This window comes from Chiloscyllium plagiosum, unplaced genomic scaffold (assembly GCF_037043375.1).
Source record: "Chiloscyllium plagiosum isolate Xiang-an unplaced genomic scaffold, Cpla_swu_hap1 HiC_scaffold_3, whole genome shotgun sequence".
In the NCBI taxonomy this organism is placed as follows: domain Eukaryota; kingdom Metazoa; phylum Chordata; class Chondrichthyes; order Orectolobiformes; family Hemiscylliidae; genus Chiloscyllium; species Chiloscyllium plagiosum.
This window is the reverse complement of record NW_028270141.1, coordinates 161,889,152-161,961,240: the sequence shown is the minus strand read 5'-3', so window position 1 is coordinate 161,961,240 and position 72,089 is coordinate 161,889,152. Positions and strand designations below refer to the sequence as shown.

General features: G+C 49.0%; 2 protein-coding genes across 2 annotated transcripts in view; both read left to right on the top strand.

The window, feature by feature from the left end:
* Nucleotides 1-12,545, top strand: part of pex6 (peroxisomal biogenesis factor 6) — a 57,963-nt gene extending 45,418 nt beyond the window's left edge. Inside the window, exon 14 of the mRNA XM_087976832.1 lies at nt 11,422-12,545. Coding sequence (XP_087832958.1) covers nt 11,422-11,558 — 137 coding nt within the window. The 3' untranslated portion in view covers nt 11,559-12,545. The remainder of the gene's footprint in view (nt 1-11,421) is intronic.
* A 14,915-nt stretch (nt 12,546-27,460) lies between these two features.
* On the top strand, nt 27,461-58,526 carry ypel5 (yippee-like 5). The gene is made up of 3 exons (XM_087984804.1): nt 27,461-27,558; nt 57,464-57,637; nt 57,738-58,526. Exons 2-3 carry the CDS (start codon nt 57,497-57,499, stop codon nt 57,960-57,962), a joined length of 366 nt encoding a protein of 121 aa, XP_087840930.1. The 5' UTR covers nt 27,461-27,558; nt 57,464-57,496; the 3' UTR covers nt 57,963-58,526.
* The last annotated feature ends 13,563 nt before the right edge of the window (nt 58,527-72,089 follow it).

The window sequence follows — 72,089 nt, the reverse complement described above, 5'->3', positions numbered from 1 at the left end:
AAAGGCAATGGGCCCTGACAACATTCAAAGGACAAAGAGAATTTACAGCCCAGGAACAGGCCCTTTGGCCCTCCAGGCCTGAGCAGATCCAAATCCACTGTCAACCTGTCGGTCAATTCTTAAGCATCTGTATCCCTCTGTTCCCCACCTACTCATGCATCTGTCCAGATGCATCTCAAATGAATCTACTGTGCCCACCTCCTCTGCTGGCAACGCGTTCCAGACACCCACCACCCTCTGTGTGAAGTACTTGCCGCATGTATCCCCCTTAAACTTTGCACCTCTCACCTTGAAAGCTTGGCCTCTCGTTATTGAATCCTTCACCCTGGGAAACAGCTTATCTCTATCCATCCTGCCTATACCCTTCATGATTTTGTAAACCTCAATCAGGTCCCCCCTCAATCTCCTTTTTTCTAATGAAAATAAACCTAACCTACTCAACCTTTCCTCATAGCTAGCACCTTCCATACCAGGCAACATCCTTGTAAACCTCTGCACCCTCTCCAAAGCGTCCACATCCTTTTGGTAATGTGGCGCCCAGAACTGTACACAGTATTCTAAATGTGGCCGAACCAATGTCTTGTACAATTTTAACATGACTTGCCAGCTCTTCTACTCAATACCCCGTCCGATGAAGGCAAGCATACCATATGCCTTCTTGATCACTCTATATCCACCTGTGCAGCAACTTTCAGGGTACAGTGGACCTGCTCTCCCAGATCTCTCTGCCCATCAACTTTTCCCAAGGCTCTTCCATTCATTGTATAATTCGCTGTAGAATTAGACTTGCCCAAATGCATCACCTCACATTTCCCTGGATCGAACACCATCTGCCACTTTTCCGCCCAACTCTCCAGTCTGTCTATATCCTCCTGTATTCTCTGACAGTCCCTTATGCTTTCTGCTACTCCACCAATCTTCGTGTCATCTGCAAACTTGCTGATCATACCAACAGTGCCCTCTTCCAGATCATTTATGTATATCTCACACAACAGTGGCCCCAATACTGACCCCGGTGGAACACCACTGGTCACCTTTCTCCATTTCGAGAAACTCTCTTCAACTACTACACTCTGTCTTCTGTTGCTCAACCAGTTCTTTATCCACTGAGCTAGACCACCCTGCACACCATGTGACTTCACTTTCTCCATTAGTCTACAATGGGGAACCTTCTCAAATGCCTTACTAAAGTCCATGTATATGACATCAACAGCCCTTCCTTCATCTATCAACTTGGTCACTTCCTCGAAGAACTCTATTAAGTTGGTAAGGCGCAATCTCCCCCGCACACATCCATGTTGCCTATCACTGATAAGCCCATTCTTTTCCAAATATAAATAGACTTTATCCCTCAATACCTTCTCCAGCAACTTCCCCACCACCGACGTCGGGCTCACTGGTCTGTAGTTACCCGGAATATCCCTACTACCCTTCCTGTACAGGGGGACAACATGAGCAACCTTCCAGTCCTCCGGCACCTCACCTGTGTTTAAGGATGTCACAAAGATATTTGTCAGGGCCCCAGCTATTTCCTCTCTCGCTTCCGTCAATAACCTGGGATAGATCCCACCCGGTCCTGGGGATTTGTCCACCTTAATAACCTCTAGCCTACCCAACACCTCTTCCTATTTATGTCTACGTGATCCAGACTAATCAAACTTCTATCTCTAATCTCAACATTCATTCGATCCCTCTCCTCAGTGAACACTGATGCAAAGTAATCATTCAGAGTCTCACCCATTCTCTCAAGTTCGGCACACAGCCTCCCTTCATTATCCTTTAGTGGACCAATCCTTTCTCTAGTTACCCACTTGCTTCTTGTATAAGAATAAAATGCTTTGGGATTCTCCTTAATTCTGCTCACTAAAGTTATTTCATGACCCCTTTTAGCACGCTTGATTCCTCATATAAGACTGGTCCTACTCTTCCGATATTCCTCCAGGGCCTGTTCTGTTCTGAGCTGCCTGGACCTTATGTACGCTTCCCTTTTCCTCTTGGCTAGTTGTACAATTTCTCCTGTCATCCACGGTTCACGAATCTTGCCCTTCCTATCCTTTGCCTTCAACGGGACATGCCTGTCCTGCACTATCTTTAACCTATCTTTGAAAGCCTCCCACATCTCAAATATGGACTTCCCTTCAAATAGCTGTGTCCAATCCACATTTCCCAGCTCCTGCCTAGTTTTGATATAATTGGTCTTGACCCAGTTTAGTACTCTTCCCTCAGGACCACTCTCATCTTTATCTACGAGTATTCCAAAACTTACAGAATTGTGGTCACTGTTCCCAAAGAAATCCCCCACCGCAACTTCTACCACCTGGCCTGGTTAGTTCCCCAGTACCAGGTCCACTATGGCCCCTTCCCTCGGCGGACTATTGACAAACTGCTCTAGAAAACTCTCCTGGACGCTTCGTACAAACTCTACTCCATCCAGACCTCTGACGCTAAGTGTATCACAGTCAATGTTGGGAAAATTAAAATCTCCCATCACCACTACCCTATTGCCTCTACATCTTTCCATAACCTGTTTACCAGCAATAGGACTGAAGACGTGTGCTCCAGAACTTGCCGCTCCCCGAGCCAAGCTGTTCCAGTACAGTTACAACACCGACATCTACCCGACAATGTGGGACATTGCCCAGGTGTGTCCTCTATATAAAAAGCAGGACAGATCCAACCCGGCCAATTACTGCCCCATCAGTCTCCCCTCGATCCTCAGTAACGTGATGGAAGGGGTCAGTAACAGCGCTATTAAGCAGCACCCGCTCAGCAACCTGCTCAGTGACACCCAGTTTGGGTTCCCCCAGGGTCACTCAGCTCCTGACCTCACTCCAGCCTTGGGTCAAACATGGACAAAAGAGCTGAATTCCAGAGGGGAGGGGAGGGGAGAGGGACAGCCCTTGACATCAAGGCTGCATTCGACCGAGTGTGGCATCAAGGAGCCCGGGCAAAACTGGAATCAATGGGCATCGGGGGCAAACTCTCCACTGGTTAGAGTCATACCTGGCACAGAGGAAGATGGTTGGAGTTGTTGGAGGGTCAGTCATCTCAGCTCCAGGACACCTCTGCAGGAGTCCCTCAGGGGAGTGTCCTAGGCCCAACCATCTTCAGCTGCTTCATCAATGACCTTCCCTCCACCACAAGGTCAGACGTGGGGATGTTTACTGATGATTACAGTGTTCAGCACCATTGGTGACTCCTCAGATATTGCAGCAGTCCAAGTCCAAATGCAACGAGGTCTGGACAATCTCCAGGCTTGGGCTGACAAATGATAAGTAACATTCGCACGCACAAATGCCAGGCTATGACTGTCTCCAATAACGAACAATCTAACCATTGATCCTTGACATTCAATGGTGTCACCATCACTGAATCCCCCACTATCAACATCCTGGGGGTTACCATGAACCAGAAAGTCAACTGGACTCACCACATAAACACAGTGGCTACATGAGCAGGTCAGAGGCTGGGAATACTGCAGTGAGTAACCCACCTCCTGACTCCCCAAAGCCTGTCCACCATCTACAAGGCACAAGTCAGGAGTGGGAGGGAATACTCCCCACTTGCCCCGGATGGGGGCAGCTCCAACAACACTCAAGAAGCTCAACACCATCCAAAACAAAGCAGCCGCTTGATTGGCACCACATCCACAAATACCCACTCCCTCCCCCACCAACGCTTAGTAGCAGCAGTCTACAAGATGCACTGCAGAAATTCAGCAAAGATCCTCAGACAGCACCTTCCAAACCCAAGATCACTTCCATCTTGAAGGACTAGGGCAGCAGATACATGGGAACACCACCCACTGCAAGTTCCCCTCCAAACCACTTACCATCCTGACTGGGAAAGTATCGTATTTCCTTCAAGTACAATAATGGACAAGGGAGTATACGATGGCCTTTGTATTATCGCTAGACTATTAAGAAACCTGCATTGGAATCCCACCAGGGCAGATGCTGGAATTTGAATTCAATAAAAATCTGGAATCAAGAGTCTCATGATGACCATGACACCATTGCTGATTGTCAGAAAATCTCATCTGATTTATGAATGTCCTTTAGGGATGCAAATGTGCCATCCTTACCTACTGATGCTCACATAGAACATAGAAAGTTACAGCGCAGTACAGGCCCTTTGGCCCTCAATGTTGCACCGAGCTCTGAAAATAATCTGATGTCTATCTAAGCTACGCTGCTCCATCATTATCCATATGTATGTCCAATGCCCATTTAAATGTTCTTGCTGTCGGCGAGTTTGCTACTGTTGCAGGCAGGCCATTCCACACCCCTACTACTCTCTGAGTAAAGAAACTACCCCCTCTATCAGTCCTATATCTATCAACCCTCAATTTAAAGCTATGTCCCCTCGTGCTAGCCTTCACCATCTGAGGAAAAAGGCTCTCACTATCTAACCCTCTGATTATCTTCTACGTCTTGATTAAGACACCTCTCAACCTTCTTCTCTCCAACAAAAACAGCCTCAAGTCCCTCAGCCTTTCCTCATAAGACCTTCCTTCCATACTAGGCAACATCCTGGTAAATCTCCTCTGAACCCTTTCCAAAGCTTCCACATCCTTCCGATAATGTGCGATGACTAGAACTGCACACAATACTCCAGGTGCGGCCTGACCAGTATCTTGTCCAGCTGAAGTATGACCTCTTGGCTCTGAAACTCAATCCCCCTACCAATAAACGCCAACACCCCACATGCTTTCTGAACAACCCTTTCAACCTGGGTGACAACTTTCAGGGATCTATGTACCAGGACACCGAGATCTCTCTGTTCATCTACACGGCCAAGAATTTTACCATTAGCCCAGTGCATTTCTGTTACTTCTTCCGAAGTGAACTATCTCACACTTTTCCACATTAAACTCCACTTGCCACTTTTCCACATTAAACTCCACTTGCCACTTTCTCAACCCAGCTCTGCAGCTTATCTATGTCCCTCTGTAACCCACAACATCCTTCAGCACTATCCACCACTCTGCCTACCTTAGTGTCATCTGCAAATTTACTAACCCATCCTTCTACGCCCAACTCCAGATCATTTATAAAAATGACAAACAACAGTAGCCCCAAAACAGATCCTTGCGGTACACCACTGGTAACTGAGCTCCAAGATGAACATTTCCCATCAACCACCACTGTCTGTCTGTCTTCTTTCAATTGGCTAGCCAATTTCTGATCCAAACCGCTAAATCACCTTCAGTCCCGAAACTCCGTATTTTGTGCAATGGCCTACCGTAAGAAACCTTATCAAATGCCTTACTGAAATCCATATACATCACATCAACAACTTTACCCTCATCCACCTGTTTGGTCCCCATCTCAAAGAACTCAATAAGATTTGTGATACATGACCTACTCTTCACAAAACCTCGTTGACTGTCCCTAATCAACTTATTCCTTTCCAGATGATTATAAATCCTATCTCTTATAACCTTTTCTAATTACCCACAACTGAAGTAAGGCTCACTGGCCTATAATTACCAGAGTTGTCTCGACTCCCCTTCTTGAACAAGGAAACAACATTTGCTATCCTTCAGTCTTCTAGCACTACTCCTGTGGACAATGACGACATAAAGATCAAATCCAAAGGGTCTGCAACCTCCTCCCTAGCTTCCCAGAGAATCCAAGGAAAAATCCCATCCGGCCCAGGGGCCTTATCTATTTTCAGATCTTCCAAAATTGCTAAGGCCTCCTCTTTGTCAACCTCAATCCCATCTAATCTTGTATCTCCGTATTCTCACTAACATTGCCCTTTTGCAATGTGACTACTGACAAAAAATATTCCTTAAGCGCTTCCCCTATGTCCTCTGATTCCAAGCACAACTTTCCACTGCTGTCTTTGATTGGCCCTAATCTTACTCTAGTCATTCTTTTATTCCTGATATACCTATAGAAGGCCTTAGGGTTTTCCTTGATCCTATCCACCAACAATGTCTCATGTCCCCTCCTGGCTCTTCTTAGGTCTTTTCTGGCTAACTTATAACTCTCAATCCCCCTAACTGAGCTTTCATGCCTCATCCTCACCCTCACATAAGCCTTCCTCTTCCTCTTGACAAGAGCTTCATCTTTCTGAGTAAATCAAGGCCCCCTCTCTCGACAACTACCTCCCTGCCTGATAGGTATATACTTATCAAGGACCTGCAGTAGCTGTTCCTTGAATAAGCTCCACATTTGAAGAGTGTCTGTCCCTGCAGTTTCCTTCCCTATCCTATGCATCCCATCAATGAATAACAAATAAACCCCGCACAGATCCCTGTGGGCCACCACTGCACACTGGGCTCCAATCACACAAACAGCCTTCTACCACCCCCCCCCCCCACCCCTCCCCCGTCTCATGTCTTGAAACTAATTCTGGTTCGAATTTGCCAAGTTACCCTGAATCCCAAGTTTCCCTTCTGTATCAGTTTCCCTGTGGGACCTTGTTAAAGGCCACGCTGAAATCCAGATAAACTGCTCTATCCACATCTACACACCTGGTAACCACCTTGAAACATTCCACCAGATTTGTTCAGCATGGCCTCCCTCTGACAAAGCCGTGCTGACTTATCCCTGAGCAAACCTTGTCTCTCCAACTGGAGATTAAAGCTCTCCTTCAGAATTCTCTCCAGTCATTTCCCTCCCACTGATGTGAGACTCACTGACCTGTAATCCCCTGGTTTCCCTCTCCCACTCTCCTTGTAAAGGGGAACCACATTAGCTGTCCTCCAGTCCTCTGACAGCTTCTCTGTGCCCGAGAGGAATTAAACATTTGGGTAATTTCCTCCCTCACCTCCTACAGCAGCCTGGGTTACACCTGATCCGGATCTGGGGATTTGTCCATTTTTAACCTGCCAAAACCCCAAAACCTTTTCACTCCCAGTATTAGACTGCTCAAGGTCCTCTGTCCCCTTCTCTGATTCTGTACTTACGCTCTGCTCCTCCTCCTCCTGAGTAAAGCCAGGTGTGAAACACTTGTTTCAAATTGTACCGGTGTCCTCTGGCTCCATGCAGCGAATACCCTCTTGGTCCCTAACAGGACCTACCCCTTCCCTGGTTATCCTCTTCCTTGATATTGAATATTTTGGAGTGCTCCCTAACCTTGCTCACCAGTGTTCTCATGCCCCCTCTTTGCTCTCCTCCTTTGTTAAGATCTCCCTGCACCTTCTGTACTCCTCTGGAGCCTCCATTGTTTTGCTTCCTTTGTTAAAAGCCTGTCTTTTTCCTGTTTATCCAGTCCTGAATATTCCTGACCATCCAGGGTTCTCTGGGCTTGATGCTCCTACATTTCATTCTAAAGGGAACACAGAACAGTACAGAACGGGAATGGGCCCTTCAGCCCACGATGTTGTGCTGAACCTGACACCAAATCAAACTAAACCCTTCTGCCTGCCCTTAGTCCATCCATATCTCTCCATTCTTTGCATTTTCAATAGTTTATCGAAAAGCCCCTTAAATGCTCCTATTGTACCTGCCTCCGCCACACTCCTATCACTCTCTTTAAAAAAAAACTTGCCCTCTCACATCTCCTTTGAACTTTCCCTTTCACCTTAAATGCGTGCCCCTCCAGTTATAGACTGGGGAAAAGATTCTGACCTTTAATGCTATCCATGCATCTATTAATTTTATTGGCTTCTATAAAGTCTCCCCTCGGTCTCCGCTGCTCTAAGAAAATAACCTTGAGTATTTTGAGCTCTCTAATTCAGGCAGCATTCTGGTAAACCTCTTATGTACCCTCCCCAAAGCCTCCACATTCTTCCTATAATGTGGTGACCAGAATTGAATGCAGTATTCTAAGTGTAGCCTAACCAAAGTTCAAGCTGCAACATGTCCTCAGTTCCCTGACCAATGAAGGCAAGCATGCCTTACACCTTCTTTACCACCCTATCTACTTGCGTGGCCACTTTCAGGGAGCTAGGAACTGCAACCCCAAGATCCCTCTGTACATCAGTGCTGTTTAGGGTCCTGCCATTAACTGAATACATTTCCTAAGCATTTGATCTCCCAAAGTGCACCACCTCACACATCCCTGGATTAAACTCCATCTGCCATTTCTCTGCCCATATCTGCAACTGATCTCTATCCCACTGTATCCTTTGACAACCTTCAACACTATCCACAACTCCCCCTGATCTTTGTATCACCTACAAACTTACTAACCCACCCATCTACACTTTCATCCAGGTCATTTATACATCTCACAAAACAGCAGAGGGCCCAGTACTGATCCTGCGGAACCCCACCAGTCACCGACCCCCTAGCCTGAAAAACACCCTTCCCCCACTACCCTCTGCCTTCCCAGGGCAAACCAATTCTGAATCCAAACAGTCAAGTCACTGTGGATCCTGTGAGTCTTAATCTTCTGGATGAGCCGACCATGAGGGACCTTGTCGAAAGCCTTACTAAAATCCATGTGGACAACATCCACTGCTCTATCCTCATCGATCACCTTCATCACCTCCTCGAAAGATTCAATCACGTTAGTAATCCATGACCTGCCCCACACAGAGCCATGCTGACTGGCCCTAACTAAGCCATGCTTGTCCAAATACATGTAAATCCTATCCCTAAGAATTCTCTCCAATAGCTTCCCAACCACCGATGTGAGACTCCCTGGTCTATAGTTTCCTGGATTATCCCTATTTCCCTTCTTGAACAGAGGAACAACATTAGCTACTCACTAGTCCTCTTGGACCCCTCCAGTGCGTAGGGAGGATACACAGATCTTACTCAAGGCCCCAGCAATCTCCCCTCTTGTCTCTCTCAGTAACCTGGAGTAGATACCATTGGGCCCTGGGGATTTATCCACCTTAACGCTCTTCAAGCACCCAGCACCACATCTTCCATAATCTCAAAATGCCCTCATATATTAACATGCTCCACACAAATCTCACCACCCTCCATATCCTTCCCCTGGGTGAATACTGACACAAAGTACTCATTTAGGATCGCACCCACATCCTTTTCCCCCAAGTTCCCTCCTTTATCCTGGAGTGGGCCCATGTTGAGCAACAATACAGCACACGAACAGGCCCTTCTACCTTCTAAGAGTATGCTGATACATTTTTCTCTTCCATACTAAAACTCTCATCGCTTACAGGATCCATATTCCCTATTCCCTCCTTGTTCATGTATTTGTCGAGGTGTTCCTTGAGTGCTGCTGTTGTGTCTATTTCCATCCCCTTCTCTGGCAGCACGTCCAGGCACTCACCAGCCTCTGTGTGAAAAACCTGCCTCGCACATTTCTTTTAAGCTTCCCCACCCCCTCGCACTTTGAACCTGTGTCCCCTAGTAACTGACCCTTCCACCCTGGGAAAAAGCCTTATACCTTCCACTGTATCCATGCCATTCACAATCATATAAACTCCTATCAGGTCCTCCCACAACCTCCTGCACTCCAGTGAAAACAGCTTAACTGAAGTTTTATAAAGCTGCAGCATAACTTGTCTATCCTTAGACTCACTGCCCCTTTCCAGTGAAGGTAAGCATGCCATAGGCCTTTTGTTACTCCCTTATCTAGCTGCACTACCACCTTCAGTGGCCTGTGGACCTGCACACCCAGATCCCTCTGTATACCAACAGACTTAAGGGTTCTGCCGTTCACTGTATAATTTCCACCCATACTTGACCTTCCAAAATGCATCACCCCACATTTGTCAGGATTAAACACCACCTGCCAATTTTCTGCCCAAGTCTCCAACTGATCTATATCCTGCTGTATCCCCTGACAATTCTCCTCACTATCTGCAACTCCACAAACTCACTAATTAGACCACCACGTTTTCCTCTAAGTCATTTCCAGCAGTGATCCCTGTGGAACACCACGGGTCACAGCCCTTCCACCCCTACCCTCTATCTCCTGTGACTAAGCCAGTTCTGTCTCCAGCTCACCCCTGATACCATGTGACTTCACCTTTTGTACTCGTCTGCCATGAGGGACCTTGTCAAAAGCTTTACTGAAATCCATGTGGACAACATCAGCTGCTTTTCCCTCATCAACCATCTTCGTCACCTCCTCAAAAACCTCAATTAAGTTCGTGAGGTTCAACCTCCCCCGCACAAAACCATGCTGTCTATTGCTAATACAACCATCTGCTTCGAAACACATGTAGATCTTGTCCCTGAGAATCTTTTCCAGTGATTTCCCTACCACTGAGGTAGGGAGACTGCAAGGCTCATAGGCCTAGATAATCCCTGCTACCCTGTAATTCCCTGGATGATCCCTGCTACCCTTCTGAAACAATGGGACAGCACTGGCTATTCTCCCGTCCTCTGGGACCTGACCTGTTGTCAAAGAGGATACAGGATACTCTCACCGATATCATTTTAGAGACATAGGAGTAGGTCAGTACCCTCCCATTGAGCTGCTTCTCAGGTCCAGGAAGTGGCCATGCAGCCTGTTGGATCTGCTGCTCAAGGCCAGGACAGGCCATTGAGGCAGTTTCACTGAGCCAGGAGCAATATAACCTGCTGTGACCCAGGAATATGAGGAGGTTATCCGGTGTTCCAGCAGCAAGTGTGCAATGGCTGAATTGGAGTGAAGAACACATTGAGTTCAGGGGCAGAAGGGTGAGGGGGATAATCTCTTTCCAAACAGCAGACTGAGACTCCCAGGGGTATAGTGAGGGGATGCTGCCCTGCCTTCTAGAGGTAAGGGCTTCTGGTATCAACCAGTGAAACCTTTTAAAAAAGAAATATCCGTCATTTCAGTTAGAGTCATAGAGATGTACAGCATGTAAACAGACCCTTCGACCCAACCAGATATCCCAACCCAATCCAGTCCCACTTGCCAGCACCTAGCTCATATCCCTCCAAACCCTTCCTATTCATATACCCATCCAAATGCCTCTTAAATGTTGCAATTGTACCAGCCTCCACCACATCCTCTGGCAGCTCATTCCATACACGTACCACCCTCTGTGTGAAACAGTTGCCCCTTAGGTCTCTTTTATATCTTTCCCCTCTCACCCTAAACCTATGCCCTCTAGTTCTCGACTTCCCCACCCCAGAGAAAAGACTTTGTCTATTTATCCTATCCATGCCCCTCATACTTTTGTAAACCTCTATAAGGTCACCCCTCAGCCTCCGACGCTCCAGGGAAAACAGCCCCAGCCTGTTCAGCCTCTCCCTGTAGCTCAAATCCTCCAACCCTGGCAACATCCTTGTAAATCTTTTGTGAACACTTTCAAGTTTCACAACATCTTTCTGATAGGAAGGAGACCAGAATTGCATGCAACATTACAACAGTGGCCTAACCTTACTGTTTGTGGGATCCTGCTGTGCATATATTGGGTGCATGTTTTCCTGCATTCCAGCAGTGTGTCGATTTCCCAAAGTGCCACACTGTGCACTCTGAGGTAGCTATTGGGGGTTAGTGGGCTCTATGTGTGTGTATATACATGGCTGCAATGATTTCTTTCCCATACTCTGCCAGGTGTGGACACTGAGACCTCGGAGCTTGTCCTGCTGCCTGATGACTTTAAGAAAGCCTTGGCCACACTGCAGCCTTCAGTCTCTCAGCACGAGCTTTCCAACTACAAACAGATCCAACAGAAACTGACAGCCACATGACAGATTCCCAGCTACAGCCGGATGGGAACAGGAACAGCCAACTGGGGAAGCATCTGGATGGGAGTTTGGGAAGCCTCGATCTGAATGCACATGGGTGTATAGTTTAGCAAGCATATGGATGTGCAAGTAATGCCTGGAAGAGACATAACAAGGAACATTGGAGGAGCAGGATTTTGGGTGGGGGCAGGTCTACAGAGGGTGGATATTCCACTTGGGAACAGGCCCTGGCTGTAAGTGATGATAATCTGCATAGCAACAAGATTGTAGCTCTGTGTCTGGGAATAGGAGTGACACCACTTTGTACAAAACCGGGGCTAGATCAAGGCACCAGCTTGGGACAAGGCACAGTGTTTGAGGAACTCTGTAGGAATATGTAAGTTTTAGTATTGCAAGGCACCTCTGGATGAGAGAGCACATCTGAACATGAATAAAGTCAATAGTAAAGGAGTGCAATTTGGCGAAAATGTGGATGGAATTTGCAAGACATGAGGGAAAGACCAGGCTGGGCTGTGTCCAGAAGCATTAATATCTGTACAGGTACAGGAGCACATTTGCAGTTAGTCAGTTCCACATCTGCAAATATAGAACTTGGATTTCACCACTGATGCTCAGTAACAGCAGTGTGTACTATCGACAAGATACACTGCAGAAATTCACCAAAGATCCTCAGGCAGCACCTTCCAAACCCACAACCACTTCCATCCCGAAGGACAAGGGCAACAGATACATGGGAACCCCACCCCCTGCAAGTTCCTCTCCAAGCCCCTCCCCATCCTGACTGGGAAATATCTCACCGTTCCATCACACTCACTGGGTCAAATGGCTGCAGTTCTCTCCCTGAGGGAATCGCGGGCCTACCCTACAGCACACGGAACTACCGCGGGTCAAGAAGAAAATCAATGTTTAACTTTTGAAAATATTATTTTCAGGAAGCTGAAGTTTGCTTTTACCTGGAAAGCTTATAAATGATAAAATTCTGGTCATGGAGATGTCTCTCTTAGTCTCTTTTGTTCTCCTTGAGTAATTCATAATCTGGAGAAAATCAAAGGGTTCTTGGTTCATGAAATAATCACAATTGCGAAGGACAAAGTTCAACATGGAAGACTTGAAGGACAACAACTTGAGACCGAAACGCAGTAAACTGAAATGTTGAGAGACAGAGAACTGTGCAGGAGATCAGAGGTTCAAATCAAAGGGTCAAACAAAATAATCCAGGACATTCCAAATGCAGGTTTTCAGCTCAGCAGTTTGGGGTTATATTCTGATGTACAGCAGACTCCAGACCCCGTGTGAGGGAGCAATGCTTACTCCTGGTCTCTGAATGCCAGCAAGGGGTCATCAAAGAGAAATCAGAGAAGGACACAGGAAAGTCGTTTGATAAAAGTCATGTTTCTTTTCGATCTTGTGCATGGTGAAGAATTACACTTTAACCTTTCATTTATGGTGCAGCTTTTTAAAACACCACAATACAACATACTTAATTAATGAAGGAGCGCCACGCTGTCAGTGGGTCAGTGCTGAGGGAGTGCCGCACTGTCAGAGGGTCAGTGCTGAGGGAGTGGGCACTGCCGGAGGGTCAGTGCTGAGGGAGTGGGCACTGTCGGAGGGTCGGTGCTGAGGGAGTGCCGCACTGTAAGAGGGTCAGTGCTGAGGGAGTGCCGCACTGTCAGAGGGTCAGTGCTGAGGGAGTGGGCACTGCCGGAGGTTCAGTGCTGAGGGAGTGGGCACTGTCAGAGGGTCAGTGCTGAGGGAGTGCCGCACTGTCAGAGGGTCAGTGCTGAGGGAGTGGGCACTGTCGGAGGGTCAGTGCTGAGGGAGTGGGCACTGTCGGAGGGTCAGTGCTGAGGGAGTGGGCACTGTCGGAGGGTCAGTGCTGAGGGAGTGGGCACTGTCGGAGGGTCAGTACTGAGGGAGTGGGCACTGTCAGAGGGTCAGTGCTGAGGGAGTGCCGCACTGTCAGAGAGTCAGTGCTGAGGGAGTGGGCACTGCCGGAGGTTCAGTGCAGAGGGAGTGGGCACTGTCAGAGGGTCAGTGCTGAGGGAGTGCCGCACTGTCAGAGGGTCAGTGCTGAGGGAGTGGGCACTGCCGGAGGTTCAGTGCTGAGGGAGTGGGCACTGTCGGAGGGTCAGTGCTGAGGGAGTGGGCACTGTCGGAGGGTCAGTGCTGAGGGAGTGGGCACTGTCGGAGGGTCAGTGCTGAGGGAGTGGGCACTGTCGGAGGGTCAGTGCTGAGGGAGTGGGCACTGCCGGAGGGTCAGTGCTGAGGGGGTGCCGCACTGTCGGAGGGTCAGTGCTGAGGGGGTGCCGCACTGTCGGAGGGTCAGTACTGAGGGAGTGCTGCGCTGTCGGAGGGTCAGTACTGAGGGAGTGCCGCACTGTCGGAGGGTCAGTGCTGAGGGAGTGCCGCACTGTCGGAGAGTCAGTACTGAGGGAGTGCTGCACTGTCGGAGGGTCAGTACTGAGGGAGTGCCACACTGTCAGAGGGTCAGTACTTAGGGAGTGCCGCACTGTCGGAGGGTCAGTACTAAGGGAGTGCCACACCATTGGAAGGTCAATGCTGAGGGAGTGCTGCACTGTCAGATGGTCACTACTGAGGGAATGCTGCACTGTCAGAGGGTCAGTACTAAGGGAGTGCCACACCGTTGGAAGGTCAATGCTGAGGGAGTGCCGCACTATCAGAGGGTCAGTGCTGAGGGGATGCTACACTCTCAGAGGGTCAGTTCTGAGAGGGAAACCCATGGGGTCTATGAGAATGAGTCATTACGAAATGGCCCCATGATTTGATTGGAGCTTTAACTACAGCTAAGGAACCAGAGGTCGAGACTGCTGTGAGTGGAGATGGTGTACAGAGGGTGGATGAGAGATATGAGTCTGTGACAGGACGTTGAACTGACTTCGATTAGATTCCTCACAGTCTGGAAACAGGCCCTTCGGCCCAGCAAGTCCACACCAACCCTCCAAAGAGTAACCCACCCAGACCCATTTGCCATATTTACAGCTGAATAATGCACTTAACACTGGTCAATTCACCTGACCTTCACATCTTTGGACTGTGGGAGGGAACTCGAGCACCCGGAGGAAACCCACACAGACACGGGGAGAATGTGCAAACTCCACAGACAGTCGCCTGAGGGTAGAATCGAACCTGGGACCTTATTCTGTCGTTTCACTTTTGTTATTGACATATTCCTGGATTTGAGCTTCAGATTCAACACTTTTAGCCCCTGCCTCAACAGAAAGATTGATTTCTTAATCACATTTAGAGTTTCCACTGAATTAACTAATACCTCATCTGCATCAACCAAAATTTCTTTCAAAGATCTGACTGAATTTTTTATTACAATCCTCCTTGGACAATTTATTTAATGGTCCTGAAAGGGGGTTCCTCTGGGAGTCAGGTTGGCATCTCCTGGCGTCCTGCTTTTGTTTTCAGTCACAGTCTGACACAGTCCACTACCACTTGGCAAAGTGGGTCTTCTCAAACTGCCACAGGGAGCAAAGTTGCCGCTCTGCTGGGGTTTTTAATCTGAAAGGAAGATAACTCCTGGGGAATGATTTACTGGCAGTGCAAGTTACAGCTCCCCTATGAAGCACAGTAAGGCCAGTTGGTGCTCCGGGGACAGATCAGTTACAAGAACAGGATCTGGGTATTGTTCCCTTGTGTGTAGTGACTAAAGAAAGACCAGGCCCAGAGCCCACATGCAGATGTTTGCAGAGCTGAAACCCCCAGTTAACAATCAGGATCATTGTCGTTCGGTATTGGAGGCTCAGGAAACAGATCTGGAGTGAAGTCAGTCAGCATAGACAGCTCACTCTGAAACTGGAGCTGTTCCACAGTTTTACTGTATCAGAAACAGAACTCTGATGAGGGAGTAGAGGCCCCACCACGGACCTGCAGATAAGGAATGGACAGTTGTTCATCAGCTAGTGATGCTGCCCAGATCTCATCGGGGGATACTGGGAGGGGGAATGAAGTTCCTCTGACAGGACGTGTAGGAAAACAGGAAACACTGACGTGGAGAAACAGGGAGTTGACATGGACCCAGCCCCAGGGAGAAGTCGTACTGCTCAGTGTGGGACGTGTCAGGTAGGAGGGGAACCCCAGCAGAGCAGCATCTTTGCTCCCTGTGGCAGTTTGAGAAGACCCACTTTGCCAAGTGGTAGTGGACTGTGTCAGACTGTTCCTGAAAACAAAAGCAGGACGCCAGGATGTGCTCACACTGATGGAGATGCCAACCTGACTCCCAGAGGAACCCCCTTTCAGGACCATTAAATAAATTGTCCAAGGAGGATTGTAATAAAAAATTCAGTCAGATCTTTGAAAGAAATTTTGGTTGATGCAGATGAGGTATTAGTTAATTCAGTGGAATCTCTAAATGTGATTAAGAAATCAATCTTTCTGTTGAGGCAGGGGCTGAAAGTGTTGAATCTGAAGCTCAAATCCAGGAATATGTCAATAACAAAAGTGAAACGACAGAATAAGGTCCCAGGTTCGATTCTACCCTCAGGCGACTGTCTGTGGAGTTTGCACATTCTCCCCGTGTCTGTGTGGGTTTCCTCCGGGTGCTCTAGTTCCCTCCCACAGTCCAAAGATGTGCAGGTCAGGTGAATTGACCAGTGTTAAGTGCATTATTCAGCTGTAAATATGGCAAATGGGTCTGGGTGGGTTACTCTTTGGAGGGTTGGTGTGGACTTGTTGGGCCGAAGGGCCTGTTTCCAGACTGTGAGGAATCTAATCGAAGTCAATTCAACGTCCTGTCACAGACTCATCACTATCATCAGGTTGAAATCTCAATGGCAATACTGAGGAGTCATTTTGCCCAGTGAGTCGGAGATCAAGGAGTATCTGCAATGAAATGAACATGATATCATGGTTCATCCTTTTCCTCTCAACAGAAGCAGCTTGTTTGGATCTGTCAGACTGTGCTCTGGAAAGGTTAGCATTGTCCAGTGAAGAGTAGTTTCAGGATAAGCAGACAGCATTTATACAATTCAGAGAATATAAAATGGTTATTATGTTCCCTGTTCAGAATCTAATGTAAATTGGTCCAACTATTATCAGGAAGTATCGATATTTCTGAGTCTTTGATGTCATTTTTGAAGTCAGGAAGTTTTCTAGTGGCAATGATGGAAGAGAGAAGATAAAATCAGAAATTCATAAGGTCATCGTCATAGAGTCGTAAAGGTCTACAGCATAGAAAAAGGGCCCTTCTCAGTCTAACCACATCACTGTTTACCACCCATCAATTTTCCTATTGCCTGAGGAGTTCCTGATCAGTCCTCCTACATTCAAGTCTAAATCATATCAATCACAAACAGCCAGGGCCCGTCCCTGAGCCCTGGGGAATCAACATCATCAAACTTTGCACTGAAACCTGAGGCAACTGAGATTCACATCGGAATGTTGCACTGACATTCCCCTTGATGAGCAGGAAGATTTGATAGATTTGGATGAAATGTGAGGGTCAGAAAGTTTAGATGCTGTTGGATATACAGTTAGATTGTACGATGCACCAGTGAAGTGCTGTCATTAAACAGAAACACTGATCAGCAATCAAGGTTCTCTTCCATTTGAAGAAATTGATTTCACTGAAGTAACTAAACCAACAAAGCAACCTGAGTTGAAAGTAGGACAATGCACCAGAAAGCAGATGTGTGGGAAAATGTTCATAACTTGATGATGACTTAATTAAAGCAGAAATGCTTGAGGATTTTTTTTCTCAGACTGAACAGAATGTCTGACACTCCTGTTTATTTTTTTTCCTTTTTTTTCTCCTGTTTCTTTTTACCCCCACACTACTGCCTAACTGCAGTGCGGTGCTTATTTATTCCCCAGCACCCATGGTGTGTGTGTGCAGGTGTGAGACACAGTGAGAGACACGAGGTGCATGAATCTTTATTCAGTTTCCACCACCAGGAAGAAAGGAAACACCCGAGTGGCCAGTGACAAGCATTGCCCTTCACATCAAAGGGCAATGCAGCGTGATCAAATAGTGAAGGGGAGGGCAGGGATTAAATCAAAGTAGAATTGGAGAGGGAAATGATGCACCCCACTCCCTGCGGCGCCCACCTCTCCCTGAACAACTCCCAAGTGTTGGTGGACACCGCATGCTCCTTCTCCAAGGACACCCGGGCCCTAACGTAACCGCGGAAGGGGGGCAGGCAGTCAACCCTAACGACCCCCTCCACGGCCCGCTGCCTGGACCTGTTTATGGCCAGTTTGGCCAGGCCCAGGAGCAGACCGACGAGGAGGTCTTCAGACCTGCCCTCCCTCCTCTATACTGGGTGCCCAACTTGTCCATGCCAACCAGATATCCTAACCTAGTCCTATATGCCAGCATTTGACCCATATCCCTCTAAACCCTTCCTGTTCATGTACCCATCCAGATGCCTTTTAAATGTTGCAATTGTACCCATCTCCACACTTCCTCCGGCAGCACATGCCATACGCGTACCACTCTCTGTGTGAAAATTTGCCCCTAAAGTCCCTTTTAAATCTTTCCCCTCTCATCCTAAACCTATGCCTTCTAGTTGTGGACTCCCTTTATCCTGAGGAAAAGACTTTGTCTATTTATCCTATCCATGTCCCTCATGATTTTATAAATCTCTATAAGGTCACCCCTCAGCCTCCAACACTCCAGGGAAAACAGCCCCAGTCTGTTCAGCCTCTCCTTATAGCTCATACCATCCAACTCTGCAAACATCCTCATAAATCTTTTCTGAACCCTCTCAAGTTTCACAACATCTTTCCGATAGGAAGGAGACCAGAATTGCACGCAATATTCCAACAGTGGCCTAACCACTGTCCTATACAGCCGCAACATGACCTCCCAACTTCTATACTCAATACTCTGACCAATAATGACAAGCATACCAAACGCCTTTTTCACTATCCTACCTACTTGCAACATGACTTTCAAGGAGCTATGAACCTGCACTTCAAGGTCTCTTTGTTCAGCAACACTCCCTAGGACCTTACCATTAAGTGTAGAAGTCCTGCTAAGATTTGCTTTCCCAAAATGCAGCACCTCACATTTATCTGAATTAAACTCCATCTGCCACTTCTCGGCCCATTAGCCCATCTGATCAAGATCCTGTTGTAATCTGATGTAACCTTCTTCGCTGTCTACTACACCTCCAATTTTGGTATCATCTGAAAACTTACTAACTGTACCTCTTATGCTCGCATCCAAATCATTTATGTAAATGACAAAAAGTAGAGGGCCCAGCACCGATCCTTGTGGCACTCCACCGGTCACAGGCCTCCAGTCTGAAAAACAACCCTCTACCACCACCCTCTCTCTTCTACCTTTGAGCCAGTTCTGTATCCAAGTGGCTAGTTCTTGTATTCCGTGAGATCTAACCTTGATAACCAGTCTCCCATGGAGAACCTTGTCGAACACCTTACTGAAATCCATATAGATCACATCTACTGCTCTTCCCCCATCAATCCTCTTTATTACGTCTTCAAAAAACTCAATCATGTTTATGAGACATGATTTCCCACACACAAAGCCATGTTGACTATCCCTAATCAGTCCTTGCCTTTCCAAATACATGTACATCCTGTCCCTCAGGATTCCCTTCAACAACTTGCTCACGACCGAGGTCAGGCTCACTGGTCTATAGTTCCCTGGCTTGTCTTTACCACCCTTCTTAAACAGTGGCACCACGTTAGCCAACCTCCAGTCTTCCAGCACCTCACCTGTGACTATCGATGATACAAATATCTCAGCAAGAGGCCCAGTAATCACTTCTCTAGCTTCCCACAGAGTTCTCAGGTACACCTGATCAGGTCCTGGGGATTTATCCACCTTTATGCATTTCCAGACATCCAGCACTTCCTCCTCTGTAATCTGGACATTTTGCAAGACGTCACCATCTATTTCCCTACAGTCTATATCTTCCATATCCTTTTCCACAGTAAATACTGATGCAAAATACTCGTTTAGTATCTCCCCCCACTTTCTGCGGCTCCACTTTGCTGGTCAAGATAATATAATCACAGATGCCTTGTTCTGATTGTAAAATGATGAAATAAATTAAAAATTTAGGAGCTAATAAACGATTCTGTTAGACTAATACGATTCTGTTAGACTAATAGAAGGGAACAGTGAAGATGAATTAATGTAAGATTCGTTGTTTTGTCTTGATGTCACGTTCCTTGTGATAAAACACATTTCTGAATGCTCGTTCATCTTTCCGAAAGTTGAAGGCATGTAAAAATGGTTAGAACATTTTCATGAGTTTTGTTTCTGAACTAAACAAAGAAAGCTAGCTGCATAAGGTACTGGCTGCTGTGTGAAAGTTGTCTTTCTGGAGCATGGTGCGTTGTGTACAATGTCGCTTTCCCCTAAAGTAATGGAGGCAAAATGCAGGCACCACGGAGCAGATGGTTTTAAGAGACAAGCACTTAACAACAATATTGTGACCAGCTCCTGACCAGGGGACTGTTAACGTATGTCTTTGGGGATGCTGCCACTTTAAGAAAGCTGGTCAGGTGATCTAGAGGGATGGAGTTTGTGTCCAGTCTAGAACCAGCTGTGGAGGTGTGAGCATTGTCAATGGGGTATTCCCGTTCAGGTTTCCGATTTGCTTACCTGGGATATTTTTAAATTCCTGCTTCCAAATAAAGTACCAACAACACAACTGGTGACACGAGAGGGATCCAGCCCTCAAACTGTGTGTAAACACCGGTTTTCTTTCAGAGGAGATGTTGCCCAGATTTTGGAAATGGTGCAGGATTAAGGAGGGAAGTGGTCACGAGTGAACCCACAATGCAGTCAACAGCAGGAAAACAGGTACTCACCGGAGAGTGAGCGGACAGCAGTGGTACTGAAGGGACTCAGGCTGACAGCTGAATAAACAGGAGCTACTGGAGTCATCATGGAGAGCGGTCACGATGGCATTCAGGTTGCAGGCAATGCCAGGGAGGTACAGTATGCAAGCACAGCCGGCGAGGGAGTGGCTACCACCAAGGGTAGACAAGCTGTGAACAGCCAATAGACTCAAGTGACCAGAAAACAAAATAGCGGGCCAATTGGGGCAATGGACCTGTTTGACAGAGTCAGAAAATTGGGTTTTAAACATAAACACAGTGGCTGAGGACATCATGGAACTGGTTGCTCCAGCACCAGCAGGAACACGATCAGTGTGATTCCAAGGAGTCTGGGTACAACTAGAGAATTGTTTGGAAATTACTTTGCACGCAAGCGGCTGATGATGGCACAGGTCTGAGGGAGAGGGACAGACGGCCCAGAGCCAGCTGGGTCTGAGAGACAGACAGACAGCCCAGAGCCAGCCGGGTCTGAGGGAAAGAGACAGACTGCCCAGAGCCAGCCGGGTCTGAGGGAAAGAGACAGACGGCCCAGAGCCAGCCGGGTCTGAGAGCGAGAGACAGACGGCCCAGAGCCAGCCACGTCTGAGGGAGAGACAGACTGCCCAGAGCCAGCCGGGTCTGAGGGAAAGAGACAGACGGCCCAGAGCCAGCCGGGTCTGAGAGCGAGAGACAGACGGCCCAGAGCCAGCCACGTCTGAGGGAGAGACAGACAGCCCAGAGCTAGCCGGGTCTGAGGGAAAGAGACAGACGGCCCAGAGCCAGCCGGGTCTGAGGGAAAGAGACAGATGGCCCAGAGCCAGCCGGGTCTGAGAGCGAGAGACAGACGGCCCAGAGCCAGCCACGTCTGAGGGAGAGACAGACAGCCCAGAGCTAGCCGGGTCTGAGGGAAAGAGACAGACGGCCCAGAGCCAGTCGGGTCTGAGGGAAAGAGACAGACGGACCAGAGCCAGCCACATCTGAGGGAGATACACTGACGGCCCAGAGCCAGCCACGTCTGAGTGAGAGACAGACGGCCCAGAGCCAGCCGGGTCTGAGAGCGAGAGACAGACAGCCCAGAGCCAGCCAGGTCTGAAGGATAGACAGACGGCCCAGAGCCACCCATGACTGAGAGAGAGAGACAGACGGCCCAGAGCTAGCCGGGTCTGAGGGACAGACAGACGGCCCAGAGCCAGCCCGGTCTGAGGGAGAGACAGACGGCCCAGAGCCAGCCACGTCTGAGCGAGAGACAGACGGGTCTGAGGGAGAGAGACAGATGGCCCAGAGCCAGCCGGGTCTGAGGGAGAGACAAATGGCCCAGAGCCGACAGAGTTTTCATTAAACATCCTGTCGTTACGGGGTGAAGCTGGTCATTTCTGGGTTCTTCACAGTAAAGATGGAAGTGGACTCGGGCGCAGCTATCTCCCTGAATCCCTGGTCAGCCCACAGGGAGAACGTGAGGGCACTACCAAGATTATACCATGGACACACATTGAGCAAGTGATGCCAGTGAAGGGCTATGACCTGGTGAAAGTACAGTTCAGGGACCAATGTGCAGAATTATCACTTTACATAATAGAGGATAAATACCTGCATTATTCAAATACTCCTTATTACAAAAATTAAGGGTGGAGTGGTTCTAGGCTGTAAGACTCAAGCACATGAGCGGGACGGTAACTCAGTGGTTGGCACTGCTGCCTCACAGCGGCGGGCACCATCTCCCCGTGTCTGCGTGGGTTTCCTCCGGGTGCTCCGGTTTCCTCCCTCAGTCCAAAGACGTGCACCTTACATGGATTGGTCATGCTAAATTAGGGATGTGCTGGTTTGGTGAGTTAGCCATGGGAATCGCTGGGATATGGTGGGATGGTCTTAAGGTGTTGGTGCTGAATGGTGTCTTGCTGCCAGAGATTCCTGGACAAGTACAACAATGTGTTCAAAGGAACCCTGGGGGAAATGAAAGGAATTGAAATTAAATGACAGCTGAAGCGCAATGTGTGTCCTTGCAGTCTGAAAGTGCATCTGGTACTGTCCACCATTGGGCCTAAAGTGGAAGCCGAGTTGGAACAGCTGATGAACCAGTAACTACCAGTGAATAGGCCACTCCAATTGTTCCAGTTTTAAAAACACATGACGCAGTGGAGATTTGTAGTGACTATCAGGTCTGTGTGTGGGTCAATACCCACTTCCATGCATCGAGAACCTGTTCAGTGGTCTGGCTGGGGGTAAGAAATTCTTAATAATGGGTGTGTCACAGGCCCACCAGCAGATGGGGGTCAGGAAGGAGTTCCAGCTGCTGGTGATGACAGCAACACACAGGGGACTGTCCCACGACAAGCACCTGCCTTTCGGCATCACGTCAGCACCAGCTCTATTCCAGAGGATCATGGAACAAACATTAAGTGGATTTCCAGGGGTCCACTGTTATCTGGACAATAGTTTGATTACTGGATTCTCTGAAGAGGAGCATTTGAAAATCCCAAATGAACCTTAACAAGGTCATAGGAGCATGGTTTACAAGTAAAAAGGGAGAAATGGGAGCTTTTGAAAGACTCCATAGAGTACTTTGGTCATGTAGTTAATGGAGAAAGTGAGGACTGCAGATGCTGGAGATCAGAGCTGAAAATGTGTTGCTGGAAAAGCGCAGCAGGTCAGGCAGCATCCAAGGAACAGGAGAATCGACATTTCGGGCATAAGCCTGAAGAAGGGCTTATGCCCGAAACGTCGATTCTCCTGTTCCTTGGATGCTGCCTGACCTGCTGCACTTTTCCAGCAACACATTTTCAGCTCATGTAGTTAATGGCAAGGAACGTCACAAAAGCACCCAGAAAAGACAGAGGCAACCATGAAAGTGCCGAGAGCAGAGAATGTGTCTGAACTGAGATCATTCATGGGAGTCAGAGTCATTCAGCATAGAAACAGGCCCTTCAGCCCAACTCATCCCTGCTGACCAGGCTTCCTAAATTGAACTAATCCCATTTGCCTGCATTTGGCCCATATCTTTCGAAACCTTTTCCTATCCATCCACCTGTACTAAGGTCTTTCAAATGTTGTAATTGTAACCACCTTCACCACTTCCTCTAGCAGCTCGTTCCATACACACACCACCCTCTGTGAAAAAAATGTTACCCCTTTTAAATCTCTCCCCTTTCACCTTAAACCTATGCCTTCTTGGACTCCCCTACCCTAGGGAAACAGACCTTGGCTATTCACCTTTTCTATGCTCCTCAAGATTTTGTACGCCTCTATAAGGTCAAGCCTCAGACTCCTATGCTTCAGTAAAAAAACGGCCCAGCCTATCCCAGCCTCCTTACAACTCAAACTCTCCAGCCTCAGTAACATCTTTTCTGAACCCTTTCCAGTTTAATGACGTACTTCCTGTATCAGGGTGAACAGAATTGTACGCAGTATTCCAAATGTGGCCTCGCCAATGTCTTGTAACACGAAGTCCTGACTCCTGTACTCAGCACTCCGCCCAATGAAGGCAAGTGGACCGAATGCCTACTTCCCCACCCTGTCCACCCGGTGACACCACTTTCAAGGAACTGTGTACCTGCACCCCTAGTTCTCTCTGTTCAACAACACTCCACAGGGCCATACCATTAACTGTGTAAATCCTGCCTGGTTTGTTTTACCAAAATGCAACACTTTCACATTTATCTGAATTAAACTCCATCTGCCATTCCTCCACCCACCAGCCCATTTGATCAAGATCCTGTTGTATTCTTAGATAACCTTCTTCACTGTTCACTATACCACAAATCATCCACAAACTTACTAACCAAGCCTCCTGTATTCTCATCCAAAATGTTTATATAAATGATGAACAGCAGTTAACCCAGCACCAATTCTTGCTGGCGTCTTTAATGTACAACCACCAACTGAGAACCATGTTTGACTTGGCCAGAAGGGACCAGAGAGGTGATGGAATGAAATCAAGAAGGACAAAGAACATATAAAATTACAGCACAGGAACAGGCCCTTCGGCCCTCCAAGCCTGTGCCGATCCAGATCCTCTATGTAAACCTATTGTCTATTTTCTAAGGATCTGTATCCCTCTGCTCCCTGCCCATTCATGTATCTGTCCAGATGCCATGTACCTACACTGGATATGCGTTCCAGGCACTCACCATCCTCTGCATAAAGAACTTTCCACGCATATCTCCCTAAACCTTTCCCCTCTCACTTTGAACTCATTTTGAACTAATTGAGTCCTCTGCTCTGGGAAAAAGCTTCTTGCTATCCACACTGCCTACACCTCTCATAATTTTGTAGACCTCAATCAGGTCTCCCCTCTATCTCTGTCTTTCTAATGAAAATTATCTTAATCTATTCAACCTCTCTTTATAACTAACGCTCTCCATATCAGGCAACATCCTGGTGAACCTCCTCTGCACCCTCTCCAAAGCATCCACATCCTTTCGGTAATGTGGTAACCAGAACTGTACGCAGCATTCCAAATGTGACCGAACCAAAGTCCCATACAACTGTAAGATGACCTGCCAACCCTTGTATTCAATACCCTGTCCAATGAAGGAAAGCATGCCGTATGCCTTCTTGACCACTTTACTGACCTGCATTGCCACCTTAAGGGTAAAGTGGACCTGAACACCCAGATCTCTCTGTACATCAGTTTTCCCCAGGGCTTTTACACTTACCATATAGTTCTTTCTTGAATTAGATCTTCCAAAATCCATCACCTCACATTTGCCTGGGTTGAACTCCATCTACCATTTCTCTGCGCAACTCTCCAATCTGTCTATATTCTGCTGTATTCTCTGACAGTCCCCTTCACTATCTGCTACTTCACCAATCTTAGTGTCATCTGCAACCTTGCTAATCAGACCACCTACACCTTCCTCCAAATTACTTATACATATATCACAGACAGCAGCGGTCCCAGCATGGATCCCTGTGGAACACCACTGGTCACAGGTCTCCATTTTGAGAAGCTCCCTTCCATTACTACTCTCTGTCTTCTGTTGCCCGGCCAGTTCTCTATCCATCTGGACCCCATGCGACTTCACTTTCTCCATCAGCCTACCATGGGGAACCTTATCAAATGTCTTACTGAAGTCCATGTAGATGACACCCACAGCCCTTCCCTCATCAACCAACTTTGTTACTTCTTAAAAGAATTCTATTAACTTGATAAGACATTAACTTCACTGCACAAAACCATGCTGCCCATCACTGATAAGCCCATTTTTTTCCAATAGATCCTATCCCTCAGTAACTTCTCCAGCAGCTTCCCTCCCACTGACTTCAGGCTCACTGGTCTGTAATTATCTGGATTATCCTTGCTACCCTTCTTAAACAAGGGGGCAACATTAGCAATTCTCCAGTCCTCTGGGACCTTCCCCATGTTCAAGGATGTTGCAAAGATATCTGTTAAAGCCCCAGCTATTTCCTCTCTCACTTCCCTCAGTAACATGGGATAGACCACTTCCAGACCTGGGGACTTGTCCACCTTAACACCTTTTAGAATACCCAACACTTCCTCCCTCATTATGCCAACTTGCCCTAGAGTAATCAAACATCTATCCCTAACCTCAGCATCCGTCATGTCCCTCTCCTCGGTGAATACCGATGCAAAGTACTCATTAAGAATCCCACCCATTTTCTCCACTCCATGCATATCTTTCCTCCTTTATCCTTGAGTGGGCCAACTCTTTCTCTAGTTACCCTCTTGCTCCTTATATATGAATAAAAGGCTTTGCAGTTTTTCTTAACCCTGCTCGCTAATGATATCTCATGACCCCTTTTAGCCTCTTAATTCCTCGTTTCAGATTGGTCCTACATTCCTGATATTCTTCCAAAGCTTCAGCCGCCTAGACCTTATGTACGCTTTCTTTTTTCTCTTAGCTAGTCTCACAATTTCACCTGTCATCCATGGTTCCCTAATCTTGCCATTTCTATCCCTCATTTTCACAGGCACTTGTCTGACCTGCACACTAATCAATCTCTCTTTAAAAGCCTCCCACATATCAAATGTGGATTTCCCTTCCATTACCTGCTCCCAATCTACATTCCCCAGCTCCTGCCGAATTTTGTTACAGTTGGCCTTCTCCCAATTTAGCTCTTCCTTAAGGACCATGCGCATCTTTGTCCATGAGTATTTTAATGGAATTATGATCACTATTCCCAAAGTAATCCCCTACTGAAACTTTAACCACCTGGCCGGGCTCATTCCCCAACACCAGGTCCACTATGGCCCCTTCCTGAGTTGGACTATTTACACACTGCTCTAGAAAACCATCCTGGATGCTCCTTACAAATTCTGTTCCATCCAGACCTCTAACACTAAGTGAATCCCAGTCAATTTTGGGGAAATGGTTGACAAATGGTCAGAAAGACAGGAACGTCATAGTCTGGGGTATTCCAAAGAGGAAAGACTGTGATGGCATGAAATTATACAGCTAGGGAGAAATGGATCCCAGCAGTGGTGGTAGCTCAAACAGGGTCATTGTCATACACAGTGCAGACTAGGGGTGAACTGTCTGGAGGAGACACATGGACCAGTTGGTCATGGAGGGAGGTCCTTCAGAACACCTAGCCAGTCTAGTTGGAACCAGGGATGTCGACCAAGCGTTGTGTCTTCAAGCCAGGGTTGGATCCACCCATGGAGGAGTCAACAGCAGCGTCACTGGGCAACAATAGCCAATCAGAGAACGACATACCTTGGAATAACAGGTACATCCCCGGATGATTGGGAGACTGCACAAGAAATGATTTCTGTGATGAGGAGACAGAATTCTAGGAATGGCCATCTCCTTGACAGAATGGCCATTGTCAATGCAGGCTACATAAGCATGGTTTCAATTTAACATGCTATTTTAATGTAAATATTCTGGTTAAAGTTAGCTACACGCCTCTATAATAGATATAATTGTGGTGGGCTTGGAGAGGTTGGACCAAAGGCTGTGTTTCCGTGCTGTATGACTCTATGAATGGGAGGTTTGAATGATCCCCTTTAATGGAGCAAGCAAGAGGATTCCCAAGCCCCGCCCACAAGCCCAAGCCCCGCCCCCACCCACCGCCCCCCCCAAACCACACCCCTGTGTGACGTTGTGCACCGCTAGTGGTGACGTCAGTCGGCTGCTCTTCCGCTGCGGACGCGGGAGGGAGAAGCTCGTCCCGGACCAAAAACAACAACAACCGGAAAAAAAACCGTCACCAGCAGCGCGCGGTAAGTGCGGCCCCGGGGGGGGGGGTTATACCCCAATAATCATCACCCTGTACCGGGGGGGGTTATACCCCAATAAACATCACCCTGTACCGGGGGGGGGGGGGTTATACCCCAATAATCATCACCCTGTACCGGGGGGGGGGGTTATACCCCAATAATCATCACCCTGTACCGGGGGGTTATACCCCAATAATCATCACCCTGTACCGGGGGGTTATACCCCAATAATCATCACCCTGTACCGGGGGGGGGGGTTATACCCCAATAATCATCACCCTGTACCGGGGGGTTATACCCCAATAATCATCACCCTGTACCGGGGGGGGGGGTTATACCCCAATAATCATCACCCTGTACCGGGGGGGGGTTATACCCCAATAATCATCACCCTGTACCGGGGGGGGGGGGGGTTATACCCCAATAATCATCACCCTGTACCGGGGGGGGGGGGGTTATACCCCAATAATCATCACCCTGTACCGGGGGGGGGGGGGGTTATACCCCAATAATCATCACCCTGTACCGGGGGGGGGGGGGGTTATACCCCAATAATCATCACCCTGTACCGGGGGGGGTTATACCCCAATAATCATCACCCTGTACCGGGGGGGGTTATACCCCAATAATCATCACCCTGTACCGGGGGGTTATACCCCAATAATCATCACCCTGTACCGGGGGGGGGGGGGGTTATACCCCAATAATCATCACCCTGTACCGGGGGGGGGGGGTTATACCCCAATAATCATCACCCTGTACCGGGGGGGGTTATACCCCAATAATCATCACCCTGTACCGGGGGGGGTTATACCCCAATAATCATCACCCTGTACCGGGGGGTTATACCCCAATAATCATCACCCTGTACCGGGGGGGGTTATACCCCAATAATCATCACCCTGTACCGGGGGGGGGTTATACCCCAATAATCATCACCCTGTACCGGGGGGGGTTATACCCCAATAATCATCACCCTGTACCGGGGGGGGTTATACCCCAATAATCATCACCCTGTACCGGGGGGGGTTATACCCCAATAATCATCACCCTGTACCGGGGGGTTATACCCCAATAATCATCACCCTGTACCGGGGGGGGTTATACCCCAATAATCATCACCCTGTACCGGGGGGGGGTTATACCCCAATAATCATCACCCTGTACCGGGGGGGGTTATACCCCAATAATCATCACCCTGTACCGGGGGGTTATACCCCAATAATCATCACCCTGTACCGGGGGGGGGGGGGGTTATACCCCAATAATCATCACCCTGTACCGGGGGGGGGGGGGGGTGGGTTATACCCCAATAATCATCACCCTGTACCGGGGGGGGGGGGTTATACCCCAATAAACATCACCCTGTACCGGGGGGTTATACCCCAATAATCATCACCCTGTACCGGGGGGGGGGGGGTTATACCCCAATAATCATCACCCTGTACCGGGGGGGGGGGGTTATACCCCAATAAACATCACCCTGTACCGGGGGGAGAGGGTTATACCCCAATAAACATCACCCGGTAACGGGGGAGAGGGGGTTATACCCCAATAAACATCACCCGGTAATGGGGGAGAGGGGGTTATACCCCAATAAACATCACCTGATAACAGGAAGGGCGGTGGGGGTTATACCCCAATAAACATCACCTGGTAACGGGGGCGGGAGGGGGTTATACCCCAATAAATATCACCTGATAACAGGAAGGGCGGTGGGGGTTATACCCCAATAAACATCACCTGGTAACTGGGGGAGGGAGGGATTTATACCCCAATAAATATCACCCAGTAATTGGAATGCGAAGAGTCAACCGGAATTGTTATCATCTGGTAAAGGGGCTAGGGGGAAAATAACCAGTAAAATCCAGATAACTATAGACCGGTGAGCCTGACGTCAGGAATATGGGCAAGTTGTTGGAGGGAAACCTGAGGGACAGGATGTACATGTATTTGGAAAGGCAAGAACTGATTAGGGATAGTCAACATGGCTTTGTGCGTGGGAAATCATGTCTCACAAACTTGATTGAGTTTTTTGAAGAAGTAACAAAGAGGATTGATGAGGGCAGAGCGGTAACTGTGATCTATATGGACGTCAGTAGGTGTTTGTTACCTCCCCTGGCATGGGAGACTGGTCAGCAAGGTTAGATCACGTGGAATACAGGGAGAACTAGCCATTTGGATATAAAATTGGCTTGAAGGTAGGAGACAGAGTGGTGTTGTAGGGTTGGTGTTTGGACTGGTGGCCTTTATCCACAATGATTGGTGCTGGGTCCACTGTGTTTTTGTCATTTATATACATGATTTGGATGTGAATATAGGAGGCTTTGTTAGTAAGTCTGATATTGACACCAAAATTGGAGGTGTACTGGACAGTGAAGCAGGTTACCTCAGAGTCCAGCTAGGGCCTTGTTCAGATGGGCTGAGGAGTGGCAGATGGAGTTTAATTTAGATAAATATGAGGTACTACATTTTGGAATGGCAACTTGGGGCAGGACGTACACATTTTAATGTTCTTGGGAGTGTTGTTGAGCAAAGAGACCTTTGAGTTCAGGTTCAAGGTTCCTTGAAAGTCCAGTCGCAGGTAGATGGTAATGAGGAAGGCATTTAGTATGCTTGCGTTTACTGGTCAGTGAGTAAAGAACAGTACAGCACAGGAACAGGCCATTCGGCCCTCCAAGCCTGCACTGACACATTTTGCCCTTCACTTACAGGATCCGTATCCCCCTATTCCCTTCCTATTTATGTATTCCTCCAGGTGCTTCTTGAATGTTGCTATTGTGTTTGTTTCCATCCCCTCCTCTGGCAGCGCGTTCCAGGCACTCCCCACCGTTTGTGAAAAACCTGCCTCACACATCTCTTTTAAACTTCTCCCCTCTCACCTTGAATCTATGTCTCCTACTAATTGCCCCCTCCTACCTGGGAAAAAGCCTTTATCCATTCCATTCACAATCTTATAACTTCTATTAGGTCCCCACAAAACCTATTGTGTTCCAGTGAAAACAAACCCAGTCTAGTCAACTGTTCTTCATCGCTAAAATCCCCCATACCAGGCAACGTCCTGGTAAACCTTTTCTGTACCCCCTCCAAAGCATGTGGAGTGGAGAGAAGGACAGGTAAACTCAAATACACCACGACTCGGTGGTGGGGGAGTTGGTGTGAACATCAGGGTCCATGAGGGAAGATTGGACAAGCAAGACATTGAGATGTGTGCTAAGGGTGGGAGCCTTGATACACAGTGAGCTAGGGGCTTTGTGTGTGTTACTGTGTGTTGCTGTGAGAGTAAGTGGTAAGCTTTTCTTCACATTCCTGCACTGTCACTGACAGTGAGTGAACCATTAAACACAGCCCAGGCTGGGAACAAGGTACCAACCCCACAGGAACCATCCTTTCATTCCCACCCGGCCCTGGATTTGTTTACCTGCAGTCAATCAATCCATCTCAACAAACCCCTCTCATTAATCCTAAACCTGAAACTCTTAACTCTGACAAGAAAGCCCTCTAGTTCACTGACATTTTCACAACTAACCTTACCTGAGCTGGCCTACCTCTGTCTCTAGATCAACAGACCTATGGTTATCTTTTATTGACCCTCTGAAATTCACTTCATGGACAGTTAGGAATGGTTACCAAAGGCCGGCATTGCCAGAACACCTAAATCCCATTGGAAAGAATTCAGGAAAATATGAAAAGGCTCTCAAGCCGGACCCAGCATCCAAAGGGAGACGTGAATCTTACTAGTAATCCACATGCCCACCTACCATGGTAACCTTCCATACCAAGCTTGTCCCCAGTCTTGCTACCTCTACCTTAAAAATATTCAACAACTCTGCTTACACCACTATTCTGGGAGCGTGCCAGAGTGAGTGTGCGGTGCAGGACTCACTGTGGGATGTGGAGATGTCCCAGCGTGACTGTGGGGTACAGGAGTGTACGAGAGTGACTGTGCGATGTGGTAATGTCCCAGCGTGACTGTGGGGTACAGGAGTGTACGAGAGTGACTGTGGGGTACAGGAGTGTACGAGAGTGACTGTGGGGTACAGGAGTGTACGAGAGTGACTGTGGGATGTGGAGATGTCCCAGCGTGACTGTGGGGTACAGGAGTGTACGAGAGTGACTGTGGGATGTGGAGATGACCCAGAGTGACTGTGGGGTACAGGAGTGTACGAGAGTGACTGTGGGATGTGGAGATGTCCCAGCGTGACTGTGGGGTACAGGAGTGTAGGAGAGTGACTGTGGGATGTGGAGATGTCCCAGAGTGACTGTGGGGTACAGGAGAGTACGAGAGTGACTGTGGGGTACAGGAGTGTACGAGAGTGACTGTGGGGTACAGGAGTGTAGGAGAGTGACTGTGGGGTACAGGAGTGTACGAGAGTGACTGTGGGATGTGGAGATGACCCAGAGTGACTGTGGGGTACAGGAGTGTGCGAGAGTGACTGTGGGGTACAGGAGTGTAGGAGAGTGACTGTGGGATGTGGAGATGACCCAGAGTGACTGTGGGGTACAGGAGTGTACGAGAGTGACTGTGGGGTACAGGAGTGTAGGAGAGTGACTGTGGGATGTGGAGATGTCCCAGCGTGACTGTGGGGTACAGGAGTGTACGAGAGTGACTGTGGGGTACAGGAGTGTAGGAGAGTGACTGTGGGATGTGGAGATGTCCCAGCGTGACTGTGGGGTACAGGAGTGTACGAGAGTGACTGTGGGGTACAGGAGTGTACGAGAGTGACTGTGGGATGTGGAGATGTCCCAGCGTGACTGTGGGGTACAGGAGTGTAGGAGAGTGACTGTGGGATGTGGAGATGTCCCAGAGTGACTGTGGGGTACAGGAGTGTACGAGAGTGACTGTGGGGTACAGGAGTGTAGGAGAGTGACTGTGGGGTACAGGAGTGTAGGAGAGTGACTGTGGGATCTGGTAATGTCCCAGCGTGACTGTGGGGTACAGGAGTGTAGGAGAGTGACTGTGGGATGGGGAGATGTCCCAGCGTGACTGTGGGGTACAGGAGTGTACGAGAGTGACTGTGGGATGTGGTGATGTCCCAGCGTGACTGTGGGGTACAGGAGTGTACGAGAGTGACTGTGGGATGTGGTAATGTCCCAGCGTGACTGTGGGGTACAGGAGTGTACGAGAGTGACTGTGGGGTACAGGAGTGTACGAGAGTGACTGTGGGATGTGGTGATGTCCCAGCGTGACTGTGGGGTATAGGAGTGTAGGAGAGTGACTGTGGGATGTGGTAATGTCCCAGCGTGACTGTGGGGTACAGGAGTGTAGGAGAGTGACTGTGGGATGTGGTAATGTCCCAGCGTGACTGTGGGGTACAGGAGTGTACGAGAGTGACTGTGGGGTACAGGAGTGTACGAGAGTGACTGTGGGATGTGGAGATGTCCCAGCGTGACTGTGGGGTACAGGAGTGTAGGAGAGTGACTGTGGGATGTGGAGATGTCCCAGCGTGACTGTGGGGTACAGGAGTGTAGGAGAGTGACTGTGGGATGTGGAGATGTCCCAGCGTGACTGTGGGGTACAGGAGTGTACGAGAGTGACTGTGGGGTACAGGAGTGTACGAGAGTGACTGTGGGGTACAGGAGTGTACGAGAGTGACTGTGGGATGTGGAGATGACCCAGCGTGACTGTGGGGTACAGGAGTGTAGGAGAGTGACTGTGGGGTACAGGAGTGTAGGAGAGTGACTGTGGGGTACAGGAGTGTACGAGAGTGACTGTGGGGTACAGGAGTGTACGAGAGTGACTGTGGGATGTGGAGATGTCCCAGCGTGACTGTGGGGTACAGGAGTGTACGAGAGTGACTGTGGGATGTGGAGATGTCCCAGCGTGACTGTGGGGTACAGGAGTGTACGAGAGTGACTGCGGGATGTGGAGATGTCCCAGCGTGACTGTGGGGTACAGGAGTGTACGAGAGTGACTGTGGGATGTGGAGATGTCCCAGAGTGACTGTGGGGTACAGGAGTGTAGGAGAGTGACTGTGGGGTACAGGAGTGTACGAGAGTGACTGTGGGATGTGGAGATGTCCCAGCGTGACTGTGGGGTACAGGAGTGTACGAGAGTGACTGTGGGATGTGGAGATGTCCCAGCGTGACTGTGGGGTACAGGAGTGTACGAGAGTGACTGTGGGATGTGGAGATGTCCCAGAGTGACTGTGGGGTACAGGAGTGTACGAGAGTGACTGTGGGGTACAGGAGTGTAGGAGAGTGACTGTGGGGTACAGGAGTGTACGAGAGTGACTGTGGGGTACAGGAGTGTAGGAGAGTGACTGTGGGGTACAGGAGTGTACGAGAGTGACTGTGGGGTACAGGAGTGTACGAGAGTGACTGTGGGGTACAGGAGTGTAGGAGAGTGACTGTGGGGTACAGGAGTGTACGAGAGTGACTGTGGGGTACAGGAGTGTACGAGAGTGACTGTGGGGTACAGGAGTGTAGGAGAGTGACTGTGGGATGTGGAGATGTCCCAGAGTGACTGTGGGGTACAGGAGTGTACGAGAGTGACTGTGGGGTACAGGAGTGTACGAGAGTGACTGTGGGATGTGGAGATGTCCCAGAGTGACTGTGGGGTACAGGAGTGTACGAGAGTGACTGTGGGATGTGGAGATGTCCCAGCGTGACTGTGGGGTACAGGAGTGTACGAGAGTGACTGTGGGGTACAGGAGTGTAGGAGAGTGACTGTGGGGTACAGGAGTGTACGAGAGTGACTGTGGGGTACAGGAGTGTACGAGAGTGACTGTGGGATGTGGAGATGTCCCAGAGTGACTGTGGGGTACAGGAGTATACGAGAGTGACTGTGGGATGTGGAGATGTCCCAGAGTGACTGTGGGGTACAGGAGTGTACGAGAGTGACTGTGGGATGTGGAGATGTCCCAGTGTGACTGTGGGGTACAGGAGTGTACGAGAGTGACTGCGGGATGTGGAGATGTCCCAGTGTGACTGTGGGGTACAGGAGTGTACGAGAGTGACTGTGGGGTACAGGAGTGTACGAGAGTGACTGTGGGGTACAGGAGTGTACGAGAGTGACTGTGGGATGTGGAGATGTCCCAGTGTGACTGTGGGGTACAGGAGTGTACGAGAGTGACTGTGGAATGTGGAGATGTCCCAGCGTGACTGTGGGGTACAGGAGTGTACGAGAGTGACTGTGGGATGTGGAGATGTCCCAGCGTGACTGTGGGGTACAGGAGTGTACGAGAGTGACTGTGGGGTACAGGAGTGTACGAGAGTGACTGTGGGATGTGGAGATGTCCCAGTGTGACTGTGGGGTACAGGAGTGTACGAGAGTGACTGTGGGGTACAGGAGTGTACGAGAGTGACTGTGGGGTACAGGAGTGTACGAGAGTGACTGTGGGATGTGGAGATGTCCCAGCGTGACTGTGGGGTACAGGAGTGTAGGAGAGTGACTGCGGGATGTGGAGATGTCCCAGAGTGACTGTGGGGTACAGGAGTGTACGAGAGTGACTGTGGGATGTGGAGATGTCCCAGCGTGACTGTGGGGTACAGGAGTGTACGAGAGTGACTGTGGGGTACAGGAGTGTACGAGAGTGACTGTGGGATGTGGAGATGTCCCAGCGTGACTGTGGGGTACAGGAGTGTACGAGAGTGACTGTGGGATGGGGAGATGTCCCAGCGTGACTGTGGGGTACAGGAGTGTACGAGAGTGACTGTGGGGTACAGGAGTGTAGGAGAGTGACTGTGGGGTACAGGAGTGTAGGAGAGTGACTGTGGGATGTGGAGGTGTCCCAGAGTGACTGTGGGGTACAGGAGTGTACGAGAGTGACTGTGGGGTACAGGAGTGTAGGAGAGTGACTGTGGGGTACAGGAGTGTAGGAGAGTGACTGTGGGGTACAGGAGTGTAGGAGAGTGACTGTGGGGTACAGGAGTGTAGGAGAGTGACTGTGGGGTACAGGAGTGTAGGAGAGTGACTGTGGGGTACAGGAGTGTAGGAGAGTGACTGTGGGATGTGGAGGTGTCCCAGCGTGACTGTGGGGTACAGGAGTGTACGAGAGTGACTGTGGGATGTGGAGATGTCCCAGAGTGACTGTGGGGTACAGGAGTGTACGAGAGTGACTGTGGGGTACAGGAGTGTAGGAGAGTGACTGTGGGGTACAGGAGTGTACGAGAGTGACTGCGGGATGTGGAGATGTCCCAGCGTGACTGTGGGGTACAGGAGTGTACGAGAGTGACTGTGGGGTACAGGAGTGTGCGAGAGTGACTGTGGGATGTGGAGATGTCCCAGAGTGACTGTGGGGTACAGGAGTGTACGAGAGTGACTGTGGGGTACAGGAGTGTACGAGAGTGACTGTGGGGTACAGGAGTGTACGAGAGTGACTGTGGGGTACAGGAGTGTGCGAGAGTGACTGTGGGATGTGGAGATGTCCCAGCGTGACTGTGGGGTACAGGAGTGTACGAGAGTGACTGTGGGGTACAGGAGTGTCGGAGAGTGACTGCGGGATGTGGAGATGTCCCAGCGTGACTGTGGGGTACAGGAGTGTACGAGAGTGACTGTGGGGTACAGGAGTGTCGGAGAGTGACTGCGGGATGTGGAGATGTCCCAGTGTGACTGTGGGGTACAGGAGTGTACGAGAGTGACTGTGGGATGTGGAGATGTCCCAGTGTGACTGTGGGGTACAGGAGTGTACGAGAGTGACTGTGGGATGTGGAGATGTCCCAGCGTGACTGTGGGGTACAGGAGTGTGCGAGAGTGACTGTGGGATGTGGAGATGTCCCAGCGTGACTGTGGGGTACAGGAGTGTACGAGAGTGACTGTGGGGTACAGGAGTGTACGAGAGTGACTGTGGGGTACAGGAGTGTACGAGAGTGACTGTGGGATGTGGAGATGTCCCAGCGTGACTGTGGGGTACAGGAGTGTACGAGAGTGACTGTGGGATGTGGAGATGTCCCAGCGTGACTGTGGGGTACAGGAGTGTACGAGAGTGACTGTGGGATGTGGAGATGTCCCAGCGTGACTGTGGGGTACAGGAGTGTACGAGAGTGACTGTGGGGTACAGGAGTGTAGGAGAGTGACTGTGGGGTACAGGAGTGTACGAGAGTGACTGTGGGGTACAGGAGTGTACGAGAGTGACTGTGGGGTACAGGAGTGTACGAGAGTGACTGTGGGATGTGGAGATGTCCCAGAGTGACTGTGGGGTACAGGAGTGTACGAGAGTGACTGTGGGATGGGGAGATGTCCCAGAGTGACTGTGGGGTACAGGAGTGTACGAGAGTGACTGTGGGGTACAGGAGTGTACGAGAGTGACTGTGGGATGTGGAGATGTCCCAGAGTGACTGTGGGGTACAGGAGTGTACGAGAGTGACTGTGGGATGTGGAGATGTCCCAGTGTGACTGTGGGGTACAGGAGTGTAGGAGAGTGACTGTGGGATGTGGAGATGACCCAGCGTGACTGTGGGGTACAGGAGTGTACGAGAGTGACTGTGGGGTACAGGAGTGTACGAGAGTGACTGTGGGGTACAGGAGTGTACGAGAGTGACTGTGGGGTACAGGAGTGTACGAGAGTGACTGTGGGGTACAGGAGTGTAGGAGAGTGACTGTGGGGTGTGGTAATGTCCCAGCGTGACTGTGGGGTACAGGAGTGTACGAGAGTGACTGTGGGGTACAGGAGTGTACGAGAGTGACTGTGGGATGTGGAGATGTCCCAGCGTGACTGTGGGGTACAGGAGTGTACGAGAGTGACTGTGGGGTACAGGAGTGTAGGAGAGTGACTGTGGGATGTGGAGATGTCCCAGCGTGACTGTGGGGTACAGGAGTGTAGGAGAGTGACTGCGGGATGTGGAGATGTCCCAGTGTGACTGTGGGGTACAGGAGTGTACGAGAGTGACTGTGGAATGTGGAGATGTCCCAGCGTGACTGTGGGGTACAGGAGTGTACGAGAGTGACTGTGGGGTACAGGAGTGTAGGAGAGTGACTGTGGGATGTGGAGATGTCCCAGCGTGACTGTGGGGTACAGGAGTGTACGAGAGTGACTGTGGGGTACAGGAGTGTACGAGAGTGACTGTGGGGTACAGGAGTGTACGAGAGTGACTGTGGGGTACAGGAGTGTACGAGAGTGACTGTGGGGTACAGGAGTGTACGAGAGTGACTGTGGGATGTGGAGATGTCCCAGCGTGACTGTGGGGTACAGGAGTGTACGAGAGTGACTGTGGGGTACAGGAGTGTACGAGAGTGACTGTGGGGTACAGGAGTGTAGGAGAGTGACTGTGGGATGTGGAGATGTCCCAGTGTGACTGTGGGGTACAGGAGTGTAGGAGAGTGACTGTGGGATGTGGAGATGTCCCAGTGTGACTGTGGGGTACAGGAGTGTACGAGAGTGACTGCGGGATGTGGAGATGTCCCAGTGATTCGAAGTGGTGGGAAGCCATCTGACACTGAACATAAAGTGTGCTGTGCTGTGCCCTCAGGAAGTATGCCAAAGATTTGGTCTGCTTCCCCCTTGTTGGACAGCACCTTGCTGACTAACATCCTCAGATCTTTCTCTCCTTCCTGTTATTGCTGTCCTTGCTGGTGTCTTCCTTCAGCAGATTAACAATTACATCTCTGCAGTCACATCCAGGGTGTCCTCTGCTGTCCAGAGCTTGTTGAGCAGTTCTGTGACAGATTTCTTGTCATGTTTGAACTGCTCAATGGAATGTCTTGTTTATCAGATTCTTGCTGTTTCTTCAGACCTAGCTCTGGCACTTTGTTCCAGGCTGACAGCTGTTATTCTCTCCCTTTTGAAATCAGGGTTGGGTTGCTTGACAATCTCCCACTCACCTTGCTGCCTGCACCTTGCTTAGTGAAAGCATGCTGTTATCCTAGCTGCAGTTTGGTATCAGCTTGGATACTCATTGTTTGGATCAGTTCCTGTACAATCTTGTACAGCATACTGGAGGAGTGTACGTTTCCAGCTGCTTCCCTGTTGTTTAAGTCTCTACATTCTCATGACTTTCTCGTGCAGTACTTCTCATTATCACCTTGTATTTGCTCAGTGTTCTTTTCCAGGTCCCTCTTGCTCTTCACCAGCTTTCTTTGACTGTTCAACTTCCATGTTGGGTCAATAATCGATCGTTCTTTGTTGGTTGTCCCTCTGCATTCTCGGCTGGAGATTGCCCTCTGTTCTTCGATGTTGTGTGACCATAGTTGGAGAAGGCTGAAAATGTCTCCTTGTCCTTCAGCTTGTTCTGTGAAAAATGCTGACTTTGTGTAGATTGTCTTCAGCGTCAGGTGAATCTTGCCAAACGCAGGGTGGTTTGACCAGCTCAGCCAATCCAGGCACCTGACAGCAGTGCCCTTCAATAGGAAGTAACAATATTTCAGTTGAATAAAGGGAACTATGGAGCTATAAGGGAGGAGCTGGCCAAAATTCAATGGTGCAATACCTTAGCAGGGATGACAGTTGAGGAACAGTGGCGGATATTTCTGTGTATAATGCAGAAGTTGCAGGGTCAGTTCATTCCAAAAAGGAAGAAAGATCCCAGGAGGAGACATGGGTGGCCGTGGCTGACGAGGGAAGTCAAGAAACATATAAAGTTAAAAGAGAAAGAGTATAACATAGCAAAGATAAGTGGGAAAAGGGAGGACTGGGAAGCTTTTAAAGAACAACAGAGCATTACTAAGAAGGAAGTACGCAGAGAAAAAATGAGGTACGAAGGTAAACTGGCCAAAAATATAAAGGAGGATAGTAAAAGCTTTTTTAGGCATGTGAAAGGCAAAAAAAATGGTTAAGACTAAAATTGGGCCCTTGAAGACAGAAACAGGGGAAGAAATTACGGGGAACAAAGAAATGGCAGAAGAATTGAATTGGTACTTCAGATCTGTGTTCACTGGGGAAGACACAAGCAATCTCCCTGAGGTAACAGTGGCTGAAGGACCTGAACTGAAGGGAATTTATATTTGCCAGGAATTGGTGTTGGAGAGACTGTTAGGTCTGAAGGTTGATAAGTCCCCGGGGCCTGATGGTCTACATCCCAGGGTACTGAAGGAGGTGGCTCGAGAAATCGTGGATGCGTTGGTGATTATTTTCCAGAGTTCGATAGATTCAGGATCAGTTCCTGCGGATTGGAGGGTGGCTAATGTTGTACCACTTTTTAAGAAAGGAGCGAGAGAGAAAGCAGGAAATTATAGACCAGTTAGTCTGACCTCAGTGATGGGAAAGATGCTGGAGTCGATTATAAAGGATGAAATTACAGGATAGTAGTAACAGGATAGGTCAGAGTCAGCATGGATTTATGAAGGGGAATCATGCTTGACTAATCTTCTGGAATTTTTTGAGGATGTAACTGAAGATGGACAAGGGAGATCCAGTAGATGTGGTGTACCTGGACTTTCAGAAAGCTTTTAATAAAGTCCCACATAGGAGGTTAGTGAGCGAAATTAGGGCGCGGGGTACTGGGGGGCAAAGTACTAACTTGGATTGAAAGTTGGTTGCCTGACAGGAGACAAAGAGTAGTGATAAACGGCTCCATTTCGGAATGGTAGGCAGTGACCAGTGGGGTACCGCAGGGATCAGTGCTGGGACCGCAGCTTTTTACAATATATGTTAATGATATAGAAGATGGTATTAGTAATAACATTAGCAAATTTGCATAATACTAAGCTGGGTGGCAGGGTGAAATGTGAGGAGGATGTTAGGAGATTACAGGGTGACCTGGACAGGTTAGGTGAGTGGTCAGATGCATGGCAGATGCAGTTTAATGTGGATAAATGTATGGTTATCCACTTTGGTGGCAAGAACAGGAAGGCAGATTACTACCTAAATGGAGTCAAGTTAGGTAAAGGGGCAGTACAGAGAGATCTGGGTGTTCTTGTACACCAGTCAATGAAGGTAAGCATGCAGGTACAGCAGGTAGTGAAGAAGGCTAATAGCATGCTGGCCTTCATAACAAGAGGGATTGATTATAGAAGCAAAGAGGTTCTTCTGCAGCTGTACAGGGCCCTGGTGAGACCACACCTGGGGTATTGTGTGCAGTTTTGGTCTCCAAATTTGAGGAAAGACATTCTGGCTATTGAGGGAGTGCAGCGTAGGTTCACGAGGTCAATTCCTGGAATGGTGGGATTACCTTACACTGAAAGACTGGAGCGACTGGGCTTGTATACCCTTGAGTTTAGAAGACTGAGAGGGGATTTGATTGAGACATATAAGATTATTAAAGGTTTGGACACTCTGGAGGCAGGAAACATGTTTCCGCTGATGGGTGAGTCCCGAACCAGAGGACACAGCTTAAAAATACGGGGTAGACCATTTAGGACAGAGATGAGGAGAAACGTCTTCACCCAGAGAGTGGTGGCTGTGTGGAATGCTCTGCCCCAGAGGGCAGTGGAGGCCCAGTCTCTGGATTTGTTTAAGAAAGAGTTGGATAGAGCTCTCAAGGATAGTGGAATCAAGGGTTATGGAGATAAGGCAGGAACAGGATACTGATTAAGGATGATCAGCCATGATCATATTGAATGGTGGTGCAGGCTCGAAGGGCAGAATGGCCTACTCCTGCACCTATTGTCTATTTACTGTCGATGGCTATGTAGTAAGTCTAAATCAAAATGTTAGCTTCTGGAGAGCTCCATCCATATCTTTTTCATAAGAAATGTCTGAAGTTCCAAGTACCAATTCTGAAAGGAAGTTGGACAAGGTACAAAGTGCCAGGACATGGCCATCTCCAACCAGAGAGAATGCAACCATTGCCCACTTGGTATTCATTTACATTACCATCACTGAATTCCCCCATAATCAACATTCTGACTGTTAGCATTGACCAGAAACGACCTCACCTACCAGCCTACCAACCTCCACATACATCGTATCATCCGTCGTCATTTCCGCCACCTCCAAACAGACCCCACCACCAGGAATATATCTCCCTCCCCTCCCCTATCAGCGTTCCGAAAAGACCACTCCCTCCATGACTCCCTCGTCAGGTCCACACCCCCCACCAACCCAACCTCCACTCCCGGCACCTTCCCCTGCAACCGTAAGAAATGCAAAACTTGCGCCCACACCTCCCCCCTCACCTCCCTCCAAGGCCCCAAGGGATACTTCGACAAATCCGCCACACATTCACCTGCACCTCCACACATATCATTTACTGCATCCGCTGCACCCGATGTGGCCTCCTCTATATTGGGGAGACAGGCCGCCTACTTGTGAACGTTTCAGAGAACACCTCTGGGACACCCGGACCAACCAATCCAACCACCCCATGGCTCAACATTTCAACTCCCCCTCCCACTCCATCAAAGACATGCAAGTCCTTGGACTCCTCCATTGCCAGACCATAGCAACATGACGGCTGGAGGAAGAGCGCCTCATCTTCCGCCTAGGAACCCTCCAACCACAAGGGAAAAACTCAGACTTCTCCAGTTTCCTCATTTTCCCCTCCCCCCACCTTGTCTCAGTCCCAACCCTCGAACTCAGCACTGCCTTCCTAACCTGCAATCTTCTTCCTGACCTCTCCGCTCCCACCACCACTCCGGCCTATCACCCTCACCTTAACCTCCTTCCACCTATCGCATTTCCAACGCCCCTCCCCCAAGTCCCTCCTCCCTACCTTTTATCTTAGCCCGCTTGGCACACCCTCCTCATTCCTGAAGAAGGGCTCATGCCCGAAATGTCGATTCTCCTGTTCCCTGGATGATGCCTGACCTGCTGTGCTTTTCCAGCAACTCGTTTTCAGCTCTGATCTCCAGCATCTGCAGTCCTCACTTTCTCCTAGCATTGACCAGAAAGCCAACCTGACTCACCATATAAACACAGTGGCTACAAGAGCAGGTCAGAGGTTGGGAATACTGTGGTGAGTAACTCCCCGAAGCCTGTCCACCATCTACAAGGCACAGGTCACGAGTGTGCGGGAATACTCCCCACTTGCCTGGATGGGGGCAGCTCCAACAACACTCAAGAAGCTCAACCATCCAGGACAAAGCAGCCGCTTGATTGGCACCACTTCCACAACCATCCTCTCCATTCATCTCCAATGCTCAGTCACAGCACAATTTATCATCTACAAGATGCACTGCAGAAATTCACTAAAGATCCTCAGACAGCACCTTCCAAACACACGACCACTTCCATCTAGAAGGACAAGGGCAGCAGATACATGGGAACACCACCCCCTGCAAGTTCCCCTCCAAACCACTCCCCATCCTGACTGGGAAATATACTGCCGTTCCTTCACTGTTGCTGTCAAAATTCTCTAAGGGCATTGTGGATCAACCCTCAGCAGCAGTTCAAGAAGGCAGCTCACCCCCACCTTCTCAATGGGCTATTTTGATTAGCTGAGTCAGAATAGGAAAGATGGTGTGGAAGGCAAGTTTACAGAATATTTCTGTGGAGCCATATGTTGTTGCACCAACTAGGTTGCTATTAAAAACTTTTAGATCTAGCATTTTGCAACAAGGCATGATTAATTATTAATGTTGTAAAAGATCCACTCAGACATAGTATTTATTGACAATTGATTTCCATAATCTCTCCAGGTTTGCAGACAGCACGAAGCTGGGGGGGAGAGTGAGCTGTGAGGAGCATGCAGAGATGTCTCAGTGGGATTTGGACAGACTGAGGGAGTGGGGAAATACATGGCAGATGCAGGATAATGTGGATAAATGTGAGGGGTTGGGGGGGTCAGGAAGGCAGATGATGATCTGAATGGGGACAGGTTGGGAAAGGGGCAGGGGCAATGGCACCCGGGTGTCCTTGTACCCCAGTCTCTGAAAGTAAGCGTGCAGCAGGCGGTGAGGAAGGGAAATGGGATGTTGGCCGACATAGTGAGAGGATTCGAGTCCAGGAGCAGGGAGGTCTTGCTGCAATTATACAGGGCCTTGGGGAGACCACACCTGGAGTATTATGGACAGGTTTGGTCTCTTTATCTGAGGAAGGATGTTGTGGTGATGGAGGGAGGGCAGCGAAGGGTTACCAGACTGATTCCTGGGAGGGCAGGGCTGATGGATGAAGTGAAACTGTATCGGTTAGGAGGCAGGGTAAACACAGGAACAATGCTCTCGCTGACAGGGCAGGGGGATAGTTAAGGATATAGGCTAGGCCTTTTAGGACTCAGGTGAGGAGAGATATCTTCACCTGGAGAGTGATGAGCCTGAGGAATTCTCTGAAACAAAAAGCAATGTGGCCAAAATATTGAATAATTTTGCAAAGGTGTTAGATAAAGTTCTTAGGGCTAGAGGGTCTGCAAACAAAGCTGGAACAGGGTAGTGTTGGATGATCAGCCATGATCCTATTGAAGAAGCCGGCTCGAAGGGCCAAGTGGCCTTCTGCTGCTCCTCGTATCTATGCTTTTATGTATGTTTGAAAGTATGTACTCCACTCCAGAGTGTTTTCAATTGAAACAAAGCCATTTCCTTAAGTATGCGGGAGGACCTGGCTGTGCTGAATTGTCAGAGTGTGGTGCTGGAAAAGCCCAGCAGGTCAGGAGGCATCCGAGGAGCGGGAAAGTTAATATTTTGAACATAAGCTGTTCATAGGAATCACTGACTGTGTAAATATTCTAAAAGGTGTGACAGTAAATACAGAAACATTTAAAATTATCATGAAAAATGTTCAACAAAAATACATTGCAAAAATAATCAAAAAGCTCACTGAGAAAGATCTGTTTTTACTAGATTATACAAAGACCGTTTTATAATATGATATTGCAAAGGAGATTGGCAAGCCTGAGGGTTGAAACTGTTTGGAAACAGCAAATGGCTAGCAAAGGTTGATAAAGGGAATAGAAAATGAGTTAACCAGCTAGGATTATAAAAACAGACAATCCAAGCTTTGCAAGTATCTAAAACGCAGGTACAGTAAATGTTGGTCCCTTCGAGGCAGAGACATGAGAAATTCTGGAGAATGGAGAAATGTCCCAGGAGACAGTAGAAGACAAATTTACAACCCAGAGAGACAGAGTTGTCTAAAGAGATTGAGAAAAGTAGGGTGCTTAACACGGAGTGATTAAAAAAAATGCTGCATATCCCAAGGGCCAAAATCTAATGAAGGACCCAGTGGTCTACATTTTAGGATTCAAAAAGAGAGCTGTGTAGATTGTATTTCGCAATGCTGTGCTGTTATATCCCTTAAAGTAGACTCCAACATTTTCCAAATAACAGACCCAAGCTACTGGTATTTTGACGACTCCTCCTCTCCTCTCCCCTCCCCTCCCTTGTAAGTAAGGATATTATTCTGCCAATGTTCCAATCCTCATCAGCATTTCGCTTAATTGATTTCCCTTGTACTTTAACTCTCGAGTTAATGATTCTATTGTTTTCTCTCTTCTCCCCCAAGTACTTTTTGCCCTGTGGATATTTAGTAAGTTTGGAATGCTATTTGAGTCACTACAGTGCAGACTGATGCAAAAGTATTTATTTAACTCCTCTGCCATTTCCTGGTTCCTCTTTATTATTTCCCCAGCCTCATTCTCGAAGGGGTCTATGGTCACTTTGGCTTCTCTCTTCCTCTCGATGTATTGGAAGATGATCTGACTGTGTTTATATTTCTTGTTAGTTTACCTTCAATGTTTATTTTCTCGCTTTATTTTTTTGGCCATCTTTTGTTGGCTTTTAAAACTTTCCCATTACTCTGACTTACCACCAATCTAGGCTACATTGTATGTTTTTTTCCCAATCGGATGCTATCCTTAACTTCCCTGGTAACCATAGTTGGCTTATCTCCTTCCTATGATCCTCCTTCCTCATTGGAATGTACAGCTTGTTCTGCTCTAATACAACAGTTGCGTTCCTCTGTAACCTCGTGCTTTAGAAAATCACGCTGTAGGCGATCGCTATACCCGTTCAGTAGAAAATTTGCGATATCCAGATAGCGTCCACAATTTGTCAATCGCATTATAGCCAATTGGCATTGACAAGATCCATGTTATACCAAATGATCTGTACCTTTGCTGTGAATCACAACTTATTTACTTAAGTGTCTGCTATTGTTCCACAAGCTCTGCCCTCATTCCTTTGCGATTACCTTTATTTAAGCTGAGTGGAATTGTTTTGTATCCAAGATCCTCCCTCTCTAACAGGATGCTAAATTCTGTTGTGCTCTGGCTAATGTTTCTGTGGGGATCTTTTGTAATGTCTATAAGATCAGATCCATTCAACATCTATTTAAGGGTTTATTAATTTATTTGTTCAGAATACTACATGAATGTAATTAAGATTATAACTGTAAGATGTAGGAGCAGAATTAGACCATTTTGCACTATCTAGTCTGCTCTGCCATTGGACTATGGCCAACACGTTTCTCAACCACATTCTCCAGCTTTCCCCCTGTAACCCTTGATCCCTTTACTAATCAAGAATATATCTAAATGTATTAAATAAACTCAATGACTTGGCCTCCACAGCCCTCTGCAGCAATGAGTCCCACGGATTCACCCCGCTCTGGCTGAAGAAATTCCCCCTCATCTCCATTCTAAAGGGTCATTCCTTCATTCTGAGGCTGTACCTTCAGGTCCTAGCCCCCCTTACTAGTGGAAACATTTTCTCCATATCCACTCTAAACAAGTGTCTCAGTATTCGGTAAGTTCTGGATGTAGGTTTGCTCGCTGAGCTGGAAGGGTCATTTTCAAACGTTTTGTCACCATACTAGGTAACATCTTCAGTGAGCCTCTGGACGAAGCACTGCTGATGATTCCTGTTTTCTATTTGTATGTTTGGGTTTCTTTGGGTTGGTAACGTCATTTTCTGTGCTTTTTCTCAGGGGTGGTAGATGGGGTCTAACTCAATTGATAAATTCTTGATGTCATAAGGAATTAAGGACTATGCGGAGAATGCGGGTAAGTGGAGTTGAAATGCCCATCAGCCTTGATTGAATGACAGAGTGGACTCAATGGGCGGAATGGCCTTACTTCCACTTCTATGTCTTATGGTCTTATAATGTGTTGCCATGATTCGAGGAATTCTTTTGTGTCTGTAAGAATATTAGTGAGAGAGGGTCATGTCTCACTAATCCTTACATACAGATGAGGAAGGACACTTCGACTGGGACAACACATCCACCCTAGGACAAGCCAAACAGAGACACGCACGAGAACTCCTAGAATCATGGCATTCTAACCGGAACTCTATCAACAAACACATTGAGTTAGACCTGATCTACCACCCCCTGAGAAAAAGAACAGGAAATGACATCACCAACCCATAAATGACCTGGATGAGGGTGTAAAATTGGGCCCTTGAAGACACAAACAGGGGAAGAGATTATGGGGAACAAAGAAATGGCAGAAGAATTGAATTGGTACTTCAGATCTGTGTTCACTGGGGAAGACACAAGCAATCTCCCTGAGGTAACAGTGGCTGAAGGACCTGAACTTAAGGGAATTTATATTTGCCAGGATTTGGTGTTGGAGAGACTGTTAGGTCTGAAAGTTGATAAGTCCCTGGGGCCTGATGGTCTACATCCCAGGGTACTGAAGGAGGTGGCTCGAGAAATCGTGGATGCGTTGGTGATTATTTTCCAGAGTTCGATAGATTCAGGATCAGTTCCTGCGGATTGGAGGATGGCTAATGTTGTACCACTTTTTAAGAAAGGTGGGAGAGAGAAAGCAGGAAATTATAGACCAGTTAGTCTGACCTCAGTGGTGGGAAAGATGCTGGAGTCCATTATAAAGGATGAAATTACGACACATCTGGATAGCAGTAACAGGATAGGTCAGAGTCAGCATGGATTTGTGAAGGGGAAATCATGCTTGACTAATCTTCTGGAATTTTTTGAGGATGTAACTGAAGATGGACAAGGGAGATCCAGTAGATGTGGTGTACCTGGACTTTCAGAAAGCCTTTGATAAAGTCCCACATAGGAGGTTAGTGAGCAAAATTAGGGCGCATGGTATTGGGGGCAAAGTACTGCCTTGGATTGAAAATTGGTTGGCTGATAGGAAACAAAGAGTAGTGATAAACGGCTCCATTTTGGAATGGCAGGCAGTGACCAGTGGGGTACCGCATGGATCAGTACTGGGACTGCAGCTTTTTACAATATATGTTAATGATATAGAAGATGGTATTAATAGTAACATTAGCAAATTTGCTGATGATAATAAGCTGGGTGGCAGGATGAAATATGAGGAGGATGTTAGGAGATTACAGGGTGACCTGGACAAGTTAGGTGAGTGGTCAGATGCATGGCAGATACAGTTTGATGTGGATAAATGTATGGTTATCCACTTTGGTGGCAAGAACAGGAAGGCAGATTACTACCTAAATGGAATCAATTTAGGTAAAGGGGCAGTACAAAGAGATCTGGGTGTTCTTGTACACCAGTCAATGAAGGTAAGCATGCAGGTACAGCAGGTAGTGAAGAAGGCTAATAGCATGCTGGCCTTCATAACAAGAGGGATTGAGTATAGAAGCAAAGAGGTTCTTCTGCAGCTGTACAGGGCCCTGGTGAGACCGCACCTGAAATATTGTGTGCAGTTCTGGTCTCCAAATTTGAGGAAAGACATTCTGCCTATTGAGGGAGTGCAGCGTAGGTTCACGAGGTCAATTCCTGGAATGGTGGGACTATCTTATGTTGAAAGATTGGAGCGACTGGGCTTGTATACCCTTGACTTTAGAAGACTGAGAGGGGAACTGATTGAGACGTATAAGATTATTAAAGGTTTGGACACTCTGGAGGCAGGAAACATGTTTCCGCTGATGGGTGAGTCCCGAACCAGAGGACACAGCTTAAAAATACGGGGTAGACCATTTAGGACAGAGATGAGGAGAAACGTCTTCACCCAGAGAGTGGTGGCTGTGTGGAATGCTCTGCCCCAGAGGGCAGTGGAGGCCCAGTCTCTGGATTTGTTTAAAAAAGAGTTGGATAGAGCTCTCAAGGATAGTGGAATCAAGGGTTATGGAGATAAGGCAGGAACAGGATACTGAATAAGGATGATCAGCCATGATCATATTGAATGGTGGTGCAGGCTCGAAGGGCAGAATGGCCTACTCCTGCACCTATTGTCTATTGTCTAAAAGTATGGGTTAGTAAATTTGCAGATGATACTAAGGTTGGTACGGCTGTGGACAGTGCAGAAGGATGTTGTAGGTTACAGAGAGACATAGATAAGCTGCAGAGCTGGGTTGAGAAGTGGCAAATGGAGTTTAATGCAGAAAAATGTGAGGTGATTCACTTTGGAAGGAGTAACAGGAATGCAGAGTACTGGGTTAAAGGTAAGATTCTTGGTAGTTTAGGTGAGCAGAGGGATCTTCGTGTCTGTGTACACAGATGCCTGAAAGTTGCCACCCAGATCGATAGGGCTGTTAAGAAGGTATACGGTACATTAGTTTTTATTAGTAGGGGGATTGGGTTTCGGAGCCATAAGGTCATTCTGCAGCTGCACAAAACTCTGGTGCGGCCGCACTTGGAGTATTGCATGCAGTTCTGGTCACCGCATTATAGGAAGAATGTGGAAGCTTTGGAATGGATTCAGAGGAGATTTACTAGGATCTTGCCTGATATGGAGGGAACAACAGAGTATGGTGCTGGAAAAGCACAGCAGGTCAGGCAGCATCCGAGAAGCAGGAGAATCGCTGTTTTGGGCATAAGCCCTTCATAAGTTTGGAGGAAAGGCTGAGGGACTTGAGGCTGTCTTCGTTAGAGAGAAGAAGGTTGAGAGGTGACTTAATTGAGATATGTCAGAGAGTTAGATAGGGTGCACAGTGAGGGCCTTTTTCCTAGGATGGTGATGGTTAGCCCGAGGGGCCATAGCTTTAAATTGAGGGGTGATAGATATAGGACAGATGTCAGAGGTAGTTTCTTTACTCAGAGAGTGGTCGGGGTGTGGAACACATTGCCTGCAATAGTAGTAGACTCAACAACTTTAAGTGCATTTGAATGGTCATTGGATAGGCATATAAATGAAAAATGAATAGTGTAGCATACGTAGGCTTCAGATTAATTCCACAGGTCAGCGCAACATCAAGGGCCGAAGGGCCTGTACTGCGCTGTAATGTTCTATATGACATCCAAACTGCTCACAATATTCCAAATATAGTCTGACCAGAGCCTTATACAGCCTCAGCAGAACAGGGGTAGCGGTGGAAGGGGTGTTTTTTGGAATTGAGGGCTGCGACTAGTGGTGTTCCACAAGGATCAGTGCTGGGACCTCTGCTGTTTGTGGTTGACATAAGTGATTTGGAGGAAAACGTGGCTGGTCTAATTAGTGAGGTTGCAGATGATTCAAAGATTGGTGGAGTTGTGGATGGTGAGGAGGATTGTCAGAGGACACAACAGGATATAGATCAATTGGAGGCATGGGCAACAAAATGGCAAATGGAGTTTAATCCAGACAAATGGGAGGTGATGCATTTTGGAAGGTCAAGTCAATTGTACAGAACCCTTAAACATATTGATATGCAGAGGGATCTGGGTGTGCAGGTCCACAGGCCACTGAAGGTGGTAGTGCAGCTAGATAAGGGAGTAACAAAAGGCCTATGGCATGCTTACCTTCATTGGAAAGGGGCAGTGAGTCTAAGGATAGACAAGTTATGCTGCAGCTTATAGAACTTCAGTTAGGCCACACTTCAAATATTGCATCCAGTTCTGGTCACCACCCTACCAGAAGGATGTGGATGCTTTGGAGAGGATACAGAACAAGATTTACCAGGATGTTGCCTATTATGGGGGATTTTAGCTAGGAAGAAAGGCTGGATAAAGTGGGTTTGTTTTCACTGGAACGCAGGAGGTTGAGGAGTGACTTGATAGGAATTTATAAGATTGTGAATGGCATGGATAGAGCGGAAAATATGAGGCTTTTTCCCAGGGTGAAAGGGCCAATTACTAGGGGACATAGATACAAGGTGTGTGGTGGGATGTCTAAAAGAGATGTGCGAGGCAGGTTTTTCACACAGAGGTGGTGAGTGCCTGGACGTGCTGCCAGTGGGGGGGGTGGAAACAGACACAATTGCAGCACTCAAGGAACACTTGGACAAAAACGTGAATAGGAAGGGAAGAGCGGAATATGGATCCTGTAAATGAAAACAGATCTAGTACGGAAGGGCAAGATGTGTCAGTGCAGGCTTTGAGGGCCGAATGGCCTGTTCTTGTGCTGGATTCTCGCTGTCTTGAAATGAATGCTGATTTTGCATTTGCCTTCCGTGTTAACATAAAGAAAATCCTGAACTAAGACTCCTAAGTCCTTTTTAGCTTCAGATTTCTGAAGCTTTTAAAAATTTAGAAAACAGTCTACACCTCTATTCTTCCTGCCAAAGTGTATAACTTCACATTTTCTCACATTGTATCCCATCAACCACTTCTTTGCCCACGTGCCTATCCTTCTGTAGCCTTCCCCTTGCCTCAACACCCATTGTAGAACAGTACAGTACAGGAAGGGATCTCTGGCCCACCATGTTGTGCCAAAGAGGACATCAAATTTAATTAATCCCTTCTGCCTGCCCTTGGTCCATATCCCTTCATTCCTTGCATATTCATGTGTTTATTTAAAAGCCCCTTAAATGTCCCTATCATATCTGCCTCCTCCACCACCACCCCTGGCAGCGAATTCCAGTCTCCGACCACACTGTGTCAAAAACCTGTCCCTCACATCTCGCTTTGAACTTCCCCCTCTCACCTTAAATGCATGCCCCCTAGTTTTAGAGATTTCAACTCTGGGGAAAAAGATTCTGACCATCAACCCCATCTCTGCATCTCATAATTTTGTAGACTTGTATCAAGTCTCCCCTCAGTCTCCACTATTCCAGAGAAAACAGCCTTGAGTTTTTCTAGCCTCTCCTTATGGCTCATACGCTTTAACCGAGGGGGCATTCTGGTAAACCTCTTCAAAGCCTCCACATCCCCCCTGTAATGTGGCGACCAGCATTGAATACAATACTCTGTGTGATCTACCCAAAGTTTTATAAGGCTGCAAGATGACACCCTGAGTCTTGTCCTCAATTCCCCAACCAACAAAGGCAAGCGTGTTATACACCTTCTTTCCCCCCCTGTCTACCTGCGTAGCCACTTTCAGGGAGCTAGGGACTGCAACCCCAAGGTCCCTCTGTACATCAATGCTGTTCAGGGCCCTGCCATTAACTGAATACATTTCCTAAACATTTGATTTCCCAAAGTGCACCACCTCACACATCCCCGGATTAAACTCCATCTGCCATTTCTCTGCCCATATCTGCAACTGATCTCTATCCCACTGTATCCTTTGACAACCTTCAACACTATCAACAACTCCCCCTGATCTTTGTATCACCTACAAACTTACTAACCCACCCATCTACACTTTCATCCAGGTCATTTATACAACTCACAAACAGCAGAGGGCCCAGTACTGATCCCTGTGGAACCCCACCAGTCACCGACCCCCCAGCCTGAAAAACACCCTTCCCCCACTACCCTCTGCCTTCCCAGGGCAAGCCAATTCTGAATTCACACAGGCAAGGCCCCGTGGATCCTGTGAATCTTAATATTCGGGATGAGCCGACCATGAGGGACCTTGTCGAAAGCCTTACTAAAATCCATGTGGACAACATCCACTGCTCTATCCTCATCGATCACCTTCATCACCTTCTCGAAAGATTCAATCACGTTAGTAATCCATGACCTGCCCCACACAGAGCCATGCTGACTGTCCCTAACTAGGTCATGCTTGTCCAAATACACGTAAATCCTATCCCTAAGAATACCCTCCAATAGCTTCCCAACCACTGATGTGAGACTCCCTGGTCTATAGTTTCCTGGATTATCCCTATTTCCCTTCTTGAACAGAGGAACAACATTAGCTACTCACTAGTCCTCCGGTACCCCTCCAGTACGTAGGGAGGATACACAGATCTTACTCAAGGCCCCAGCAATCTCCCCTCTTGTCTCTCTCAGTAACCTGGAGTAGATACCATTGGGCCCTGGGGATTTATCCACCTTAACGCTCTTCAAGCACCCAGCACCACATCTTTCATAATCTCCGAATGCCCTCATATATTAGCATGCTCCACACAAATCTCACCACCCTCCATATCCTTCCCCTGGGTGAATACTGACACAAAGTACTCATTTAGGATCGCACCCACATTCTCTGCCTCCAAGCACTAGTACCCTCCTTTATCCTGGAGCGGTCTTACCTTCTCCCTTGTTATCCTCTTGTTTTTAATGTCTCTGTAGAATACCTTGGGTTTCTCTCTAACCCGACTTACCAAGGTCATTTCATTGCCCCTCCTTCCCCTCCTAATTCCCTGCTTGAGTTCTTTCCTGCTTTCCTTAGATTCCTCACGTGTACTGTCTGATTTTAGCTTTTTCCTTTTGATTAAATTCATAACCACCTCCATTATCCAAGAGTCCCTTACCTTACCATCATTGTCCATCTTTGTGGCATCTGCAAATATAGCGACAGTACCCTCTGTTCTAGATTGAGCTTGTACAATGTGAATAGGTATGCTCCCAACTCTGACCCCTGCAGAACTCCACTCATCACTGGCTGCCATCCTGAAAAAGACGCCTCTACCCTCCTCTGCCTTCGGCCAGTTGGCCAATCCTCTCTTGTACCAGTGCCTTGCCTGTAACACCATGAGCTCTTATCTTATTTCGTAGTCTCATGTGCGGCACCTTGTTAAAAGCATTCTGGAAATCCAATCACATCTACTGGTTCTCCTTCGTCTAATTTGCTGATTATTTTCTCAAAGAATTCTAATAGATTTGTCAGGCATCATCTTCCCTTGACGAAGCCATCCTGAATCAGCCCTATTTTACCCTGCATTTCCAACTTCTGTGCAATCACATGCTTAATAATGAGCACTAAAATCTTACCAACCACCAAAGTCAGGCCCAACCAGCCTACAGTTTCCTATCTTCTGCCTCCCTCCTGTCTTAAACAGGGGTGTTACATTAATCATTTTCTAGTTCTCTGGGGCTCCTGAAAGATCACCAGTGCCTCTACAATTTCCTTGCTATCTCTTTCAGAACTCTGGGGTGTAAGTGTATCTTTTGCCTGTATATATTTCTAGTCTGGGTGATTTATCTATATTCAGACTTCTTGCTCTCTGTCTGTCTGTCTGTCTCTCTCTCTCTCTCTCTCTCTCTGTCTCACCGGGCTCCTGTCTCTCCACCCAGCCACCACACACACACACTCTCTCTTTCTCTCTCTCATTCCATCTCCTCTGCCTCCTGTCTCCTTCTATACATTGTTTTTAGATTAGATTAGATTAGATTACTTACAGTGTGGAAACAGGCCCTTCGGCCCAACAAGTCCACACCGCCCCGCCGAAGCGCAACCCACCCATACCCCTACATCTACCCCTTACCTAACACTATGGGCAATTTAGCATGGCCAATTCACCTGACCTGCACATCTTTGGACTGTGGGAGGAAACCGGAGCACCCGGAGGAAACCCACGCAGACACGGGGAGAATGTGCAAACTCCACACAGTCAGTCGCCTGAGGCGGGAATTGAACCCGGGTCTCTGGCGCTGTGAGGCAGCAGTGCTAACCACTGTGCCACCGTGCCGTTTTGGTTTGAGTAATTTCTCTTTATCGCCATTGGGTGTGGATGGATTGGTTACTGTTTGCTGAGGATTGGATTAGCTTGTTTTCAAGCTGTCTGGCCTCCAGTCTGAGAGGCTCCTTGTTAATCTTCCCTCTCCAGCGTCTCTGAGCGGAGCAGGCCCAGGCCCAGGCCCAAGCTGGCTACATGCCAGCAGTTGTTTTCTCAAGTCTGTATTCGTGATTATGGCTGTGGCTTGCAGCAAGCAACTCAATATTTCCTGAATGTCCCTCCCAGTGTTGAGTCTGTGTTGGTTACACCCTGCACTGACACACTGACAGTGTTATTTACTTGGTGTGATGGGAACTGACGTGATCAGAGAAGCCTTTTGTTTCTCTTTTTACTCAGTCAGAGTTGAGCTTACAGGACGGCTGAGGTTTTTGCTAGATTGGAGCTCCTCCCCTCCACTTGCTGATTCATGGCCCATCTTTCCCTTCTCCCCACCTCCCCAAACTCCCACGCCTCCCTCTGCCCACACCTCCCTCTCTCCCCCCCCCCCCCCCCCTCACCTCCCTCCTTCCCCCCCCACGCCTTCCGCCTCCCCCCCCACCATGCCTCCCGCCTTCCCCCCGCCCGCCCCACCTCACCTCCCGCCTTCCCCCCCGTGCCTCCCGTCTTCTCCCCCCTCCCCCCTCCCACACCAAAGCGAAGAGGGTTCCCTCAGATTACAACAGGATCTGGACCAGATGGGCCAATGGGCTGAGAAGTGGCAGATAGAGTTTAATTCAGATAAATGCGAGGTGCTGTATTTTGGGAAAGCAAATCTTAGCAGGACTTATCCACTTAATGGTAAGGTCCTAGGGAGTGTTGCTGAACAAAGAGACCTTGGAGTGCAGGTTCATAGCTCCTTGAAAGTGGAGTCGCAGGTAGATAGGATAGTGAAGAAGGCGTTTGGTATGCTTTCCTTTATTGGTCAGAGTATTGAGTACAGGAGTTGGGAGGTCATGTTGCGGCTGTACAGGACATTAGTTAGGCCACTGTTGGAATATTGTGTGCAATTCTGGTCTCCTTCCTATCGGAAAGATGTGAAACTTGAAAGGGTTCAGAAAAGATTTACAAGGATGTTGCCAGGGTTGGAGCGTTTGAGCTATAGGGAGAGGCTGAACAGGCTGGGGTTGTTTTCCCTGGAGCATCAGAGGCTGAGGGGTGACCTTATAGAGGTTTATACAATCATGAGGGGCATGGATAGGGTAAATAGACAAAGTCTTTTCTCTGGGGTGGGGGAGTCCACAGCTAGAGGGCACAGGTTTAGGGTGAGAGGGGAAAGGTATAAAAGAGACCTAAGGGGCAACTTTTTCACGCAGAGGGTGGTACATGTATGGAATGAGCTGCCAGAGGATGTGGTGGAGGCTGGTACAATTGCAACATTTAAGAGGCATCTGGATGGGTATATGAATAGGAAGGGTTTGGAGGGATGAGGGCCGGGTGCTGGCATGTGGGACTAGATTGGGTTGGGGTATCTGGACGGGTTGGACCGAAGGGTCTGTTTCTGTGCTGTACATCTGTGACTCTACGACTCTATATCGCGATAGTCTGGTTCTCGTGCGATCTCGTTATTAGAAAATCAGGCAACAGCCATGCCCTTTAATCTAATGGGGCTGGAATTGCGTTATAGCCAATACAGCTTAGAAACATTCACATCCTGCAAATGACAGTCTAAATTCTTCAATTACGTAAAAGCCCATTTGAGTTGAAGAAATAGTGTAATAGCAGAACAGAGCGTGTGTCAATAATTGTGGTCCCAGGACCTGATTCCTTTAGTTACCGACTGCCATTCCTGAGCGGGCCTCCCTTATTCCAACCCTCTGTTAGTTAGCCCAAGCTCACCTTCCACCCTACCAACCTTCGCATAAACCAAATCATCCGCCGACATTTCCGCCACCTCCAAACGGACCCCACCACCAGGGATATATTTCCCTCCCCACCCCTTTCCGCAAAGACCGTTCCCTCCGTGACTAACTGGTCAGGTCCATGCCCCCCCACAACCCACCCTCCCATCCTGGCACCTTCCCCTGCCACCGTAGGAACTGTAAAACCTGTGCCCACACCTCCTCCCTCACCTCTATCCAAGGCCCTAAAGGAGCCTTCCACATCCATCAAAGTTTTACCTGCACGTCCACCAATATCATTTATTGCATCCATTGCTCCCGATGCAGTCTCCTCTACATTGGGGAGACTGGACGCCTCCTAGTAGAGCGCTTTAGGGAACATCTCCGGGACACCCGCACCAACCACACCGCCCTGTGGCCCAACATTTCAACTCCCCCTCCTACTGTGCCGAAGACATGGAGGTCCTGGGCCTCCTTCACCACCGCTCCCTCACCACCTGACGCCTGGAGGAAAAACGCCTCATCTTCCGCCTCGGAACACTTCAACCCCAGGGCATCAATGTGGACTTCACAGTTTCCTCATTTCCCCTTCCCCCACCTCACCCCACCCCAGTTCCAACCTTCCAGCTCAGCACCGTCCCCATGACTTGTCCTACCTGCCTATCTCCTTTTCCACCTATCCACTCCACCCTCCTCCCTGACCTATCACCTTCATCCCCTCCCCCACTCACCCATTGTACTCTATGCTACTTTCTCCCCACCCCCACCCTCCTCTCATTTATCTCTCCACCCTTCAGGCTCTCTGCCTGTATTCCTGATGAAGGGTTTTTGCCCGAAATGTTGATTTTCCTGCTCCTCGAATGCTGCCTGACCTGCTGTGCTTTTCCAGCACTACTAATCCAGAATCCCATCTGTCCATACTAATGTACTGTCTCCATCACCTTATTAACTACCCCTCTGAGTATTACCTTATTGCATGCCTCATGAAAGTCTCAATACAGCAAACTTTCTCGTATCTGGCCCCTGTTTCCAGATGATCAAGGTACATCTCTATCACTACTGTTGCAATTCTTGCAGCTCATGCCTCTAACCATGTGTCGCCCGGTTCTGTACTTCACTGGACTGGAGATTCACCACCTGAGCAAGAGGCAGACACACTGGGTCATAGAAATGTAATGCAGGGCTATATGCATCACTGTTTTACTGGATTTACAGCGTAAATCGCTTGAATAATAATGCAACTTTGCCTGAAATAAAACTTACACCCTCAACTGGCTACCTGGACAGGCGGTATCTGGGGGGAAATTGATTTCAAATTGAATCAACTGTTGATATTTTGTGTGGCTATTTGATTAAACAATACATATATTTACATTGAGGTAAATAAATTTAAAAACTATAATAATAATTAAACAGAATAATACAGTAAAGTTTGCAGTTTTTGAGGTAGATCCTTCTTGCTGGTTCAGTTGATGCAGGTTAATACAAAGTTTGCTGTCTATTACATCCACATTTCCCCTTTTCCCTGTTGCTTATATTGCATGCTGAAAGAACTCCTGTAAATGTGTCAGGTATGAGTGCCCCTTCATGAAGCCACACTGACTCTGCCTGTTGTATTATGTATTTGCTAACCTCTTTTCCCTAGATCCAGTCTGAGGCCATTCCACAACTGGGAATCATGGGCCGAATTTTCCTTGATCATATCGGAGGCACCCGACTGTTCTCCTGTGCAAACTGTGACACCATCCTGACAAACCGCTCAGAACTAATCTCCACACGCTTCACAGGGGCAACAGGAAGAGCTTTCCTCTTTAACAAGGTGAGCTGTTGCAGCAGCCAGTCATGCTGATCTCAGTATCGTGTCTATGTGAAGGATCTGTGGGCTGTAGGTGAGACTAAACACTGTGTCTCTTGCTCAGGTGGTGAATCTGCAATACAGTGAAGTACAGGACCGAGTGATGCTAACTGGGCGACACATGGTCAGGGACGTGAGCTGCAAGAATTGCAACAGTAAGCTGGGCTGGATCTACGAGTTTGCGACTGAAGACAGTCAGCGATACAAAGAGGGCCGAGTGATTCTGGAGCGAGCTTTGGTGCGTGAAAGTGAGGGCTTTGAAGAACATGTTCCCTCTGACACCTCCTGAGAATTACCTTCGACATTCATACTTACTATTCTGTTTCTGAAAGAAAGAATACTTTTTATTTTAAAAGGAAGTAATTTTTCTCTCTCTCACTCTGTCGTGTACAGTGTCACTTTAGCATTGAGTCAAGCGTTGTGTTGTAAATTGAGAGACGTAAAATATCTCTATTTCCAGACAGTGCTTTTAACTCCCAGTATCTAGTTCCCTGTAGCGGAAAGCCTTCAGCGATGCTTAGCTTTTATTTAATTTTTTTTTTAAAAGTATTTTTCTTTGCTGTTTGTTTGTGCAGAGGATCAGCTCCCCTCTGCCAGTAAGTCTTGCTGTGTGTATCTCAAAGGGAATGGTTTAACAGCGAAGATTGTGAAAGGAGTGGGTTCCTACTGCACTGAGACTGTGCTGCTGCTGCTGCTGGCAGGGGCCAGCTTCTCCTCACATCGGAGGCTGCCTCATGGGATCCACTGCTTCCCCCCCCCCCGCCCCACTCCCCCGCCCCACCTTCCCCCATCAACCCCAATCAGGATCCTACTGGGCTCCCCCCCACCCCAAACAAGATCCTACTGGGTCCCCCCCCCCCCCCAAACAAGATCCTACTGGGATCCACCCCACCCCAAACAGGATCCTGCTGGGTCCCTCACCCACCCCCACCCCAACAGGATCCTGCTGGGTCCCCCACCCACCCCCACCCCAATCAGGATCCTACTGGGTTCTCCCCCCCCCCCCATCCCAAAAAGGATCCTGCTGGGTCCCCCACCCCCACCCCAATCAGGATCCTGTTAGGCATCCCCCACCCCCACCCCAATCAGGATCCTGCTGGGTCCCCCACCCCCACCCCAATCAGGATCCTGTTAGGCATCCCCCACCCCCACCCCAATCAGGATCCTGTTAGGCATCCCCCACCCCCACCCCAATCAGGATCCTGTTAGGCATCCCCCACCCCCACCCCAATCAGGATCCTGCTGGGTCCCCCACCCCCACCCCAATCAGGATCCTGTTAGGCATCCCCCACCCCCACCCCAATTAGGATCCTGCTGGGTACCCTCCGCCCCCACCCCAATCAGGATCCTGCTGGGTTCACCTCAATCAGGATCCCACAAGGCACCCCCCCCCCCTCCCATCTCTATCCAGATCCTATACGGCTCCCCTCCACAGACGGGTCCCACTGGGTTTCTCCCCTCATCCAGATCCTCCTGGATTCCACACCCACATCCGGGTCCCACTGCATTAAAACCCTCAAATGGATCCTGCTGGGCTCTCAACTCATCCGGGTCATGATGGTCACATCCCCATCCGGAACTCACTAGGTCACACCCAACACCTGACTCCTGCTGGTGTCCCACTGTCTACCCCTCCCAGTAACTGGATTCTTCTGGGTCACCCTTATCTGCATCCCATGGGGGTCCATGCTCCCATCTGGAACCCTTGAGTGTCACCCCCTCCCCGATCCAGATCCCGTTCCCTCCCCGACCCGGATCCCGTTGTCTGCCCCACCGAACCCATTCCCTGCACATTCACCCCAACCCCACCATTTCCTGCTGGACCCCCCATGCCCCATAACCTGCCCGCTCACCCCTGTTCCCTGCTGGAAGCCCCATAATCTGCCCACACAACCCTGTTCCCTGCTGGAACCCCTCATGCCCCATAATCTGCTCACTCACCCCTGTTCCCTGGCCACCCCCTTCTCAATCCGACATCTGCCTCCAAGTTATGGACCATTCTCAGTGCTCAGAGTCTGCTGAAGTGAGGTGGGAGGTTGGGGGTTTGGTGATGAGAGCTGATTGTCTCCTCTTCGGAGCTGCCTCCATGTGTGTAACTTATAAATAATTTAATAAAAGGAAAATGACAGTCCCTGCTCACTGTCTGTGCTTTTCATTCCAGTTGTATGTTACTCACCCAGCTGCAACACGGTCTGTATTCACAGCCCTCTCCCTGCTCTCACACACCCAGCTCCAACACTGTCTACATTCACAGCCCTCTCCCTGCTCTCACACCCAGCTCCAACACTGTGTGTATTCACAGCCCTCTCCCTGCTCTCTCACACCCAGCTCCAACACTGTCTACATTCACAGCCCTCTCCCTGCTCTCCTACACCCAGCTCCAACACGGGCTGTATTCACAGCCCTCTCCCTGCTCTCTCACACCCAGCTGCAACCCGGGCTGTATTCACAGCCCTCTCCCTGCTCTCTCACACCCAGCTGCAACACGGTCTGTATTCACAGCCCTCTCCCTGCTCTCTCACACCCAGCTCAAACACTGTCTACATTCACAGCCCTCTCCCTGCTCTCACACACCCAGCTCCAACACTGTCTGTATTCACAGCCCTCTCCCTGCTCTCTCACACCCAGCTCCAACACTGTCTACATTCACAGCCCTCTCCCTGCTCTCTCACACCCAGCTCCAACACGGTCTGTATTCACAGCCCTCTCCCTGCTCTCTCACACCCAGCTCCAACACTGTCTGTATTCACAGCCCTCTCCCTGCTCTCTCACACCCAGCTCCAACACAGTCTGTATTCACAGCCCTCTCCCTGCTCTCTCACACCCAGCTCCAACACTGTCTGTATTCACAGCCCTCTCCCTGCTCTCTCACACCCAGCTCCAACACGGTCTGTATTCACAGCCCTCTCCCTGCTCTCCTATATCCAGCTCCAACACGGTCTGTATTCACAGCCCTCTCCCTGCTCTCTCACACCCAGCTCCAACACGGTCTGTATTCACAGCCCTCTCCCTGCTCTCTCACACCCAGCTGCAACACGGTCTGTATTCACAGCCCTCTCCCTGCTCTCTCACACCCAGCTCCAACACTGTCTGTATTCACAGCCCTCTCCCTGCTCTCACACACCCAGCTCCAACACTGTCTGTATTCACAGCCCTCTCCCTGCTCTCTCACACCCAGCTCCAACACGGTCTGTATTCACAGCCCTCTCCCTGCTCTCACACACCCAGCTCCAACACTGTCTGTATTCACAGCCCTCTCCCTGCTCTCTCACACCCAGCTCCAACACGGTCTGTATTCACAGCCCTCTCCCTGCTCTCTCACACCCAGCTCCAACACTGTCTACATTCACAGCCCTCTCCCTGCTCTCACACACCCAGCTCCAACACGGTCTGTATTCACAGCCCTCTCCCTGCTCTCACACCCAGCTCCAACACGGTCTGTATTCACAGCCCTCTCCCTGCTCTCACACACCCAGCTCCAACACTGTCTACATTCACAGCCCTCTCCATGCTCTCACACCCAGCTCCAACACGGTCTGTATTCACAGCCCTCTCCCTGCTCTCTCACACCCAGCTCCAACACTGTCTGTATTCACAGCCCTCTCCCTGCTCTCTCACACCCAGCTCCAACACTGTCTACATTCACAGCCCTCTCCCTGCTCTCACACACCCAGCTCCAACACTGTCTACATTCACAGCCCTCTCCCTGCTCTCTCACACCCAGCTCCAACATTGTGTGTATTCACAGCCCTCTCCCTGCTCTCTCACACCCAGCTCCAACACTGTCTGTATTCACAGCCCTCTCCCTGCTCTCTCACACCCAGCTCCAACACGGTCTGTATTCACAGCCCTCTCCCTGCTCTCTCACACCCAGCTCCAACACGGTCTGTATTCACAGCCCTCTCCCTGCTCTCTCACTCCTAGCTCCAACACTGTCTGTATTCACAGCCCTCTCCCTGCTCTCTCACACCTAGCTCCAACACTGTCTGTATTCACAGCCCTCTGCCTGCTCTCTCACACCCAGCTCCAACACTGTCTGTATTCACAGCCCTCTCCCTGCTCTCAAACCCAGCTCCAACACGGTCTGTATTCACAGCCCTCTCCCTGCTCTCTCACAACCAGCTCCAACACTGTCTACATTCACAGCCCTCTCCCTGCTCACACACCCAGCTCCAACACGGTCTGTATTCACAGCCCTCTCCCTGCTCTCTCACACCCAGCTCCAACACTGTCTGCATTCACAGCCCTCTCCCTGCTCTCACACACCCAGCTCCAACACGGTCTACATTCACAGCCCTCTCCCTGCTCTCTCACAACCAGCTCCAACACTGTCTACATTCACAGCCCTCTCCCTGCTCTCACATCCAGCTCCAACACGGTCTGTATTCACAGCCCTCTCCCTGCTCTCTCACACCCAGCTCCAACACTGTCTGTATTCACAGCCCTCTCCCTGCTCTCACACCCAGCTCCAACACGGTCTACATTCACAGCCCTCTCCCTGCTCTCACACGCAGCTCCAACACTGTCTACATTCACAGCCCTCTCCCTGCTCTCACACCCAGCTCCAACACGGTCTGTATTCACAGCCCTCTCCCTGCTCTCTCACACCCAGCTCCAACACGGTCTGTATTCACAGCCCTCTCCCTGCTCTCTCACACCCAGCTCCAACACTGTCTGTATTCACAGCCCTCTCCCTGCTCTCTCACACCCAGCTCCAACACGGTCTGTATTCACAGCCCTCTCCCTGCTCTCACACACCCAGCTCCAACACGGTCTGTATTCACAGCCCTCTCCCTGCTCTCTCACACCCAGCTCCAACACGGTCTGTATTCACAGCCCTCTCCCTGCTCTCTCACACCTAGCTCCAACACTGTCTGTATTCACAGCCCTCTGCCTGCTCTCTCACACCCAGCTCCAACACTGTCTGTATTCACAGCCCTCTCCCTGCTCTCAAACCCAGCTCCAACACGGTCTGTATTCACAGCCCTCTCCCTGCTCTCTCACAACCAGCTCCAACACTGTCTACATTCACAGCCCTCTCCCTGCTCTCACACACCCAGCTCCAACACGGTCTGTATTCACAGCCCTCTCCCTGCTCTCTCACACCCAGCTCCAACACTGTCTGTATTCACAGCCCTCTCCCTGCTCTCACACCCAGCTCCAACACGGTCTACATTCACAGCCCTCTCCCTGCTCTCACACGCAGCTCCAACACTGTCTACATTCACAGCCCTCTCCCTGCTCTCACACCCAGCTCCAACACGGTCTGTATTCACAGCCCTCTCCCTGCTCTCACACACCCAGCTCCAACACTGTCTACATTCACAGCCCTCTCCCTGCTCACACACCCAGCTCCAACACGGTCTGTATTCACAGCCCTCTCCCTGCTCTCACACCCAGCTCCAACACGGTCTGTATTCACAGCCCTCTCCCTGCTCTCACACCCAGCTCCAACACGGTCTGTATTCACAGCCCTCTCCCTGCTCTCACACACCCAGCTCCAACACTGTCTACATTCACAGCCCTCTCCCTGCTCACACACCCAGCTCCAACACGGTCTGTATTCACAGCCCTCTCCCTGCTCTCTCACACCCAGCTCCAACACGGTCTGTATTCACAGCCCTCTCCCTGCTCTCTCACACCCAGCTCCAACACTGTCTGTATTCACAGCCCTCTCCCTGCTCTCTCACACCCAGCTCCAACACGGTCTGTATTCACAGCCCTCTCCCTGCTCTCTCACACCCAGCTCCAACACGGTCTGTATTCACAGCCCTCTCCCTGCTCTCACACCCAGCTCCAACACTGTCTACATTCACAGCCCTCTCCCTGCTCTCACACACCCAGCTCAAACACTGTCTACATTCACAGCCCTCTCCCTGCTCTCACACACCCAGCTCCAACACGGTCTACATTCACAGCCCTCTCCCTGCTCTCACACACCCAGCTCCAACACTGTCTGTATTCACAGCCCTCTCCCTGCTCTCACACCCAGCTCCAACACGGTCTGTATTCACAGCCCTCTCCCTGCTCTCACACCCAGCTCCAACACTGTCTACATTCACAGCCCTCTCCCTGCTCTCACACCCAGCTCCAACACGGTCTGTATTCACAGCCCTCTCCCTGCTCTCTCTCATCCAGCTCCAACACTGTCTATATTCACAGCCCTCTCCCTGCTCTCACACCCAGCTCCAACACGGTCTGTATTCACAGCCCTCTCCCTGCTCTCACACACCCAGCTCCAACACTGTCTACATTCACAGCCCTCTCCCTGCTCACACACCCAGCTCCAACACGGTCTGTATTCACAGCCCTCTCCCTGCTCTCTCACACCCAGCTCCAACACGGTCTGTATTCACAGCCCTCTCCCTGCTCTCACACCCAGCTCCAACACGGTCTACATTCACAGCCCTCTCCCTGCTCTCACACGCAGCTCCAACACTGTCTACATTCACAGCCCTCTCCCTGCTCTCACACCCAGCTCCAACACGGTCTGTATTCACAGCCCTCTCCCTGCTCTCACACACCCAGCTCCAACACTGTCTACATTCACAGCCCTCTCCCTGCTCACACACCCAGCTCCAACACGGTCTGTATTCACAGCCCTCTCCCTGCTCTCACACCCAGCTCCAACACGGTCTGTATTCACAGCCCTCTCCCTGCTCTCACACCCAGCTCCAACACGGTCTGTATTCACAGCCCTCTCCCTGCTCTCACACACCCAGCTCCAACACTGTCTACATTCACAGCCCTCTCCCTGCTCACACACCCAGCTCCAACACGGTCTGTATTCACAGCCCTCTCCCTGCTCTCTCACACCCAGCTCCAACACTGTCTGTATTCACAGCCCTCTCCCTGCTCTCTCACACCCAGCTCCAACACGGTCTGTATTCACAGCCCTCTCCCTGCTCTCTCACACCCAGCTCCAACACGGTCTGTATTCACAGCCCTCTCCCTGCTCTCACACCCAGCTCCAACACTGTCTACATTCACAGCCCTCTCCCTGCTCTCACACACCCAGCTCAAACACTGTCTACATTCACAGCCCTCTCCCTGCTCTCACACACCCAGCTCCAACACGGTCTACATTCACAGCCCTCTCCCTGCTCTCACACACCCAGCTCCAACACTGTCTACATTCACAGCCCTCTCCCTGCTCTCACACCCAGCTCCAACACGGTCTGTATTCACAGCCCTCTCCCTGCTCTCACACCCAGCTCCAACACTGTCTACATTCACAGCCCTCTCCCTGCTCTCACACCCAGCTCCAACACGGTCTGTATTCACAGCCCTCTCCCTGCTCTCTCTCATCCAGCTCCAACACTGTCTATATTCACAGCCCTCTCCCTGCTCTCACACCCAGCTCCAACACGGTCTGTATTCACAGCCCTCTCCCTGCTCTCACACACCCAGCTCCAACACTGTCTACATTCACAGCCCTCTCCCTGCTCACACACCCAGCTCCAACACGGTCTGTATTCACAGCCCTCTCCCTGCTCTCACATCCAGCTCCAACACGGTCTGTATTCACAGCCCTCTCCCTGCTCTCTCACACCCAGCTCCAACACGGTCTACATTCACAGCCCTCTCCATGCTCTCACACACCCAGCTCCAACCCGGTCTGTATTCACAGCCCTCTCCCTGCTCTCACACCCAGCTCCAACCCGCTCTGCATTCAGAGATTGCAATTGAAAGGAATCTGTCCGAAGTAAATTGGAATCAAATATTGTCAAAAATGTAATGGAAACAAATTGGGTGTGTTTAAAAACAGTGGTTTGTCTTCAATTGACGTCCCTTCCCACAAGGGCAGATAGCAAGGATAAGTTAACGTAGTCAGGTGACAAACATCTGAAAAATGAACCTTCCAGCTCAGTGAGCAAACCTACATCCTGAACCTCAACCTGACCTACAATTCTTCTCAAAACGCAGGAAGTAATCCAAACACCACCTTCAGTATCCTGTCTACCTGTGACTCCACTTTTTTGCAAGGTTTGTGAAGGTTTGTAGCTCAGGTTGAGGTTTAGAGTGTAGGTTTGCTCCCTGAGCTGTGGGTTTGATATCCAGACGTTTTATTACCTGGCTAGGTAACATCATCAGTGGCGACCTCCAAGTGAAGCGATATTGCACACAATATTCCAACAGTGGCCTAACCAATGTCCTGTACAGCCGCAACATGACCTCCCAACTCCTGTACTCAATACTCTGACCAATAAAGGAAAGCATACCAAACACCTTCTTCACAATCCTATCTACCTGCAACGCCACTTTCAAGGAGCTATGAACCTGCACTCCAAGGTCTCTTGTTCAGCAACACTCATAGAGTCTTAGAGATGTACTGCATGGAAACAGACCCTTCGGTCCAACCAGTCCATGCCGACCAGATATCCCAACCCAATCTAGTCCCACATGCCAGCACCCGGCCTATATCCCTCCAAACCCTTCCTATTCATATACCCATTCAGATGCCTCTTAAATGTTGCAATTGTATCAGCTTCCACCACATCCTCTGGCAGCTCATTCCATACACATACCACCCTCTGCGTGAAAAAGTTGCTTGTTAGGTCTCTTTTATATCTTTCCCCTCTCACCCTAAACCTATGCCCTCTAGTTCTGGACTCCCCGACCCCAGGGAAAAGACTTTGTCTATTTATCCTATCCATGCCCCTCATAATTTTGTAAACCTCTATAAGGTCACCCCTCAGCCTCTGACACTCCAGGGAAAACAGACCCAACCTGTTCAGCCTCTCCCTGTAGCTCAGATCCTCCAACCCTGGCAACATCCTTGTAAATCTTTTCTCAACCCTTTCAAGTTTGGCAACATCTTTCCGATAGGAAGGAGACCAGAATTGCATGCAATATTCCAACAGTGGTCTAACCAATGTCCTGTACAGCTGCAACATGACCTCCCAACTCCTGTACTCAATACTCTGACCAATAAAGGAAAGCATACCAAATGCCTTCTTCACTATCCTATCTACCTGCGACTCCACTTTCAAGGAGCTATGAACCTGCACTCCAAGGTCTCTTCGTTCAGCAACACTCCCTAGGACCTTACCATTAAGTGTAGAAGTACTGCTAAGATTTGCTTCCCCAAAATGCAGCACCTTGCATTTATCTGAATTAAACTCCATCTGCCACTTCTCAGCCCATTGGCCCATTTGGTCCAGATCCTGTTGTAATCTGATGTAACCTTCTTCACTGTCCACCTCCAATTTTGGTGTCATCTGCAAACTTACTAACTGTACCTCTTATGCTCACATCCAAATCATTTATGTAAATGACAAAAAGTAGAGGACCCAGCACTGATCCTTGTGGCACTCCACCGGTCACAGGCCTCCAGTCTGAAAAACAACCCTCCACCACCACCCTCTGTCTTCTACCTTTGAGCCAGTTCTGTATCCAAATGGCTAGTTCTCCCTGTATTCCATGAGATCTAACCTTGATAACCAGTCTCCCATGGGGAACCTTGTTGAATGTCTGACTGAAGTCCATATAGATCACATCTACCACTCTGTCCTCATCAATCTTCTTTGTTACTACTTCAAATAACTCAATCAAGTTTGTGAGACATGATTTCCCACGCACACAGCCATGTTGACTATCCCGAATCAGTCCTTGCCTTTCCAAATCTGTGTAAATCCTGTCCCTCAGGATTCTGTCCAATACTGATGTCAGGCTCACCGATCAATAGTTCCCAAGTTATTCATTACCACATTGTCCACCACTCCACCTACTTTAATGTTATCTGCAAACTTACTAATCCATCCACCTATGTTATGCCTGCGTCTAAGTCATTTATAAAAATGACAAACAGCAGTGATCCCAAAACAGATCCTTGTGGCACACCACTAGTAACTGGACTCCAGGCTGAATATTTTCCATCAATCACCACTCGCTGCCTTCTTTCAGAAAGCCAGATTCTAATCCAAACTGCTAAATCACCCTCAAACCCATGTCTCCGCATTTTCTCCATCAGCCTACCATGTGGAACCTATCAAAGGCTTTACCGAAGTCCATGTATACCACATCAACTGCCCTACCCTCATCTACATGCTTGGTCACCTTCTCAAAAAACTCAAAGACTCAAACCGTGTTAGGGAACTGGAGCTGGAGTTGGATGAACTTAGGATCATTCGGGAGGCAGAGGGGGTCAGAGATCGGAGCTTTAGGGAAGTAGTAACTCCAAAGATGGCAGATAGATGGGTGACAGTGAGGGGGACTGGGAGGAAGCAGCCAGTGCAGGGACCCCCTGCGGCCGTTCCCCTCAAGAACAAGTATACCGTTTTGGATACTTGTGGGGGGGACGACTTACCAGGGGCAAGTAACGGGGCTCAGGCCTCTGGCACGGAGCCTGTCCCCTTACTCAGAAGGGAAGGGTGGAGAAGAGCAGAGCAATAGTAATTGGGGACTCGATAGTTAGGGGCACAGATAGGCGGTTTTGTGGGAACGAGAGAGACTCACGTTTGGTATGTTGCCTCCCAGGTGCAAGGGTACGTGATGTCTCTGATCGTGTTTTCCGGGTCCTTAAGGGGGAGGGGGAGCAGCCCGAAGTCGTGGTCCACATTGGCACCAATGACATAGGTAGGAGGAGCGCTGAGGATGTTAGGCAGGCTTTCAGGGAGCTAGGTTGGAAGCTCAGAGTTGGAACGAACAGAGTTGTTGTCTCTGGTTTGTTACCCGTGCCACGTGATAGAGAGTCGAGGAATAGGGAGAGAGAACAGTTAAATGCGTGGCTACAGGGATGGTGCAGGAGGGAGGGATTCCGGTATTTGGATAACTGGGGTTCTTTCTGGGGAAGGTGGGACCTCTATAAACAGGATGGTCTACACCTGAACCTGAGGGGCACCAGTATCCTTGGTGGGAGGTTTGCTAGTGCTCTTGGGGGGGGTTTAAACTAACTCTGCAGGGGCATGGGAACCCAGACTGTAGCTTTAGGGTGCAGGACCTGGAATGTAGGGAGGTTAGGAACATGGCATCAATTTCAAAGGAGGGTGCCTGTAAACAGGAAAGTGGTTTGAAGTGTGTATACTTCAATGCAAGAAGTATACGAAATAAGGTAGGTGAACTTGCAGCGTGGGTTGTTACCTGGGACTTCGATGTTGTGGCTATTACGGAGACATGGGTAGAACAGGGACAGGATTGGCTGTTGCAGGTTCCAGGGTTTAAATGTTTTAGTAGGGTCAGAGGTGGGGGTAAAAGAGGGGGAGGTGTGGCATTGCTTGTCAAAGATAGTATTACAGCTGTGGAAAGGACGATGGATGAAGACTCGCCATCTGAGGTAGTTTGGGCTGAGGTTAGGAATAGGAAAGGTGAGGTCACCCTGTTAGGAGTTTTTTACAGGCCTCCTAATAGTCCTAGAAACGTAGAAGAAAGGATTGCGAGGATGATTCAAGAGAAGAGTGAAAGTAATAGGGTGGTTGTTATGGGGGACTTTAACTTTCCTGATATTAATTGGGAAAGCTATAGCTCAAGTTCATTAGATGGATCAGTGTTTGTCCAATGTGTGCAGGAGGGTTTCCTGACACAATATGTAGATAGGCCAACAAGAGGTGAGGCCATACTGGATTTGGTTCTGGGTAATGAACCAGGCCAGGTGTTAGAATTAGAGGTAGGTGAGCACTTTGGGGACAGTGACCACAATTCGGTGACTTTTACTCTAGTGATGGAGAGGGATAAGTGTGCACTACAGGGCAAGAGTTATAGCTGGGGGCAGGGAAATTATGATGCTGTGAGGCATGACTTAGGATGTGTGGCCTGGAAAGGTAAGCTTCAAGGCAAGGGTGTAATTGATATGTGGAGCTTGTTCAAGGAGCAACTATTGATAAGTATGTGCCCGTCAGGCAGGGAGGAAAGGGTCGTGTGAGGGAGCCGTGGTTTAATAAGGAATTGGAATCCCTTGTTAAATGGAAGAGGGCGGCCTATGTAAAGATGAGGCGTGAAGGTTCAATTGGGGTGATTGAGAGTTATAAGGTAGCCAGGAAGGACCTGAAGAGAGAGCTAAGAGCAGCAAGGAGGGGACATGAAAGGTCCTTAGTTGGTAGGATTAGGGAAAACCCTAAGGCTTTCTATAGGTATGTCAGGAATAAAAGAATGACTAGGGTACGAATAGGTCCAGTCAAGGATAGTAGTGGGAAGTTGCGTGTGGAGGCTGAAGAGATTGGGGAGACACTGAATGAATACTTTTCGTCAGTATTCACTCAGGAACAGGACATTGTTGTCAATGTGAATACTGAGTCACAATTAAGTAGAATGGATGGCTTTGAGGTATGTAGAGAAGAGGTGTTGGAAATTCTGGAAAGGGTGAAAATAGATAAGTCCCCTGGGCCTGATGGCATTTATCCTAGGATTCTCTGGGAAGCAAGGGAGGAGATTGCAGAGCCATTGGCCTTGATTTTTATGTCCTCGTTGTCTACAGGAGTAGTGCCAGAAGACTGGAGGCTAGCAAATGTGGTTCCCTTGTTCAAGAAGGGGAGTAGGGATAACCCTAGTAACTATAGGCCGGTGAGTCTCACTTCTGTTGTGGGCAAAATCTTAGAGAGAATTGTAAGGGATAGGATTTATGCACATCTGGATAGGAATAATGTGATCAAGGATAGTCAGCATGGTTTTGTGAAGGGCAGGTCGTGCCTCACAAACCTTATTGAATTCTTTGAAAAGGTGACGAAGGAGGTGGACGAGGGGAAAGCGGTAGATGTGGTGTATATGGATTTTAGTAAGGCGTTTGATAAGGTTCCCCATGGTAGACTACTGCAAAAAATACGGAGGTATGGCATTGAGGGTGAGTTGGAGGTTTGGATTAGGAGTTGGCTGGCTGGAAGAAGACAGAGGGTAGTAGTTGATGGCAAATGTTCATCTTGGAGTGCCGTCACTAGCGGTGTTCCGCAAGGATCTGTTTTGGGACCATTGCTGTTTGTCATTTTTATAAATGACCTGGAGGAGGGGTTAGAAGGTTGGGTGAGTAAGTTTGCGGATGATACGAAAGTCGGAGGAGTTGTAGACAGTGAGGAAGGATGTGGCAGGTTACAGCGGGATATAGATAAGCTGCAGAACTGGGCAGAAAGGTGGCAAATGGAGTTCAATGTAGCTAAGTGTGAGGTGATTCACTTTGGTAAGAGTAATAAAAAGATGGGGTACTGGGCTAACGGTCGGATACTTGGTAGTGTGGATGAGCAGAGGGATCTTGGTGTCCATGTACACAAATCTTTGAAAGTTGCCACCCAGGTAAATAGTGCGGTGAAGAAGGCATATGGCGTACTGGCTTTTATTGGTAGAGGAATTGAGTTCCGGAGTACTGAGGTCATGTTGCAGTTGTATAAGACTCTGGTGCGGCCACATCTGGAGTATTGTGTGCAGTTTTGGTCGCCATACTATAGGAAGGATGTGGAGATACTGGAACGGGTGCAGAGGAGGTTTACCAGGATGTTGCCTGGTATGGTAGGAAGATCGTATGAGGAAAGGCTGAGGCACTTGGGGTTGTTTTCATTGGAGAAAAGAAGGTTTAGGGGTGACTTGATAGAGGTGTATAAGATGATTAGGGGTTTAGATAGGGTCGACAGTGAGAATCTTTTTCCACGTATGGAGTCAGCTATTACAAGGGGGCATAGCTTTAAATTAAGGGGGGTAGGTATAGGACAGATGTTAGGGGTAGGTTCTTTACTCAGCAAGTCGTGAGTTCATGGAATGCCCTGCCAGTAGCAGTGGTGGACTCTCCCTCATTATGGGCATTTAAGCTGGCATTGGATAGGCATATGGAGGATAGTGGGCTAGTGTAGGTTAGGTGGGCTTGGATCGGCGCAACATCGAGGGCCGAAGGGCCTGTACTGCGCTGTATTCTTCTATGTTCTATGTTCTATTTGTGAGACACGACCTGCCCTTGACGAAACCATGTTGACTATTTCCAATGAAATTGTTGCTTGCTAGATGATTATAAATCCTATTTGTGTTTACGGCTCAGGGCTGTGTTTGGGGGTATTTCCCAGGTTCGGGGCTATGTTTGGGGGTATTTCCCAGTCTCGGGACTGTGTGTGGGCAGTGGGTTTGTTGCTGGGTTAATGTGAGTGAGTGTGAGTCAGGCTCCACCTCGGGCAGGACGTTTTCACTGCTTTTTGATTCCTGTTGTTGAGGGCTGAGTTTGTGATATGGAACAGAGACAGCGCGAGTGAGGGACTAGAAGGCAGGGGCAGACAGACACGCTGAAACAGGGGAAGACTTAGTTATAAAAAAACACTCAACACCAGGTTACAGTCCTACAGGTTTAATTGGAAGCACACTAGCTTTCAGAGCGTCACTCCTTCATCAAGTGGTTGTGAAAGACTTCGTGAGACACGGAGAGAGAAGGAAAGAGAGAGTGAGTCAGAGACTGAGAAAGTAAAGGGCCCAGAGAGAGAGGGATTGAGAGAGAGAGACTGAGTGAGACACG

Excerpts from the sequence above, each read along its gene's own strand:
- ypel5 (XM_087984804.1), top strand. The coding sequence starts at position 57,497 with ATGGGCCGAATTTTCCTTGATCATATCGGAGGCACCCGACTGTTCTCC. Across the intron at positions 57,638-57,737 it reads GAGCTTTCCTCTTTAACAAG|GTGGTGAATCTGCAATACAG; the intron begins GTGAGCTGTTGC and ends TCTCTTGCTCAG.